The following is a 72,089-nucleotide window of genomic DNA, read 5'->3' on the forward strand; positions in this document are numbered from 1 at the left end:
TGCCTCCTTGGCCTTTTGCTTGTTTTCCTTGATCATTTGTAGCTCCATGAGGACTTGCTTGTTCCTCAACAAGTTTTTTCTCTTGCTCTAAATATTTGATGATCCACTTAGCCCTCTCTAAGTTATCTGACAAGGATTGTATCTCAGCCTCTTATTCTTTTATGATTATGTCTTTGGTAGTCTTTGGATATTGAGTTCCTAAGTCAATGACACCAACCCCTTGATGAGTGAAGTGTTGTGTCTCCTCATGATCAAAAAGGTTAAAATCTCTTTCTTGCTCATCACTAAGATCCTTCCTTTGCATCTTTTTCTTGTCCTTGCTTTGCTACTCAACTTGTACCTGTCTTGTTGAAGAAGAAGGCAGAGCCCCTTCCACTCCTTGTGGAAATAGCATTTGCTTGTAGCCTAATGATGAAGGTGATACCCCTTCCTCCCCTTATGGAAAAATTCTCGCATGGCATGTTAAGAAGGTTCAACTGATGTGGAACAATGATTTTAATCAAAGAGTAGTGGAAAATGCTATTCAACTGTTGGGGGTATGGTTTCTTCTTTACAATATGTGCCATCTTCTCAATATTTCTGAACATGAAGTAAGGGATATTCATCATTCTTACTCTAGTGAAATGCATCAGTAATATAATGTGGTAGGCATACAACCGAGAGAACCTACCTTCACAAGTGAAGTACTTGATAATGATCTTCATCAATGGAGCAAACCTGTGTTCCAAAAACTTGAAGGGGAATACTCTCTTCAGTTTGTCTTTGTATCTAGCCTTAATGTAAGGCTCATAGTACTCCCTATCAATATCTTGACCTTTGTTCCATTTTTCACTCACCTCTGGAATACCTGTAGCCTCTGAGATGAAAACTGGTGATAAGGTGAATGTAATTCCGGTAAGGGTTACTTTATTATTGTGCAAATGCGTCACAAACAACCTTGCCAACTCATGATGGAATTTATCTCTTTCTACCATTTCACAAAAACCAAAGCATGACTGGGGTTTAAAGCAAGAAATGGCAAATGCATAGGCTTGCAAGTCCCTCAAACCGGTGGGCTCCTCTCTAATAACCCTTCCTCCTTTATGAGGCTTCCTTTGCTGTATGTTTCTCTCTCTAGAATTGTCACTAAGGGTGGCTTCCTCAAGCTCATATTCATTGTCTCTTTCCTTTGTTTTCATAGCCATGAACACTTGTGGTGAACGATGAGATAGGGTGGATGGATGAAAGATGAGTATGAAGAGATTTTATGGATAAGTAGGTGAGAGTGAATGGGAGTGCGAATGGGATTTAGGGAGTGAGTAGGGTTTGGGGATAGTGTATAGGGTTTAGGGAGTGAGTAGGATAAAGTGTGTAGGGTTTGGGAAATTTGTATGTGGGAATAGGATTTAGGGAAAATATATGAGGGAATGGGGTATAGGTAACAATAGAAAATGGATAAGATAGGAAGACAATAAGAGAGTGAGCTTGTCAATTTTATGAGACAGTTTGTGTAGCAACTAGGGTTTTGACTTTATGAGTGAAAGAATCACCCAACCTTGATGTAAAAACCCTTTTCAACAAGAAACATTGATGTGCTTACTTGCAAAGAGGTAAAATTGGATTATTTGAGGCAAATTGGGCGCTTTGGAGCGATTTAGGGCTTGGATGCCAGGTGCGCAGCACCTCACCTAGTTGCGTAGCACCTCCCCGATGCATAGCGCCCATGTAAATTAACACTGGGAATGGCTTCCAGGTGTGCAGCGCCAGCCTCTGATGCATAGTGTGGGTTAGAATTCATTCAAAACGTAGCACTTGCACTCATTTACTCAATGACTCTCAAAAATCACTTTCTTGGCTCTCCTTTAGCACTTGAACTTCAAAATTAGCATAATGAAAAGATCAAAAGAGATATGGCTTTATATGACTTTCACTTTTTGATTTTTGATGGTGAAAACCCACTTTTGTAATGTCTATGTGCTTTTTCAAATACTCTGTTTTTTATGCTTGACCTTTTTGCTTTGATAGGTGGACTGATGCTCAATTTCTTTGACTTTTGTAGTGGCAAGTACTTGGAAATATCACCAAGGGACCAGGAGCAACATGGAACCATTTATTACATATGAGAACAATAAAATTACATGAAATTTTAAAAATAATATACAAATGCTCTATTTTCACCTCAAAACTGAGAACTTTATTAAGCTTACAATGTAAGAAATCAAGACTTTTTTGATCATTATTATCATCCTCATGTGTCTGCTGACCATTATCAATAATAGTCACTGAAATTTGACCATGGTAAAAACCCTAAGACCTAATGAGACTGAAACCCTAAGTAATTGATGAAATGAACTGAAAATAAGCATGAATCATTGACTGAAAAGTATGAAAGGAGGTCAGCAGATATATATCATGAGGGAAAAAACTGAAATGAACCCTACCATCAGTAAATCCATGACCTAATGGAATGCAAATCATCAGAATGGGACTCCTAGTATGAAATGAAAAAGAGTAAATTTTGATCATTGATGGCAGTGTGAAGACACTCACACTAACATTCATCGCCATAATTCATCGCACTAAGATTTGGATAGCTTTAGAAAACTTCTAATAAGAATAATTAGATGAATAGAAATCTTAAATTTTAAAAATAAGCACAACAACAGAGGGAACGACAGGACCAAATGTAGAAGAATAGGAGAAACTAATTTTTTTGATTGAGTTATTAGGGACAACAAATCCTGCACTAAGTGCAATAGAGCCAAATGTTGTGATAGAGGAAACAATTGCACCTCCTATACCAGAGATCTGACCAGAGCCATTGCAACCATCCTTTACCTTAGCAGAGCATTGCACCTTAGTTGTTCCCCTGGTCATGGTACACTTAGTTGACACTGAGGTTCAATAGTGGGCTCAGGCACAACCCTAGATAAAATCTATTATATCACAATTTCTTATGCATGTTTTACATTCATTATAAAAATTTATTACGCATGAAGTATTGTGGAGACCACAGGAAACCTCGACGACCTTGGTCCAAATCACTAGTGCACATGAGGCTCTGCATTTGGTAGACACATAGTTGAAATAATCGCAATAGAAATCCAAAGAGAGAGAGAGGGTCAGTTTGATGGGCTATCGAAGAAGTATACAGTAAAATATTGGGTGTCCGTATGGAAATTGACACTCCCGTGGAGGAGAAAATGATAAAACTCAAGGAGGTCATTCAAGGAATCACAAGATAGGTGGGAGAGCTATAGATATGGATAAATCCCACTACACCACTAGAAGAAGTAGAAATAAGAGAAAGGATATAGGTAGCCATTGAGTATTTTGAGAGTTCACTAGATTATATGAGGTTTACATAGACATGTTGAATAAATTGCAAGATAGTTCCAAGCTTAAAGATATCGGTACTTGAATTCATATAGTGGAGCAAAAATATGTGTCTATATGTACCAATTTGATATCTCTACTAGTTCCAAAATGCACAGTTCAAATGGTGAAAAGTGCAACATTGGAGAGAAAAATCAACCAATGCAGAACAGAGTAACAACAAGTAGCTTAGAAAATGATATAGCTACAAGACACAATCATGCAACTTACAAATTATCTCACTACTACATAGACCATGAACTCAAGTTATTACAGAAAGTGAACCCTTGTTCCAAATTGCTCTTATGCTTGTATAAATTGCAACATCTATTATCAAATCGGTCGATGCAAGAAAGAAAATTATGCAGACAACTAAACAAATGTTTGAATTTATTTTCAAAAAAGGCTATAAAAGCCCTCCCTTAATTTGGTGTACAACCACACTACAGTGGCTAGGGAATGAGCCATGAAGAGTGCTGGGGGCTTGTTGGGGCCAAGAAGGAAAAGGGATAAAAGGGAGAATATTTTTATGTTTTCTAAGTGTGGAGAAACCACACAGAGGATGGTGGACATTGCACACAACATACTGCGTAGATGTGTAGTGGAGGCCACGAAGATTGCGCCATAGCTGAAAGATTCTTTAGATGAAAGTTCATGCTTCAGCTATAAGAGTTAGTTAGTTTGGGAAACATTTAAGATTTGACCTTGTGTGGTCTAATGATTGGTTGCGGCTTGACATGTATGAGGACAACTCATTAGGGCAAGTTTGCTAGGTGAGTTGGCTTGAGATTCATGAGAAAAGGATGTTGAAGACTAAAACTATATAATGAGTTATTATCGATGATAAAGGGTTCTATTATCTTAACTATGTTTGCTTTATTCATGGTTGTTCTATTTTTTTGTTCCAAGGAGCGATAGCTTGGATGAAGGGCTCTATTATGTACTATATACTTTTTGGTTCTGCTGGATGATGGTTCTATTTTGTTATGTTCGATAGGTGTTAATTAGACTGATGGTGATTCTCTACTATTCTCTTGTTCTGTGACTCTATTTATTGTAATGGCATTGGTCAAATAGTGTGATATGAATAATGATAGTCTGAGTTCCTGTATTTTTGGGATATAATGCTTTTACATAACTTGTACTATTAGTGTTTCATATGAATATGAAATATCTAGAGGTTTTGTGCTAGTTTCATGGTTCTTCCATTTATGTATTTCGCACCAACGATGGGGTCAATGAATGAATTATAGAGTTTTTCAGGGTTTCTGATGAATGTTCTGTGTCGATAGTTTATGGTTGAAGTACAATGTAAATATCTATGTCATTGTATAAATGAATGAAACTTGTCTCCTATATTTTTCATCAAATTTGGCTTTGACTCGCATTATAGATTCTTCTCAAACGATCATTTTTATGGTTAATCGATGCATTTTCAATTGACCATATCTTTTGTAGTTAACTGAGAATGTTATTGTTTCTACGATAAATGTGTTTGAATGTATTTATGTTTAATGAATATTCTTGCATGATATAATAGGTGCACTAGTTCGGGGAGGGTTGTTTTGTACTACAATTGTCTCTATTTCACCTTTTCCCTTGCATAACCTTCAAAGGTTCTGTAAACCCATCAACATACCTTAGGTGAGACCTCACCAGCTTGCAAGTATTAAAAATGCTGGTATATGAGAGGGCTTTGTTGGCTTAGATTTGAACCTTAGGTCACCCTCGCACACCAACAATGTCAATGTGTCAATAGGTGCTATCTTGAAACACTGACTATTGGGCCCCAATGGAGGAGGGTAAGGGATGTTGAGTCACCAGAAGGGGATAACATGAAGGGAGAAAGGGTTAGTGAAAGGGGTTGGATAGAAACAATAAGTCATTGCTAAAACAAAACCGAAAAAATAAAAGATCTTAACCTCAAGTTAGAGTTCACAAAAGCCTCACAAATAATTAGTGAAATTATAGACTCCATTGCACCAACCTTCATTATCAGCAAATAAACCATATTTATATAAACTTTTCCATTATTATTTTTTTTCTTATATAAAAATTTTGTAAACACATATTGAAAATATTTTTAAAATCAAATATAAAATAATTAAATTTTATTAACTATATATATATATATTTTTTTCCACTGGAAAAATCGTAATCTTTCATTATATTTGAAAAATTACATGTTGTAGATGCTTTTCAGCATATGCATCATATGGTGCATTGCATTAGCAGTGTGGTTGCTGATCAAAGATCATGAAAAGAAACAAGTAATAATGTACAGATGGGGGAAAAGTCAAGCTTTTCACCCTTTTTTCTTCTCAACCTTTCTCCACCCCCCCTGAGACTCTGTTGGAGATATAAGTGCTAGCGTTGTATTAGCCACAGGTTGGGGGTTTTCTTTATCAGAATCTGATGTGTCTGATATGTGTTGATGTTTTGATCTGCTCATATCCATTGTTTCTGGTATCCTTGCCGACTGTGCGTCTATAGGTTCTTGTGGATTTATGTCTTCTACTTCTGGTTCTTTGTTTTTCTGATTGGTCTCATTGGGGGTGACATGTTCCACCTCTTCTTCCTCCTCATCATCCAAGAGTGGTGGAGGAAATTTCCATCCCTTGGCTTGTTTCCCCATTTTCTTCTTCCTACGAGTGTCTTTTCTGGCTGTTGGACACGTGCTTTGTAGGTGTCCTGTTTGTGGGCAGGTTCTGCATCTAAATGCTATATTTTCATAATCTAAAACCTATGTCCGGCACCTTTTTCTATGCTTCAGTTGAATTTGTTCTGGCAAACCTTTGCTAAGGTCTACTTCCACACATATTCATGCAAAAGTGTAGATTCTTTCCTCCAGTCTTTGGGTGTCCATTTTGATGTAACTCCCGATAGTATTACCGATTCCAGCAAGTACTTGTTGACTCTAGAGGTGTATTGGGAGATTGTGCAGTCATACCCAGACTGGAATCTTAGAGACAACCATTGTATTTGCATCAAAGTCTGGGAACCATGGTGTGATGAAGAGTCCTGTAGACCCCCAGAGCCAAGGTCATTCCTATATCCCAAAATCTCTAGCCTCTACTATACGGAAGTTTACTATGAAGAACCCCTTGGAACAGAGATGTATTTCACATTGTGTAGTCCAGTTTGTGAAGATCCAATGAAATAGATTAGCCAGTTTGGGCCAAAAGCAATTAAATCTACATATTATTGCTTGTCTTTCATATATAGTGCAGTGCTCATCGATTTCTGGAATATCTATGCTTTATTCTGGTGTATGATTTAGCTATTCCACGATATATGGCCTTGCGTCCATGCCTGTTTGATTTGGTGCTGCTTCGATTGTATTTTTCCCTTGAAGAATATTTTGAAGGATATACTTCATGTTTTCTTCCCCTGATGTGTTCCTATAATTTTTGTTGTACCAGTCCCACTTCCCTCACCCCTATAAGGATTTCTGCTATTGTCTGCCACACCCCCTCTTATTCTCAGATTGAGAATTATTGTTGACAGAGGTGCGATTTTGTAGTCCCTGAGGTACTTTGTGTCCTGGAGTACTCTGCCCCCATGTATCAGATTTTGTGATCTGGTGGGATATCCAACTTGTTGTAATATAAGATTCTGCAGTTTCTTTACAGAGTCGGTCTCTTTTACCCAAAGTAATTTTGTTTTTTCGGCAGGAGTTTTGACAAAAACTTGGAAGCTGTGGGTACTTACCGGGGATCCAGATTTTGTTGCCAGCTGAGAATGGTTTGTCCATGGATCTACGGATTCTCCTCTCCACAGAGTGTGCTCTGCGTTCCCTACGTTGTGGCCGCTGCTTCCCTTGGGGTGATCGTCCTTGCTGGGCTCGGATCCATCCTCTGCGATCTCGTATTCCCCTATTCTTTTCTTGTTCCTGGTAGAAACCCTCGTCCAGTACATCGCTTTTGCCCAGAACCGAATCAGGCTTGTTGTGGAGGGTAATGGATCAAATCTCTCCTTATTGGGCTTCTCCTCATCATAGCTCCTACTCCTCATGGGATTTCCTCCATAAATAGTTCCTGGTTCTGAATTTGGGGTCTTGTTTTCACCGCTTCGGCTCTGATGTCCTGCTACATCAGCCTTCGGCTCTGGTGCCTGTAGCATTTCCTGTAGAAAAAACGCATGCAGTGTTTTGACCTTGGCATAATTGTTAGGGCTCACCATTAGATCTGTTAGGGGTAGATTTGCTTTAACTTCACCCAGACTATTGGCCCAACACCCCTCCTGCGCTACCCAACCCTTTCAAATGGCGTCCTTTAATCCTTTGCCGGTTGCTTGATCGGATTGAAGCAGGTGCCTGACTATCTTCAAAAAACCTGTTCCTATGATCCCTTTTCCCTCGTTGGAAAAATCGTATAGGACTTGGAGGGGCGAGTTTAGCCATGACCTGAATAGTGGTCGATCTGCCTCAGGAGATGCGTGTTTTGGTTTGTGGAGGAACCTGGCAGCGGCTGTGCTGTGTGGACCTCGAAACCCCTTCCTGCTTACTCTTATGCTCCCCCTACCTATGGTTTGGTGTGCGGTAGCATTGAAGAGGATAAATTCAGAAACCCTAGCCATCGCTCCCATCCTCCACCTCTAAATTTTATTAGCTATATAAAATATGGTGAAAAATAATTATAAAATACAATTATTAAAAAGTAATAATCTTAATTAAATTTTAGATTATTGCTTTATTACATTTCTTTTAATCTAAATATTTGATATACATATATTAACTTCAGCTAATTTTTATATTTTAATAATAATAATAATAATAAAACAATTTTAACATCGAATAGTAATATATATCCACTTAAAAAGTATAATTATTGATACAAATTTAATTTTTTCACTATTTTGAATCATTATTTTAAAACAATTTTAATTAGTTCATTATTTTTTCCTAAGAATATAATTAGAAAAGAGTGTGACAAACTAATTAACCCCATAAATTATTACGCCCAAAACTCTACAAAATATGCAAACACTTCATGAAATAAATGGTCTACTTCATTCCAACTTTACGTAGAATCACATCAGTTTCAACGTATTTACATAATGAAAGTTGGTGGACGGCGTTGAATTAAAGGTAACGTATTCTCTTGAGTGACTATGTAATAAATATAAATATAAATTCGACCAGAGAGGTTGATTGTAAAACATGCTAACATATGATGTGAGAGGTACCTAAATCGCCTTGTTAAAGGTATGTTTGAAGTACCTAACACCATATGTCACTTCACATCATATAGCTGGTTGAATTCAACTAGAGTCACATCTAACTCGTCTTTTCATTCTATCAACGTTGCTATATTATTAGAGAATCCAATGATATACGAAGTGAGTGTTTCTATTGATTTTAAATTTGATGGAATTGTGATATTTTAAATCAATTATGCATTAAAAAGATTTATCAAAAGCAAAATTTAACTTTATCATAAAATTTTGTATTATATAAAATTAATTATATTTAAATTTATTAGCAAATCCTTATTAAATTTATGATAAAACTATCATAATAGAGTGTTAACATTCTAGCATGAGGTAGTGCTAACAAATAATTTCTAAGTTCATATTATTTCAGTGCGAATATTTCATGAAATTGTGGATTATTGTAACAAATTTAGGCTAAAAGTTCATGTAATAAAGTTAATAAAGGAAAACTAAGATCAAGGTCACGAGACACGTATTTCAAGCTTAGTGTCGGGCAAAACATCCCAGTGGGTTTCATTTCAGTTTATTATGGCTAAGGAAATTGGAAAAGATATTAGCAATGACGAAGAGACATTAATTGGAATTGTATTTATCAAATAAAAGAAAATAGGAGAAAAGGGAGATGAAAGGTCATAGATTTGCATGAGAAGGAAATTGAAGAAAATAGAGGCTTCAATAATAAAAAGGCTTTTGAGGATCAACACACAATCTTTTGTCAGTTTTAGCTTTGAGCTGTCTTATATTCTCTCATTCCCTCATACTATTGCACACTTAGAGCATTCTTGGAGCTCACTAGCATTGGAGAAAAGCAAACAAAGGAAAGAAAAGGAAGGATAAGAAGGCAATGGAAACAAAGGACAAGCAAGGAAAAGTTGGTTCAAGCAATTTCAGCGGGAAGACCTGTAGGTAACAGGTTGCATGTATGATTTCCTTGCTGGTTTATGAAAGTGTGGTACATGCATGTGTGTGTTTGGTTATGTTGTTGTCATTGACATGGGTTTTTCCATGTGTGACAGTGGTTTCAGCCTTGCCTTGCCATTTATACATGGCCATGGTGTGATGGGGTTATTTTATTCAGTTGAGCTTTGGATTGCTAGATGGTTTTGGAATCCAATGAGGTGGTCTCAGGGAAATTCCCATAGGGCATATGAATCCCTTGACTGGTTTTGGCGGGATTGCAGTAAATCTTAAGGGTGGAGACAAGGATATTCCTCAAGGTATTGGTGAATAAATTCTGAGGCATCCATGCTTGTTTTACGCCTAGTAATCCCTTCACTGGTTTTTGTGAAATCGCGGTAAAGCCCGAGGGTGGAGGTGATTTAATCTTCGGGAAGCCCTGGTTGTTTATGTATTGGTTTGCTTATGTGATCTCTTGATCGGTTTTGGTGGGATTATGGGATTGTGAGGGTGGAGGTGGTTTAATCTTTGGTATGCCCGGGTTGTTTTTGTCTCGAGTTCCACATTCATGCTCAGAATATGGCTTGTGGGTGATTGGTTGAAAGAAAGACTTGGTTCAACTAAATCTATGGTCGGGTGGTACGTGGAAGTCCCTGACTTGGTTGGATTTTTCATATGTTAATAAAAGCTATTTTCCTATTGTATTTCATAATTACTTGTACTTGTTATTTTTTGGATGTTCTATCATGGTTATTATTTTGGTTATATGCTGGTTATAAGCATGGTTTCATAGCAAGCTCTAGTTATGGCTCGTAACATGTTTTTATTAGTTGATGAATGGTTATTGAATGCATTAGATAACAAATCTTATTATAGCTATGATGAGATGGAATTATACCTTCTTGATGATTATAAGATAAGTATCAGACTTGTATGTTCATATATGCATTCATAACCTGTAGATTACATGCTCTCAATATGTTTGATGAAATGACAGTCATGGTTAGGCTTGCTTAGGTCAGTTCTTTGTCAAAACTTGTATGAATGACTTTGTCTTGATGTTAATTATCATTCTAGAAAGTCTCACTGAGTTATGGGCAGTGGTCTGGAGGCTTACTTGGAATTTAGGTTCAGAAGTCAAGACCACACCCTTTGATATTAAGATTTTAGGTCACAATCGCTACTTGGTAGGGTTATGCATGCATTTAAGGCCCTCAACCACCTAGACGCCTTGTCAAGCATGTGGTTGGGAGCCCAGGTCACTAAAACAACAATATAGCTAAAGGTTTGGGCACTAGGAGTGGTTGTTCAGCTCTTCAGTGTCTTGTAGCCCCTTGGGAAGGTCAGAAAAGTTTTAGTTTTTCCACTCCATTTCTTTAACTGTATTTAGGAGGTTGATTCATGTCATAGTATCCTCATATCATGTTTACCACAACAAGCTCGTTAAAGTGGGTAAATGTGGAAGGTGGCATTACAAAGTGGTATCAGAGTAGGTTTCATCCTCTTTGGGTGTTATCCAATACCAGATTGGTATTAGAGCATGGTTCAAGTACTGAGACTGAATGGGAAAAATGTGTTTGTCATGCATGCATGTGAGTTGTCTACATGGTCGTTATGTAATCATTGTCATGGTTATGTTTGTCGTGCATGTGCTCATGGTATGCAACTAGTGTTATCATGCATGATGTAGATATATTGATATGATTATGTATATACATGTATCGTGCTAATCTGGTTGATCTTGAAGGTGAGATATCCTCCCCAGAACTTCATTAAGGTATGTTGGTTATGTTTATATTTGGTTTATCTAACATGGTATGTTTTCACAAAGAAGAAGAGGATGAGAGATGACTAGCAAAATGGTGGATTACAGATTGTGAGATTCTCCTTATAGATCATATGAGAAGACAAGAGATGGGTACTCTCCTGACATAGTAGACACTATGAGAAGTCTAAAGGCAGAAATAGAAAGTTTCAAAGAAGATAATGAAAAGATCATTCAATCATAGGAAATACTTGTGAGAGTATGGGAGAAACAAGAACAAGCCAATGCAGTTATTCTTCAAATTTTTTGAGACTTGCAGTGACAGGGATAGCCACAGATCAGTTATGGACAAGAATACAAGACTAATGTGGCATATGGTAGTAGGTATCATGGTGGGAATAGGTTAGACAGAGATGACACAGTCAGATATGGAAGGTTCTTCAATACACCAGATAGGAGAGGTAGTGGATATAGGTTCTACTCTAGTCCCTAGGTTTGTTGACATTTGTGTCATATCTTAAGGATGAGAAAACAAAAGATCATATATTTATGAATGATTTTCCATTAGCATTCAAGGATCGAGTATGATGAGCCTCGGTCACTAGAAAAACTAATTGGAGAGTTGAAGCACTGTTATGAGAAATTGAAACATAAGACCAAGTCTAAGCAGGGTTGGAAAGGGAATGACAAGACTAAAGGTAAATGGAAACCAAAGAGAAAAAGACCTGAAGATGTAGGTGAGAAAGAGAATGTTGCTCCTTACAAGAATTTTAATGCAATAGAGGTGATGGTAGGAGATAGTTGCAGCGTTGGATATGTGGCAAGGATCATCTCATGAAGGATTGTTCATCGTATCAGGGTGGTATGCTTATATCTAAAGTTCTTAGGAAGTGCAGACAGTTGGGAATTTTGGATAGGGCATTCCTCGGATCTATGCAACATTTGATAACAAGCAAGTGGATCACCAGACATCCATTATTGAGATGGAAGGTAAGAAGCTCTATGATCAAGTTGTTTTATTTTGATTGACCCTGGATCTAGTTATAGTTATGTTAATCCTAACCTAGTGGATAAGTGTGGTTTGAGAAAATAAATGCATGCAAAGTCTTGGTTGGTGGAGTTGGTTATAAGTACTAAGAAAAGAGTTCATCATTGGGTAAGATCTTATGCATTTGAGATGAATGGTATGCATAGATCAACACGTATGAATGTGCTTTTATTGGGATCATATAGTATCCATATAGGTATGGAATGGTTGTACCTTCAAAGGACTAAGGTGGATTGCTATGAGAAATCTATTGGGTGCTTGAATGATGATGGAGAGACAGGAATCTTGTAGGTAAGAAGAAGCCTACATCAATAAAAATGGTTACAACTATGGAGACAAAGCACAGTTGCAAGAAAGAGTGTGTATTTTTTATAGTGCATGTTTCTAGTGATAAAGGTAAGGATGTTGAGGATGTAAAAGTCTTGAATAAATATTCGATTTTACAATAGTTTCAAGATATATTCCTAGTAGAGATTTCAGAGTTACCACCTCACAGGGAAGTGGACTTTTCTATTGAGTTGGTACCAATGGAAGCACCAAAATCAAAGCGAGCAGTAGAAATATAGATATTGCTAAGAGAGCATTAGTTTTATGGCAAGCTTAGTAAAAGTAGTTTCTTTCAGACACTAGTACATTACTTGGGACATGTTGTTTCCGAGGAAGGTATAATAGTGGATCCATAAAATATTAGAGCTATCATAGAATGGGTAGCTCCTAGGAATGTCGATGAGGTCAGATCATTCATGGGGTTAGAAAGTTACTACAGGGGGTTCATCATGAACTTCTCATGGATTGCATATCCTATTATATCATTGTAGAGAAAGGGAAAGAAATTTGAATGGACAGAGGAATGTGCGACTAGTTTTGAGTAGTTGAAGCAGTTACTTACAATTTATCTAGTTCTAAAGATTGCATATCTAGATAAAGAGTTTGTGGTGTGTACTTATGCTTCCAAGAGAGAACTTGGTAGAGTCTTGATGCATGAGGGAGAGTTGGTGTGCTACAAGTGAAGGAAACTAAGAGAGCACGAGCAAAACTATGTGGCACATGATATTCAGTTCGCAACGATCATTCATGCATTAAAGATGTGGAGGAACTATATTCTTGGGGGGAGGTTTGTGTTGATGAGTGATCACAATGGGCTAAGATACTTGTTTGACCAACCTAATCTGAATGCCACACAAGATAGATGGTTAGCCATACCTAGTGAGTCTCACTTCGAGATCAAGTTCATTAAGCATAAGGAGAACATGGTTGCAGATACTCTTAGCACAAGAATGTAGGTAAATCACATAGAATATATGAGCTCATATGGGACATATTCACAGGATCATATCTTACTAGGAAGAACAATAGTATGAGAGGTACAAGGAGGTTAAGAACATGTTACAAGTGATCAAAATGTGGATTATCATCTCATGGTAGATGTTTTGGTCATATTTAGGGATATGATCTATGTGTCAAACAACAGTGAGATCAAGAAGCTTATATTGAGGTAATTTCATCCTAAGCCATATTTAGGTCATCCAGGATATAAGAAGACTTTGACAACTGTGAAGATGTTTTATTATTGGCCAAATATGAAGAAGGAAGTGGTTGTGTTTGTGGCTAGATGTTTGGATTTTCATCAAGTAAAAGAAAAGTGTAAGCATTGGGGTGGTTTATTTTAGCCAATTCTGATTCCAAAGTGGGAATGGGAGGTCATTTCCATGTATTTCATTACATGTTATCTGAAGATGTATAGACATCTTGATTACATCATGGTTATGGTTGACAGGTTGAATAAGGCAGCTCACTTCATTTGAGTGAAGTGTACTAACTCATATAGTGAGGTAGCACATGTCTTCATTAGGGAGATAGTGAGATTGCATCATATTCTTAAGAATATTGTATCTGATAGAGATGCCAAATTTACTTCCAAGTTTTGGAAGGAGTTATTTGTAGGTTTGGGTACAAATTTGGCCTTCAATATAGCTTATCATCCATAGATAGATAGACAGATGGAGAGGGTCAACAAGATTCTTGAGGACATGTTGAGGATGTACGTTATGCATCAACAGAGGAGGTGGGAGGAGTATCTTCCACTGGTTGAGTTAGTCACTAAAGATGAGTATGTTTGAGGCACTTTATGGCTGGAGTTGTAATACTCCTATAAGTTGGAGTGATCGAGTGAATAGGGTATTGATTGGATCAAACATGTTGGTAGATATGGAATAGGAAATGAAGGTTATTAAGAAGAATCTAAAGGCATTACAAGATAGACAAAAGATTTATTCAGATAAACATAGGGAGTTTAAGAAGTTTCAGATTAGGGAGGATGTGTACTTGCGCATCAATCCCAAGAATAGATCCTCGAGGATTGGCCCATCTGCCAAGCTAGCACCTTGGTACTGTGGGCCTTTCGAGATATTTGAGAGGAATGGACCAGTGGCCTATATATTTGCACTGTCACTGAAAGTAAAAGTCCATGGATGGTTTTTTCCATGTTTCATTTCATAAAAGATATATTAAGGGTGTTAATCATGTGATTGACTAGTTTGTATTGCAGGTGGAGCCAAAAGGAGAATTCCAGCCAGAACCCCAGTGCATATTGCGGTGGAAACAACTCATGCTCTGCAACCAAGAAATTGAGAAAGTTAAAGTGTAATGGAAACACTATGGGCCTGATGAAGCTACATGGGAGATGGTTTATTAGATGTAGGTTATGTATCCTTCATTGTTTATCAATTGAGGCAAAGGATTTTTGGTATATGTATATATATTTTTGCATGGTTGTTATTGTAAATACCACAATGAGTTGTGTTATAAAGCTCCAATAAGAGGTATGGTTTTCATGTTGTCATGATTGTCATGTTGGTTTTTCTTCTCACTAGGTTGTTGATGGTAAATATTGCATCAAGATAAGTTACAAATATCCATGGGAAGTATGTTTTGTTTTTCACCAGTCTTGTCGGTCATAGGTGTCATAGAACATGGGGACGGTGTTCCCCTAAGGGGGAGGGGTTTGTAACAAACCCGGGTTACAATTTCATGCAACAAATTTAATAAAGGTAAAATAAGACCAAGGTCATGGGACACGTATTACAAGTTGAGTTTGGTCAAAAATTCCTAGTGGGTGTTCATTTTGGTTTATTATGGCTAAGGAAAATCGAAAAGTCATTGGAAAAGGAAAATATGCATTAATTGGCATTTTATTTATGAAATAAAGGAAAATAGGAGAGAAAGGAGATGAAACGTCACAGATTTGCATGATAAGGAAATTGAAGGAAAAATAGAAGTCTCAATAATAAAAATCCTTTTGAGGATAAATTCACAACCTTTTGTCAGTTTTAGCTTGGACCTCTCTTCTATTCCCTCATTTTCTCATATGATTGCACACTTAGAGCATTCTTGGAGCACTTTAGCATTGGAGAAAAGTAAGAAAAGAAAAGTAAAGGAAGGACAAGAAGGAAAAGAAAATAAAAGGACAAGCAAGGAAATGTTGGTTCAGGCAGTCTCAATGGGAAGACTTGTAGGTAATAGGTTGCATGTGTGATTTCCTAGTTGGATTGTGAATGCACGATACATGATTCTCTTGCTGTCATTGGCATGGGTTTTTCCAGGTGTGATAATGGTTTCAGCGTTGCCTTGCCATTTCCGCACAACCATGGTGTTATGGGGTTATTTTATTTGGTAGAGCTCTAGATTGTCAGATGGTTTTGGGACTGGGTGAGGTGGTCTAATGAAAATTCCCACAGGGCCTAGGAATCCCTTAACCAACTTTGGTGTGATTTCTATAAAACTTGAGGGTGGAGACAAGAAAATTCCTTAAGGTATTGGTGAAGAAATTTTTAGACATCCAAGCTTGTTTTAGGCCTAGTAATCCCTTGACCAGTTTTGGTGGGATAGCGGTAAAGCCTCAAGGTGCAGGTGGTTTAATCTATGAAAATACTTGATTGTTTATGTATTGGTTTTCTTATGTGATCTCTTGACTGCTTTTGGTGGGATTGTGGGAGCATGAGGGTGGAAGTGGCTTAATATCCAAGGACCATGGTTGTCTTTGTCTTGAGTCCCACATTCATGCCTAGAATATGGTAAGGGGGTGATTGGATGAAAGAAAGATTTAGTTCAATTCAATCTATGGTTGGGTGGTGGGAAGTCCCTGACTTGGTTGGATTTTTCATATGTTAATAAGATCTCTTTTCCTATTGTATTTCATGAGTACTTGTACTTGTTATTATGTGGCTTTGATGGTTGTTATATCATGATTAATATTCTAATTATATGTTGGTTGTATGCCTAGTTTCATAGTGGGCTCTAGTAATGACTCTGTTTTAATTAGTTGATGAATGGTTATTAAATGCATGAGATAAAAAATGTTATTGCAACTATTATGAGAGGGAATTATACCTTCTTGATGATTCTCAGATAAATATCAAACCCATATGTTCAGATATGCATTCATAACATATAGATAACATGTTTTCAATATGTTTGATGAAATAACTGTCAAGGTTAGGCTTGGCTAGATGAAGTCTTTGATGAAGTCCTGTATGAATGGCTTTGTATTGATGTTAATTATCATTCTGGAATTCTCACTGAGTTCTGGGATTGGTCTGGAGATTGACTTGGAATTTAAGCTCAGAATCTGGGAACGCACAATATGAACTAAATATTTTAGGTTACAACCACTACCTAGTAGGCTTATGCATGCAGTTGGGGGCCCTTAACTGCTTGGATGCCTTTTCATGCATGTGCTTGGGAGCCTAGGTCACTAAAACAACATTCTAGCTCAGGGTTTGGGCATTGGGAGTGGTTGTTCAACTCCTGGGTGTCATGTAGCTCCTAAGGAAGGCCAGTGAAGTTTCATTTTTTCGACTCCACTTCTTTAATTTTACTTAGGAGGTTGAGTCATTTCATGGTAGCCCTCGTCTCATCTTTACCCGGACAGGCCGGTTAATGTGGGTAAATGTGGGAGCTAAGGTTACAATCATCATAATGGTTTGAGGTTGATTGGCATGGAACGTACATAACTCATTAAGAGATGGGATGGGGGGCTAATTCCTTAGTCATATGAGACTCCTCACACCTCCTCGCGATCATTCTCCTTGCAAATACCTCATTCCATCATTATTGTAATTATAATGACACAATGTTGCATAAATTTCCTTATTTCCTTAATTGGTCTCTTTAACACTCTGGTGCTCTCAGCATTGTTTGTTGGCTCTATGTCTCAACCCTATCTAATATATTTTCTCATTTGTCCTACTCCCTTGTTATAGCCCATTCTCTCTTCTCCTCTTCGATCCCCTCTCATCTATATCTCCCTTTTTGTCATGGACCTTGAGAGCTCCTCTCACTAAGGTCATCCTCACAAGTCTTCTTCTCCCTTAACCAAAGCAAGGTGTAATGCCAAATTTGTTGTTGGCAGTTTCAATCAATTGATACCTGACAAAATCAAAACTAAAATTGAGTTAGCAAAGGCTAATGAATGTGTTGAGAGAGGTTGCATTCATAACTTAGAGATGGATGCAGACTCTGCCTCTTGGGTTCTAGATCTAGGAAACACACATAGTCATACCACAAAGTATTATCAAACTAATGATATGTCCCAGCAAATGAAAATTGTAATACAAAAGGTTTTAATAAAGAGGAGCACTTCCTAAAACGAGATATCACTCTACATGGATGACTCCTAACAACAATCTAGAATATCGATTTTTGAGAACCATCACTAAGATCATTCATAGCTTGGAGGTGGATGATCCAAATTTGGTTGCTAGGCATGCCTTTGAGAAAGATAACTATACTTTGTTTCACTAATATGCTTAGCTTACATGTTTTGCTAAAGTCAATTTTACTTCCTACCGTTTTACATTTAGTCTAAATCAACATACACTTTAGATTTAACTTAATTCAACTTAAGTTAAGATAATAATTTCATTTTATTATTTAATTACAATTTTATATACTTAATTAAGTATTCCTACTTATATACATTATTGGCTAAATTTTAAATTATTATCTAATATTAGATACCAACCACAACCAACTTTTTCTAATTTTTTCTGATTACTGCACTAGAGTATTCAAGATTAAAATATATATAAGAAAAAACAAATTTACATAATTTTAAAATTAATTTATTTAATTATATCTTTAAAAAGCATATTGATAAATTTCATATATCTACGACAAAATTAGCTTATAATATTTGAAACACATATTAATGAAATTCATCTAGTTTGTATTATGAAAATACATTCTTTCAAAAATGTATATAATAGGTCTATGAAAATGAAATCTAGGAATGATTGTAGCTGGAGATTTAAATAACCGCAAACAATTAACGCAATACGTAACACTGCCTGATAAGTCAACACAATACCTAATAAGTCCGATAATGTAGATAATACCATGATGTAGATTCTTTAAAGTATTTCGCGAAGATTTTTTTCTCCGACTCTCGGTGGTAAACCTAAAAAAGTGAATAATGAAGGAGTTGGCTGCTGAAAAAATGGCATGTTATTATCCCAATAATACAATTCTCCTGAATCGACTAGTTCTTTTATGAATCATGTAAATAAACATGACCATAGTCATACACTTACATATTCTATCTGGTTTGTACATGACCATATATCTAGTTTGTACTGACCATAGCCATCACCATATATCTAGTTTGTACATGACCATAGCCATGGAACTTAAAGACTTTGAGTTATTAGTCTATGTATATTTCGACTATAACATTTATGTTGGGCTAAAGTGTATTTTTTTTAAATTTTAATTAAAGTGCGAAGAAAATGTTTAAATATTTTTATTTTTCAGCGAAGTCAAAAATATGTTTTTAATTTTTTGGAAATGTTATTTTTAATTTTTAATTGGCTAAACGAGTTCTCTGATGGGACATAATTCCTCTGGTGGAGGGTGTTTTACTTTTGGTATTTGTGAATGCGAGACAAATAATTAAAAAAAAAAGAAGAAGCTAATTTTGTGAGTGGCCATTTCGTTGGTGAGTGCTCTGACACTAGCATTGACACTGACATTGTTATGCTACTATTGCTCTGCCCAATGATGCCATAATTGACGTGGTTGAATGTCCTTTATGTGAGTAAAGGCAAACATATTCCAATTTATTTGAAACTGCAGAGAGGCTAAACTCGTCGGCGACTATACATTCGCCTAGTGTCAAAGTGCATTGAATTTCCAATATCTTGTTGAGGTTTTGCAATTTTAACCAAAGTTTCAAGAAAATCCCTAAATATTCCTATTTTCCCTTAAGTTCAAAAATAATTTACTAATTTTCTAGAAATGTTATTTCTAAATTTTGATTGGCTAAGCGAACTTCGATGGGACATAATTCCCTTGGTGGAGTGCATTTTATTTTTGGTATTTGTGAGTGAGTGACAAATAATTTTAAAATAAATAAAGAAGGTTGATTTTGTGAGTGGCCATTTTGGTGAGTGTTCTGACACTAGCACCAACACTCACACTGTTATGCTACTGCTACGCCCAATGATGCCAAAATTGACTCAATTGTAGGTTGTTTACATGAATAAAGGCAAGTCTATTGGAATTTATTTGAAAATGTTTTATTTCATTATATAAAACTTAAGTTTCTACGCAGTTGCAGACCTTTTGCATAGGGGAGCAGAGCAAGGGCTGAACAACTTACCTCACCAACTGCCCTTTCCTTTGTACAGAAAAGTTGAACTTGTGTGGAACTTTACTTGTGCAAAGCTTTCACAGTGTGAAAAGCTCCGCACAAACAAAACTCCACACATCCTTCATGGTGTGACAAAATTCTATTGAATTTTTTTTATTGATGATAATTAGATTCTTGCAGATGCTGAGAATTAAATTCATCAAACTCGATTTCGCAATCCTTGGACAAGTGCATTGGCTTAGTATTTGCTTCAAATCTAGGTGGGTTAATATGATAATTTTTTTGCACTGTATCTTGTGGCCCCCTCTCTGTTTACAGAGCTAATAAGCGGATGATCCCATTCATGACAAGAAGATCCAATATTAGGCTGCACAATGTGAGATGATAATGTTTGATCGAATGGGAAATATTGTTTATGTTCGAATCTAAAAAAAGCAAGATTGCCTGGGCATGAAATGTTCTTTTAGATTTATATCCCCGTGGTCTTTCGTAGTAAATGGTGGTTGAAAATCCATGTCTTCTTGTACTATCTGGCCCTACTCATGGCCCAGAAATCTGTCTATCCAAGAATTAACAAGGACAAATCCATATGATGGTAGACCCACATTTTCTCTAAGACCTGTACCACCGGTATCTATGAACTTGGACATGATTTCTCCCCTCATGGGTGCTCCACCAAGTTCTAGGTCATAATGACGTCTATGAGAGGCATCATGTAAGCCAGAGATCAGTTAAGGAGAGCATGATGACTCTTGTGTTCATGCATTTCTGATTCGCTTATCCCTTTGTGTCATGGGATCGATTCTCTACGCAAGCAATTTCTTTCTCATACATGAATTCTAGAAGTTCTTCACTTGGTTTTCTGCTCTTCTGAGAAAATTCCTGGCTCAATTATTCTTTTACAGAAAATGATTTTTCTTTCCTTTCGTAGTAAAATATTATGTTCTTGTTTATTAGATTTTCATTTGTAAATTTTAAAACAAAACACAAATAAAAATTGAAAAAAACTACCACATAATCATCCTCTTGCAGTTTACAAATTAAGTAAGCATAAATCCTCTTTTCAAGGACACTCCATTCCTAGTACAAGAAACCTTGATTGAAACGGTTCACCTGCTCTAGCCGCTATTGCTGAGTAACGCAGGGGTACCTCCGCGTATACCCACAATATGCATATGGAATGCATAAACTAATTTCCCCAGGAATTTCAAACTCTCTCCCGAGTTTGAATCTTCAAATCTTTATTGGTTAAGGCTCCCTTTTATCAATCTCGGCGGAATGATTCATTACAATAGCCCAGTCTTCCTTTAAATAATCATTTCCTTTCTATCGGGACTTAACCCTCCTAATAACTTTGTTGAATAATACCCGCACATATATAACCAAACCTCCACACTTTATACTTTGATTATCCCTGACTTAAACTACATAACCTTCATCCACGCTTATTTCTGTTATAATGTTTTTATAATAGAAATCACAAAACATACCCTTCTCCGCTTTAATACAGTCTCTACTCAACTATCAATGCATGCCTTTATCGCAATCGGGGTATCGGCTCTCGACGTTCACACTGCAAATGAACCCTTCCGCTTCCGATATGCGACGACACCGGACTTCTAATATAATAAACTATGCCTAATTACATATTGGGTCCAATAATATCGCTTGTCGCATTCCTTCTTGGCCGATACAGCTCTGTTGAATGTTTGCAATGCGATCACTTCATTAATCGCATCGGAGCAATCGCATATCGCAATGACGAGGTTAGTTCATTCATTAGTGAAACATTTCGATGCGAAATTAATCTCTGTCATTGATCTTCTTCTTGATCCAACGGTCCACGCTTGATATTGCTTGATCGCAATCGGGCTTTGCTTAAGGCTGGGTTTCATTCACTTAATAACTTGCGATGTGCTTCCAACTATCCGATCTCTGTGATCTAATTTCAACTATTGATCTGTTGGATCTGACGGTCCCTATGCACCAATTATTCAACTGTTCACTACTCTCATACTTGGGTTTTTTCACTGTTCTTCAATGTCTCTTTTGTGTTTTGGGTTTCTTCAATGTTCTGGGTCTTCCACTGTTCCACTGTGCATTCCTCCTGAGCTTAAATTTTGGGTGATTCTTCCATCACTGTATGTCCAAAGCATTCCTTTGAACCTTCCTTCGAATGGATTCAATGATCCATCATGATCCTCTGCCTCGCTCTCCTCTTCTCTGTGTTTCACCGAATCTTGCCTGCACACATATAATGAGTCTTTTTGTCTCTCAGGCCCGTTCTTCTAATGTTAGTGGCCTCTTTTCACACTATACCCGCAGGCTTAAAATCACACTCTCCCTGGCTAGCTGGCTGACTAGCTCCCTGGCTAACTAACCTATCCAACCTCTCTCTTTCTTTCTTTTCAATACATTATTAGTAGTTTCTTTACAGTTGAGGAATTGTTCCTCAGTTACTTTTCAGTTTCTCAACAGTCTTTTCAAACAAGTTCCTAACTAATCCTAACTTGATCTGTTTGCCTAATTTAAAAGCTAATAATGGCTGAGTCAGCCTTAATGTTAAATGAACCACTAAATAGATTCCCTATCTATGCTTGCTAGGAAATAAATATTGTTTTACATGAAATTTTACAATGGCCCCTTCTTGGCTAACGTCTAGACCCTTAGGTTTGACTAGATACTTCGACCTTGATCTTTGAGAGCCAATGCTCCTGCATCAGACTCCCAAAGTTGAAAACATTCATGATCTCTTTATCATGTGACTTCATGTGTTGATAGGAAACCTCCAGGGTCCCAAACTTTAGTTTACAACTGCCCAAATGCTTTGATCCTTTGTTGCTGTTGCATGTCTGCTGTCTTTTGCTTTATCTTTTTCTCCTTGTCAATCAGGTTCATACTCTCATTGATCATCCTTCCTATTGCTTTCAACCTCCCCCATATGGATTGCTTCATCATTAACTGCCATAACTCTTCAATCTCCATCTCTAGCATTTCTTTCCAGTGGTCCATATTTTGCCATTCACTGTTACCTCTTTTTCTCTGCTTCAGGTTGTTGTTGTTGTCCACTAACTCTTCAAATCATTGTTGGTTACTTCCACCATGTAATTGTTGGTTCCTTACTTGTTCCTCGCTTGTTCTTGATGCCTCCCTTTCATCCTTACCCTCTTTCACAGTTATCTCTATTTGCACTAAATTCCAACTTTCTAGCATTCTCTCCAGCAATTGAACATCTCTATTCCATGTATTAAATTCTTTCGTAGAATCTTCTTCTTTCATTTTTATTTGGCTGCTCATTTGTGCCGAATTTCCTCCAGCATCTGCAACTATACTTGCACTCACAAAATAATTATTCAAATAGAAAACATAAGGCCTGAGTGCCTCTTCTTCCTTTGGCAACACATCAGCATGTTGCTCTGTTTTCTCCTCCTCTATCAGCGTATTACTCTGCTGATTTGAATTCTCAAAAGAATTCATGAGACTGATAGTTAGTCTCTCCTCCACATCATCCATTCCAAGGATGTCTCCTCGCTCAGGTTCACAATAGTGAACTTCTTCTTCTGTAATTTCCTTTTAATCTTTATCAGGTTTTTTCTTCCCTACTAGTGCTTTCATCCATTTCTCCAGTAGTTCCAATTCTGTCTCCCATTCACTGATTTTTTTTATGAGAGTTTAGTCCTTCTTCTTTAATATATTTTGCCTCTTTAAGACCTCCAGTTGGTTGCTTGATATCCTTCTCCACTTCTTCTTTCTTTTGGCCATCATCATAAGCCAAACTTCCTTTACTCTTACCCCTTACAATATGTTGAAAAGCAACACTTCTACCCAACTGTGTATTGACATTTATACGAGACCTAGCTATCCTATATTCTTTCATAATATTGTTTAGATTCTGCGTGTCTCCTTCTTCCTTGATGAAAAGTCAGAAAATTGTCCTTCCTCACATGTTCCACCTACAAACATACGCAAGTTATTAAATTTAACACCATAAGACCTCTTGGTCTCACTTGAAGTTTCAGTCTTCAAGTCTTCCTCTAGATAGCCACTTATTCTAAGTAATTCTTCCTTCAGTTGAGCATTCATCATTTTTCCTTTCCTCCTCTGTAACTCTTCTTCGAGAGCTATCCTTGTCTCATTATCTGCAGTAATATTCTCCTGCATTTGTTCTTCATTAATAACATTAATCAAATTCATTTGATTTCCTTTCTGAGACTATTCCTGCATTCTTCATCAGAATAAGATCCTGATCCCCCATCTCTATGACAGCTTCCATAGACTCATCCATAGACTCTTTCTACTGTATTTTGTCAAATTCTTCTTCTTCTAAGAAGTTTTCTTTGTCCCCTTTTAATTCTAGATCTTCATCTATTCTGAAGATATCTTCTAAAGGTTTGTTTTCTCCTACAATACCTGCCATCATACACAAACTACCAGTTTTACCAATATAAGACCTTGTGGTCTCACTTGATGCTTCAGTCATCATGTCTCCCTACTGTTCTGAATCCTTCATGTGATTCATAAGATCTACAAATCTCTAGTCTTCAACTTCACCTAGAATTTCACTCTGTTCTAGTTTACAAATGGATTCTTCCATTTCCAACTCAGCCTCTCTGAGTTCTTCCACCTGCCACTTTACTTGTTTCTACTATAGTCTTATATGTAGCGTAGACCTCTTCACTGCCTTTTTCCTCAAGGCTTGACCTTATCTTTGGCTTTCCTCTAGCAGCATTGTTAACACATTGAGTTGTTCTTTCATCTCTGCAATTTCTTTGTCAAGCTCCTCTTGACTCATTCTCTTGCCATTTGCCTTGGCATCCTCTTTCTTCATATTTCTTCTACTGTGGTCTTCCTCAGAACCTTTGCTATGACTATCAGTAGCCATCTTCTTCTCCTCTCTCTTCATGAGCTCCTTACTCACTTACAATGAGCTGCATTAAAGCCTCTACAACAAGAAGTCCTCCTTGTTGCAACTTACCTCACCAAGCTATCCTCTATAGTTGGTCTTTTGGCAAGCCCTTGGTTCTTTATCTCTGGAACCTCCTTTCAGCAATTTTCTCTGCTCCCTCTAGGCTTCAACTCATCTGCACCTTCTACGAACACAATTGTCCTCTTTTACTTCAATCAAAATTGAAATACTAGGTTCTGACCACCTCTTTTTTCAGTTAGAAACTCTTACCAGCTTTCTTCATCCTTTAGCAATTCTACCTACATCCTTTGTGGAATTTCCTTTGTGAGCTGCAACACTACCTTTGTGGTAACAAGTCTCCTTCTTGCTACATTTGCCTCACTAAGTTTCTTTCCTCTGAGCTTAGTCTATTAGAATTTCTCTAGTTCTTTCCTCTTGAACCAATTTGGCACTCATTGCTTTAGATTACTACAACCTTCTCACTTTCTTATGCTGTCACCTGTGTGTTAATATAAAAACCACACATTCTCAAATATTTAATCAGATAAAAAAAAAAACATACCATCTCACCTTTTCAGGATCTCTGCATGATTTTGTTTCACCATTCTCCTGCACTTTGAATGGATTGTCGTTTTGTCTTCTTGCATCTACAAGTTCTACTGCACATCACCTCTATGTGCTTATTGTTTGTCAGATTAAAATCTGATCTCCTCTTGCCTGCATAAACATCTTTACACGTAACTTTGTTCTAAGTTTTCTACAAATAACTTTAACTGCTCTGATACCAATTGATAAAGGGTGTACCCCCGCGTATACCCATAGTATGCATATGGAATGCATAAACTAATTTCCCCAGGAATTTCAAACTCTCTGCCGAGTCTGAATCTTCAAATCCTTAATGGTTCAGGCTCCCCTTTATCAGTCTCAGTGGAATGATTCATTATAATAGCCCAGTCTTCCTTTAAATAATCATTTCCTTTCTATCAGGACTTAATCCTCCTCATAAACTTTGTTGAATAATACCTAAACATATATAACCAAACCTCCACACTTTATACTTTGATTATACCTAACTTAAACTACATAACCCTTATCGGCGCTTATTTCTGTTATAATGTTTTTATAATAGAAATGACAAACCATACCCTTTTCTGCTTTAATATGGTCTCTACTCAGTTATCAATGCATGCCTTTATCACCATCGAGTATCGGCTCTCCATGGTAACACTACAAATGAACCCTTCCGCTTCTAATATGCGATGAGAGCGAACTTCTAATATAATAAACTATGCCTAATTACTTATCAGGTTTGCTCATATCGCTTGTCGCATTCCTTTTCGGCCAATACAGCTCTGTTGAATGTTTGCGATGTGATCACTTCATTAATCGCATCGGAGAAATTGTATATTGCAATCGCTTGTGACTGAGGTTATTTCATTCATTACTGAAATATTCTGATGCGAAATTAATCTCCGCCATTGATCTTCTTCTTGATCTTAAGGCTGGGATTCATTCACTTAATAAGCTGCGATGCACTTCCAACTAACCGACCTCTATGATTTAATTTCAACCATTGATCTGTTGGATCCAATGGTCCCTGTGCACTGATTCTTCAACTCTTCACTACTCTCATACTTGGGTTTTTCGCTGTCCTTCAATGTCTCCTCTGTTTTTTAGGTTTCTTCAATGTTTTGGGTCTTCCGCTGTTCCGCTATGCATTACTCCTGAGCTTAACTTTTGTGTGATTCTTCCATCACCGTACATCCAAAGCATTTCTTTGAACCTTCCTTACAATGGATTCAATTATCCATCATGATCCTTTGCCTCGCTCTCCTCTTCTTTGTGTTTCGCCGAGTCCTACCTACACACATATAATGAGTCTCTTTGTCTCTCAAGCCTATTCTTCTAATATCAGTGGCCCCTTTTTCACACTCTTCCCATAGGCTCACAATCACACTATCCCTTGCTAGCTGGTTAGCTAGCTCCCTGGCTAACTAACCTATCCAACCTCTCTCTTTCTTTCTTTTCAATACATTATTAGTAGTATCTTTACAGTTGAGGAATTGTACCTTAGTTAATTTTTAGTTGCTCAACAATTTATTCAAACAAGTTCCTAACGAATCCTAACTTGATCTGTTTGCCTAATTTAAAAACTAATAATGGCTGAGTCAGCCTTAATGTTAAATGAAACAGTAAATAGATTCTTTTTCTATGCTTGCTAGGAAATAAATACTATTTTACATGAACTTTTACAATCGCCCCTTCTTGGCTAATGTCTAGAACCTTAGGTCCATCTAGATACTTTGAGCTTGATATTTGAGAGCCAATGCTCTTGCATCAGACTCCCAAAGTCAAAAACATTCATGATCTCCTGATCATGTGACTTCATTTGTTGATAAGAAACCTCCAGGGTCCCAAACTTTAGTTTGCAACAGCCCAAATGCTTTGCTCCTTTGTTGTTGTTGCATGTCTGTTGTCTTTTTATTTATCTTTCTCTCCTTGTCAATCAGGTTCATACTCTGATTGATCATCCTTCCTGTTGCTGTCAACCTCCTCCATATGGACTGCTTCATCATTAACTGCCATAACTTTTTAATCTCCATCTGTAGCATTTCTTTGGGCTGGTCCATATTCTGCCATTCACTGTTACCTCTTTTTCTCTACTTTAGGTTGTTGTTGCTATCCACTAACTCTTCAAATCGCTGTCAGTTACTTCCACCGTGTAGTTGCTAGTTCCTTACTTTTTCCTCACTTTTTCTTAATGCCTCTCTTTCATCCTTACCCTCTTTCACAGTTATCTCTGTTTGCACTAAATTCCAACTTTCTAGCATTCTCTCCAGCAATTGAACATCTCTGTTCCATGGATTAAATTCTTCCATAGAATCTTCTTATTTCATTTTTATTTGGCTGCTCATCTATACGAAATATCCTCCAGCATCTGCAACTATACCTACACTCACAAAATAATTATTAAAATAGAAAACATAAGGCATGAGTGCCTCTTCTTCCTTTGGCAACACATTAGTATGCTACTCTGTTTTCTCCTCCTCTATCAGCATATCAGTCTGCTGATTTGAATTCTCAAAAGAATTCATGAGACTGTCAATTAGCTTCTCCTCCACATCGTCCATTCCAAGGATGTCTCCTTTCTCAGGTTCACAATAGTGAACTTCTTCTTCTATAATTTCCTTGTAATATTTATCAGGTTCTTTCTTCCCTTTTGGTGCCTTCAGCCATTTCTCTAGTAGTTCCCATTCTGTCTCCCAGTCACTGATCCTTTTATGAGAGTTTAGTCCTTCTTCTTTAATATATTTTGCCTCTTCAAGACCTCCACTTGGTTGCTTGATATCCTTCTCCACTTCTTCTTTCTTTTGGCCATCATCATAAGCCAAACTTCCTTTACTCTTACCCCTTACAATATGTTGAAAAGAAACACTTCCTCCCAACTATGTATGGACATTTATATGAGACCTAGCTATCCCATCTTCTTTCGGAACAGAGTTTAGATTTTGCATGTCTTCTTCCTCCTTGATGACAATGTCAGCAAATTGTCCTTCTTGACATGTTCCACCTACAAAGATACACAAGTTATCAAATTTAACACCATAAGACCTCTTGGTCTCACTTGAAGTTTCAGTCTTCAAGTCTTCCTCCTGATACTCACTTATTCTAAGTAATTCTTCCTTCAATTGAGCATTCATCATTTTCCCTCTCCTCCTCTGTAACTCTTCTTCCAGAGCTATCCTTGTCTCATCATCTGGAGTAATATTCTCATGCATTTGTTCTTCATCAATAACATTAATCAAATTCATTTGATTTCCTTTCTGAAACTATTCCTTCATTCTTCATTAGAATAAGATCCTGATCCCCCATCTCTATGACAATTTCCATAGACTCATCGATAGACTCTTTCTTCTGTATACAGTCAAATTCTTCTTCTTCTGAGAAGTTTTCTCTACCCCCTTTTACTTCTAGATCTTCATCTATTCTGAAGATATCTTCAAAAGGTTTCTTTTCTCCTACAATACCCGCCATCATACACAAACTATCAATTTTAACAATATAAGACCTTGTGGTCTCACTTGATGCTTTAGTCATCATGTCTCCTTGTTGTTCTGAATCCTTCATGTGATTCATAAGATCTTTTACAAATCTCTAGTCTTCAACTTCACCCAGAATTTCACCTTGTTCTGGTTTACAAATGGATTCTTCCATTTCCAACTCAACCTCTCTGAGTTCTTCCACTTGCCACTTCACTTGCTTCTACTATAGTCTTCTATGTAGCTTAGACCACTTCATTACCTTTTTCCTCAACTCCCAACCTTGTTTTTTGCTTTCCTCTAGTAGCATTGTTAACACATTGAGTTGTTCTTTCATCTCTGCAATTTCTTTGTCAAGCTTCTCTTGACTCATTCTCTTGCCATTTGGCTTGGCATCCTCTTTCTTCATCTTTCTTCTACTATGGTCTCCTTTAGAACCTCTGCTATTTCTATCAGTATCCATCTTCTTCTCCTCTCTCTTCATGAGCTCCTTACTCACTTACTATGAGCTACATTAAAGCCTCTGCAACAACAAGTCCTCCTTGTTGCAACTTACCTCACCAAGCTATCCTCTGTACTTGGTCTTTTGGCAAGCCCTTGGTTCTCTATCTCTAGAACCTCCTTTCAACACTTTTCTCTACTCCCTCTAGGCTTCAACTCATCTGCACCTTCTATGAACAAAATTGTCCTCTTGTACTTAAATCACAATTGAAATACTAGGTTCTGACCACCTCTTTTTTCACTCAGAAACTCTTACCAGATTTCTTCATCCTTTAGCAATTCTACCTACATCCTTTGTGGAATTTCCTTTGTGAGCTGCAACACTACCTCTGTAGTAACAAGTTTCCTTCTTGCTACATTTGCCTCTCTAATTTTCTTTCCTCTGATCCTAGTTTGTTAACATTTCTCTGGTTCTTTCCTATTGAACCAATTTGTCACTCCTCACTCTAGATTGTTGTAACGTTCTCACCTTCTTATGGTATCACATGTGTGTCAATGTAAAAACCACACAATCTCCAATATTCAATCATATTAAAACAAAACATACCATCTCACATTTTCAGGATCTCTGCATGATCTTGTTTCACCATTCTCCTACACTTTTAATGGATTGTCCTCTTGTCTTCTTGCATCTGCAAGTTCTGCTACACATCACCTCTGTGTGCTTACTGTTTGTCAGATTAAACTTTGATCTCCTCTTGCCTACATAAACATCTTTACACATAACTTTGTTATAAGTTTTCTGCAAAGAACTTTAACTGCTCTGATACCAATTGACGCAGGGGGTACCCACGCGTATACCCACAGTATGCATATGGAATGCATAAACTAATTTCCCCAGGAATTTCAAACTCTCTGCCGAGTCTGAATCTTCAAATCCTTAATGGTTAAGGCTCCCCTTTATCAGTCTCAGTGTAATGATTCATTAGAATAGCCCATTCTTCCTCTAAATAATCCTTTCCTTTCTATTGGGACTTAATCCTCCTCATAAACTTTGTTGAATGATACCTGCACATATATAACCAAACCTCCACACTTTATACTTTGATTATACTTGACTTCAACTATATAACCCTTATCGGCACTTATTTCTGTTATAATGTTTTTATAATAGAAATCACAAACCATACTTATAATAAAACTCAGAGCTCACACACTTTCATGCATATGTTGTGAATATAGTAGGACTATTCTTGTTGTATTTGAAATGTATGTTATTTAACTTATGCTTATTCTTATGAACTATTTCATTTGTATTTCTATGAATCTTGTTGAATGTGTGTTGTTGTTTTAATTCATCACCTTAACTTGTGGATTATTTTGCATGTTAGATCATGATGTCATTATGCTTGTGTTTTCCTTTCAGGTTGTGTACCATTATAGAATTCCAAGGGCTGCACTTCATTTTCCCTTCTTATGTTGGAACCTTCATGCACACTTGAATTTCCGGAGGATCACACACTTTCTCTCACCAAAGTTACCGTAATTCAGTCTATGCATTTTCATAGTCAAGGAATGACATTACTGTCCACTGTTGGGACTCATACTCTAAACAGTGTGAGGTCTACTTGGGACTTCATATCAGCGAGATCCCCTGAATGTTGGGGGGTCCAACATCAGCAACATTTACAGCACTAGAAGGAGGTTCAAATGACAAGTTGAGCCCTTAAAGTCTCTTGTTAATTTCTATACTCATTTGATGCCTTCTCCCCAAATCATAACCTTGACATGTTTTTATAGACACACAAATCTAAAAGTACCAATGAGAATTATTTATGACTTGTCAAATTTGAAATTCAATGGCGAGGGTGAAACTTATTTGTGCACACTGCCCATTTTCTTGATTTTTTCACGAAGCACAATATCCACAGTGAGGATGTTGGCTATAGTTTGTTCATTCTCACATTTGAAGGGCGCATATGAGAATCATGTAATAAATTTTCTAATGAATCCATACACTCTTTCGAAGACCTTTTCAAAGAGGTTTTTCATGCCTTTGATATGTATGATTGTAAAACACTGTGCAAGAAAATTCTGAATTTGCAAAAATCAACTAATGAATCTGTTCAGGATTTTCGTGATCATTTTATTCATTTTTCTTTTAATTTCTAGAAGATGATGTTGATTGGTATTTCTTGGTTAATAGATTCCTATATCTTGGTCACATGTCAGAAAATATGCATGAGCTTGAATCTTTCACACCTCTCCCAACATACCTCGATGTTAGAGCTTCTAAATATGCAACAGATGAGATTGTTATTCAAATTGACCCTCCATTCCCTTTTCATCAAACAACTCCAATTCCATAAGTTGAGGTGGGAGAATTTGAGAACTCATCCAATGATCTACCACTGCCTTCTCCCACCCCACATACTCTTAATTTCAGTGTAAGTTTGGACTGTGAATCTTATGGTTATAACAAAGTGTTATCTCCTCATCCTCCATGCTTTGGTTCCTTTAATCCTCTCGATTGTTAGTTGTTGTGTTCACCTGTTTTGAATCCTCCTTTTGATGTTCATGAGGATCAAATTTCAAATAGAGTTAGTGTTGACTAGCCAACTTGTGATATCATTTATGATGATTATGTGTTGGAGCCCATAGCTAAACAAGAATCTACAATGAAGGATGATTCTTCTCCTTTCGCACCTCTCCCTCACTATCCTAACATCTTCCATGATCCTGTCATCCCTATTAAATCTTGTGAAGAATTAGTTTCTGATCATTATCAGAACACGTGAAATGTTAGTTTTCATTCAAATGCAGAGAGGAAAAATATGTTTTTGTTGATCTTTCCAATCTCTCATCTTATCTTTCTAGAAATATAGAGGATGAAATTTCTCATTCTCCATCATCCCATGTTAGGTCCCTATACAACTAGTGTATCCCCTTATTGATATTAATACAACCCCCTTATTGTATTGTTATGCCCATGTAGTCCCCATATTGTTATTATTGTGCCCCATAGAAGCCCTCTATTGTTATTGTTGTGCCCTTACATTATTATTTGTACGTCGGATCTGATTATATTGTGACCCCTTAGACTCCTATATATAGAAAGGAGGTCATGTCATTTGTATCATGGTAGAATTGTTCATTTATGTAATGTAAAGGAGGTTTCCCCCTCAAAGAGGCATATTTTGAGTCATTGATTTATCTCTTATTCTATTTTGTGAGCTGGTTGAAGAACATTTGGTATCACATATTTGGATTCTAGGGTTTCACTGCTTCAAACAAGTCATCGTGGAATTTTCTCTATAAATTTATTTCTAAAACACTTCAGAAGCTGAATTAGAACCTATTTTATCCACAATATTGATGAACCTAGAGCCCAAATTGCAGATATTGTCTCACTATATTTTACGATATATGAACTAAGGCAGGTAGGGTTGTCGCAAGCTCCCGAACTCCATCTCAAACAGATGACCCTAGGAAAATCCTCATAAATTTCTCTCTGAGCATTGGATTTAAATTTTGTAAAAAGTGATAGAAAGAGAATAGACTTTATTTTTCTTGGTATTGGTTCTAGGGCCGAAGGTCGAAACAGTGACATGTGGTGGTTCGTACAGGTTCTCTCTACGAAACTAGTATATAATAAGGTCATCGTGGCAGATTTGTCATAACTCTTTCTTGAAGAATCCAATCTCAATAAAACATGTGGGGTTGGAAAAAGGACTCAAAGGGATACCATAAGATGAAATTTCAGAATTTGGAGATCCAAAATTACAGAGTTACGATTGTTTCAATATTGAGCTCCTAAAAGAAAGAAAAAGAATGACTTGAATCAAGACAATAGAAACACCTAGTAAGAAAAATTGGATGGAGGATTTGAAGAATGTGATTGAAGCTAAGATAAATGGTTTTATCTATGTCGTGGAAGCTAATATCGATGGTATAGAATCAAAATTAAAAGGCAACATGGAATATTTGAAGAAAGGGAGGGAAGGTTGGACAAATTTGCTACAAGAAAGCCTTCCTACTGACGAAAATGTAGTAGAGGAAACTCATGATGAGAAAAAAAGAAATCTTAATCATGATTTCATAGAATCTAACATTGGATTAATGACCCACCATATTCCAAAAATAGATATGAGGAAGTTTGATGGCAAGGATCTGGTAACTTGGATACTACATATGGAGAAATATTTTGATCTAAATGATGTGCAACCACCACAAAAGGTACATATTCCATCTTTATATTTAGAATCGAATTAGTTTGTATGGTATAGAGGGTTTTTTTCTCATAACCCACTTGACACCTAGTCAATATTCATGGAGAAAATGATAGCACATTATGAGGATACAAAGAGCAACACCTTCTTTAGCCGATTGATAAATCTCAAGAAAAAGGGTTCAATGACATAACACATTGAGGACTTCCAAAAATTGAATATAACAGTAAATGATATCGTAGAGAAGAATAGGATTGAAGTATTCATAGAGACTTTAAAGGATAACATCCAACATGAGGTTCTCCTTTGGGAACCTGATTCATGTGAGAAGACATTCAGGTTGGATAGAAAAATTGGAAGCAAAATTATGAATACAAGGAAGCCGACCACTCATAACTATAAATATGGAAGTGTTGTTGCTCCTAGCCTCCCATAACCTACAAGGTTGATACCAAAACCATTGGAAGAGAAAAGAGAAAAAGGGATTTTTTTACAGTTGTGATAGAAAATGCACTAAAGCTCATAAGTGTGATGAGAAGAAATTATTTTACATAGACTATGAAGGGGATCAAGAAAAGGATCAAGAAACGTCAAAAGAAGAGGATATAAACTAGGAACCAACCTCAGAGAAAGAAGAAGTGAATCCAGCCATATCTTGTAATGCATTGGAAGGAATTAACATTCCCCACACTCTCAAGATATAAGGACATATCAAGAAGAAAAAGATTCAAACAATGAAAGATCATATCGAGCATCAACAACAAGTTCTCCAACTTTTAAGGATGACCTCACTTTGGTGTAGAATCAAATGAAACAACAGAAAGATCAACATCGTAGTGAAATAATTTTTGATGTAGGTGACTGGGTATTTTTTATGGCTACAACCATACAAATAAATGTCCCTCAATCAATCTAAGGAGGATGATAAATTATCACCAAAGTACTATGGTCCTTACAACTCGATAGCTACTAAGTCGATCAATTATAGAGTATCTAAGAAAGTGGAAGGACTTAATTGCTGAAGATTCTGCAAGGGAGGATGATAATTTTATACAGAAGCATCCATAACTACTCAAGTGTTGAGGAAAACAGTTTTTTAAGGAGAGGGAAACGTTAGGTCCCTATACTACTAACTAGCCCCTTATTATTATTTGTGCAACACCCTTATTGTATTGTTGTGCCCATGTGGTCCCCATATTATTATCATTGTGCCCCATATAAGCCCTCTATTGTTATTGTTGTGCCCTTACATTATTATTGTTATGTTAGGTCTATTTATATCTGACCCCGTAGAATCCTATATATAGAAAGGAGGTCTTGTCATTTTTATCATGGGAGAATTGTTCATTTGTGTAACGTAAAGGAGGTTTCCCCCTCGAAGAGGCTTATTTTGAAGTCATTGATCTATCTCTTCTTCTATTTTATGAGCTAGTTGAATAACATCCCCTCTTTATGATTCATCAGATCATGAGGATGCCTCTATCTATAATATTGAATTTTCTAATCATGGCTACCATGTTCATTTCATTGATTCATTTGATTGTGCTTCCGATTTTTTCACTGTCGATCTTTCTAAGCCACTGGTTTTCGATGATGCATTTTCTAGTGAATTGGAATTTCCCCAAGCTGTCGAGGCACTTCAACCCAAGATGATGGTTAGGTCAGGTTCTCGTAGTCATGAGGTCAGTTCCACTTCCAATTAGTAATGTGTTGAATCTTTCCAGTCTCCTCATCACTATGTTGCACACATTAAAAATCCATCTATTTTACAATTTTTTCAACCTCCATATGTATCACCTGATCCTATCACTCAGTCATTGGAGGAGTCATACATGGAAAGAACAATTGCAATTTTTTTGTCTTCCTTCTTTATTTTCACCCATTTCCACAGTTTGAAAGTTTGTTCTTGCATGTCTTCAAGTCGTAGCATGTCTAGAGACCACAATGCACTAGAAAAATGTCTCCCATATGAATTTCATTCTTACTTTCCATGCATACTTCCAAACTTCGAACATTTTGGTTTGTATTGTCCTATCCTTCTAGTTTATTTTTATGCTTGTATATATTTCTTGACACGTATTCCATTGTGTACATGAGCCAGCCAATGTGCTGGTGGCTGTATTGGAAGTATCACTTCATGTGAGTTTGGTCTATGCTCTGATTAGGTTAGGAGTAGGAGTATTTTTTATTTTCTTAGTTTTTTCTTTGAATTTCTTTGATTTAGTTTTCTTACCACTCCACTTCTTTCCTTTTGTTTGTTTTCTTTACAGTCATAGGGTAGATTCCACATGATACTGTGTTTGGTTTCTCAGATAATCATGGTGAAGTCCAAGAGGAAGTTGTTCTACTATCAATGTTTGATTATCTGTTTATTCCCACTGTTTACAAAAATCTTGTTAGAAAACAAAAAGTTAACAAACGAAATACATTATTAATTTAGGTTGAAGCCTGCACATATGCTCACTGCAAATACATCACAATGTGTCCCATTTTATAAAGATGGGATCACTAGACTCGATCAACATAACAACATGGAATATACACACTTTGACTCAGTTACGACTTAGTCACATTGGAAAACAATTACTTCTAGAGAAACACCTCGTAACTCACATAAATGACAACTCAAAAAACCTATCACATTTCCAGACTCTTCCACTTCTACATTATTCTAACATACCCCCTTAATGAAGAAATGGATTTGTTATAACATAACAATGCCTTCTAGTCTAAGTCTAAGCTAGGCTTACAAGTATGACTAAAATATTTCATCTTGACCTTCGTTTCTTCAACATGTTGATGAAATTTCTTCTTGGACTTGCTACTCCAAATTCCGATGCTTTCAACCTGTTCAGTCTTCTTCTTACTCTAAATAATGAACTCTAGATATTGCTTCGTATTGTAACTAGGATGATGCCAATCCATTTCAACTCTTTTTTCAACAAGTTCATCTTCATCATAAATAGTTTCTTGTTTACTTGACAATTGCGTCATCAATTCATAATAATATCTTATTTCCTCTTGGCTCCAATGCATCAAAATTTCATTAATATTTTCAGATGTATCCACCACCGTTTCCATTTCTATATCATCTGAATCATTCATTGATTTACCATTTTTCTTATTTTCAAGAGCCTTCACCATTAAGCATGTAACGTCAGTTGCATATTTTAGACCTTCATCAATCTGTTCAAAGGAATTTTGAAGCCATTCTTCAATAAGCTTTATCTTTGCATCATAATCAATTTTGACATTTTCAAACTTGTTTGTTCGTCTAACTGCAACTACAATTTTTTGTTCATATTATTCCATTTGATCATCAAAAGGAAACAACAATTTATCAAATAATTTCTTTTCATATATCACCTGAAATTCATTTTCATAAAATAAATATCCATCATCAATTTTTTCTAATTCTTTCTTCAATTCATCAATTGTTGTCGACTCATCCACAACTTTTTCCTCTACAATCTCTGCACCTAGTTGTAGATCTACTACTAAATTCTCACCTTCATCTTCATTATCTTTCTCACTGTACTTTGTTTCAAGAATGTCCCAAACTATTTGTGCATTGTTTACTTCACCATATTCACGAAAAATACTAGAAAATATGTTTTCATCCAGTGCTGATATAATAAGAAATAATGCTACTGCTCCTCTACTATTATCATAAGGAATTATAAAAGTTTATTGAAAAAATTCCCATAAATCTACTGAACCGAGCAATCCCTCCATTTTAATTGTCAAAAGCTTAAAATTTTTAAATTATAAAGATGGAAAACTGGCATTAATCGCTTCAATATTGCACCAGTTTCTTGATATTCTTTAGGCTGATTCATGTCTTCATTAGTCATTGGTTCCATAGCTGGAAACATTCAATATTCTTCTACAAATTCTACCCTTTCATTCTTTCTCTTTAGCTGTTTTAGTTCTCTATGGAAGTTCTTATTTCTCCTTTGTTGACCCATGCCTGAGATGCATGCTCCTTTTATTTTTTTTTGTTTTTACAATATCTTTTCCCATAATTAGCTACCAATTTCTTTGACCATAATCAACTCACCAATCAATTATTTCCTACACATAGCACACTCCTACAAATCTTCACTTCTGCACCCTATTTACATTTCTCTTGCAAATTTTTACTTTGCCACACCTCCATGTTTTTGAAACAATATTTTTTTGCAAGAGCAACATTGATTCCAAAAAGAACTAACTTTGCAATGATAAGCACCAGCGGAACCTCCAATGCACTTACCATTTTACAATTTATTCTGCAGAAACACCTGCACAAAAAACAAAAGAATATTTATTCCATCATTCCACACGCACAACTCTGATCTTGTAAAACTTCTGCATTTGGTGAGTTCCCAAATGCAGTCAACAATTGAAATTGAATGTGCATGTCTTCAGCATTGGCCTTGAATCGACCTACTCTAGGGATGTGGGAATACCTCCCATGTCCTATTCAAATATTTGAAATCTCTACAAATTCACTAATTTGGCAATGGAACCCCAGAGCCCCAAACTTAAGTGCACATCCAATCCTTGAATCTAGCACACCACTCACCGCTCACCGAACCAGATCTTTGAACTCATGGAAAATGCTCCAATGCTCCACATGTAAACCACTCATCCTGATCAGCAGAGGTACTGACACATTGGCCTCTTTTCACAGAGTCAAAACGATTTTCCTTATGCTAGTTGGATCACTTAGAGATGCACAAGATTGGATCAATGATTTTAAGCAAAATATTTTCTCTTCCTATTAGTTCTTTCCTCCTCACGGTCTGTCCATCTTCTTATTGTATGCTCACTACAACAAACCACATGCTGGCTGAAATTCTTGGTCACCAAATCACAGTAGTGTTTTTCCACTTCTCTAACCGCTCTACAAGACATCCATAGGCCATGCAAGGTGAAACAAATTTTTCAAGCAATGATCCACATTCTTTAGGATCTCTGAAATTTCTCTTTCGATCCGAACAATGCTATCACAAGTACCAAAATGTCAGCACACGTCTTCTTGGTCAATGCTCCTTTCCACACACAGATCTCCTCTGTATTCTTCCTCCAATAAAGGTTGAAATTAAGATTCGATAAAAAAAAACGTGGTTAGAATGCAAAAGGTACCAGTGTTGCATCTCCAAGCAGGCCGACTACTCCAACCACGGATCCACTGTAGGCTTTTCACACTACAAGAAGATTCTCAACTAAGCACTAAACAATCTCTAAATCCCAAGAAGCTCGAATCCCATGTCCAAACACCAATTTGACTTCTCTATTGGAGATCTCGCTCCTCTTGCTCTTAGATCTCAATCCACAATAGGGAATTTCACCTTTTTCCTCTTAGATCTCCAATCACAATAGGGAATCTCGTTGATTGCCTCAAAATATTCATTAACAATCTAGATCTAGCCTCTCAAATCTCCACCTTATGGCTCTAATACCATGTTAGAAAATACAGAGTTGACACAACAAAATACTTTATTAATTCAGGCCTAAGCTTACACACTTTCCCACTGTAAATACATCACAATGTGTCCCATTATATAATCATGGGATCACTAGAAGTGATCAACATAAAAACATGGAAGATACACACGCTGACTCGGTTACAACTCAGTAAGATTGGAAAATAGTTAGTTCTAGAAGAACACCTCGTAACTCACATAAATCACAACTTAACAAACCTATCACATTTCCAGACTCTGCCATATGAATTTATTTTCTCTAATTTTCTTACCACTCCACTTCTTTCCTTTTGTTTGTTTTCATTTTAGTCATAGGGTAGTGTCTACTTGAGAGTGTGTTTGGATTCTCAGACAAGCAGGGTAAAGTCCAAGAGGGACAACCTCTTCTGCTCTCAATAAGTCAGGATCCCTCTCTTGCCCCCATGAAATAAATAAGTTCCCATGCACAATTCTTTGAACAAATAAAAATGAAAAGATGAAAAATAAAATAAAGGTCAAAAGAAGAGAAAGGCTTCCTACGTAGATTGGTGAAGCAAGCAACTCCACTAGGGTACTATCAAGGCTTGCTGGTAGCAAAGAAATGATTGTGTTCGTGAAGTGACTCCACTGGGGTACTGTCCAGGCTTGCTGGCAACAGAGAAACACCAGAGATGAAAAATAAGACTCTGGAATTTTATTTTACTTGTGCATTTATATATTCCTCATCCCCAATCGAAACAACTCAATCTAACTTGGTTTGGTATGAGTGTTGTCGATGAAGAGAATGGTAGGGACTATATATTTAACTCAAGATAAATGAACAAGTTGCGACAATCAATGAACTTAACAATACTTTTGGAAGTGTTAGACATGTTTTGCATGAGATAAGATCCATACAGAGAGCTAGAGTTATACTAGTGTGTCACCAGGGTTATATCGGCTACAATCACCCTCCATAATTTTTCATATGCTTTGATTTCGGAGCATTCCATCCTACCCATAGGAGCTTATCTTGTACTATTATCAAGTACTTGTGATTTGACTGAGAATTATCTTTTCATTTGTTCTTTTGTTTGCTCATTTTTACCCTTAGTTGATATTTCTAAGTCACAAGATAATCTCTAGACTTGGTCTTATAGTAGTTTTGGGACTGCCTCTGGAAACGGTGCACTCCTTGAGGGAAGGAAAATTTGATTATTAGAATTTCACATTTCAGATTGACAACCAACCTTAAGCTCAAAAATTGCACAGTCATGAAAGTTATCCCAACACTAAGCCCTGAAACCATGGAATCCCTCACTTAGCTAAAAAACTACATAGTGCATTAAGACAAAAAGTTTCCAAGTGGTCAGCCCTAGTATTGCACCAAGAATTTTGCAACTCCCAAGGGCTACTCAACTCAAATTATCAACCTGTGGTTCGTAGACACTTCAAGGTGATAGTGCTATATGCACAGTATATAGGATTCCACGCATTCCATCCTCAATTATGATATTAGATCAAAAGTGCTCAAAGACCATTCTTTCCATTGAATTATAATGAAAGCTTGTTGATAAAGCTACAATTGCAAATTACTTTCGAGGCATGTCTTGCACTAAGATGAGTGCTCTTAGTTTTTTGGCCACAGTTCTCGGAATCACCCTGCCACCCCTGTAGTCCATTAGGCCACCGGGGTGGGGCAGAGGCTGGGGGTGGCGGGGTGATTCCCTAGATCATCCCGCTGTCGTCGCGGGTCGTCGAGCTATTAGGGTGGGGTAGAGGCTAGGGATGGTGGAGTGATTCCTTGAATCATCTCACCACCCCCATGGGCCTTTCGACCAGTGGCCCAAGGGGTGGCGGGGTGATTCCAGGAATCACCTCGCCCTCTGCGATGTCCCTCTGCCCCACCCTAATGGCCCAATGGATCATGGGGGTGGCGGGCTAATTCCGTGAATCACCCAGCCCTCTGCCCCACCCCGACGACCCAATAACCCGTGGGGGTGTTGGGGTGATTCAGGGAATCACCCTGCCCTTCGCCCCACCCTGGTGGCCCAATAACCAATGAGGGCGGTGGGGTAATTTCAGGTATCAACCTGCCCTTCGCCCAGCGAGGCGACCCAACAGCCTGAGGGGGAGGTGGGGTGATTCTTAGAATCACCCCGATGTCTGCCCCACCCTGGTTGCCCGACAACCCACGGGGGTGGCAGGGTTATTCCGAGAATCACCCTACCCTCCGCCCCACCCTGGCAGCTCAACGGCCTGTGGGGGTGGCGGGGTGATTCCAGGAATCACCCCGCCCTCCACCTCAGCCCGAAAGCCCAACAACTTGTGTGGGTGGTAGGGTGATTCCGGGAATGACCCCACCCAACCTTGTGGCACAACGACGCATGGGGGTGGCAGGGTGATTCTGGGAATCACCCCGCCCTCCACACCACCCCCGCCCTCCGCCCCACCCCAGCGGCCCAACGTCTCGCTAGGGTAGTGGGGTGATTCCGGGAATCACCTTGCCCTATGCCCCACCCAAGCGGCCCAATGACCCGCATGGGTGGTGGGGTGATTCTAGGAATCACCCCGCTGTCCACCCCACCTTGGTGGTCTAATCGCCAGCAGGGATGGTGGGGTGATTCTGGGAATCACCTCGCCCTCCACACCACCCCGACGGCCCAACGACCAGCGGGTGTGGTGGGGTGATTCCACCTACGCAGGCCGTTAGGATGCCAGGGCAGGGCAGAGGGCTGCGGATAGCCTCCACCCCACCCCGGCGGCTCAACAACCTACAGAGTTGGCAGGGCGATTCCGAGAATCACCTAGCCACCCCCGTGGGCCGTTGTGCTGTCGGGGTGGGGCGGAGGGCTACGGATAGCCTCTGCCCCCCCTCGACAACCGAACAGCTTGTGGGAGTGGCAAGGTTATTCCAGGAATCATCCCACCCACTGCCCCACCCTAGCGGCCCAACGACCCATCGGGGTGGCAAGGCAATTCTAGGAATCACCCCACCCTCTGCCCCACCCTGGCAGCCCAATGGCCTGTGGGGGTGGCGAGGTGATTCTAGGAATCACCACGCCTTCTGCCCCACCCCAGCAGCCCAATGGCCTGCGTGGGTTGCGTGGTGTTTCCGGGAATCACCCCATTGCAGTTCGCCCCACCCTTGCACCCCAATGGCCCTTGAGGGTGTCGAGGTGATTCCAGTAATCAACCTGCCAGCCCCATGAGTTGTTGGGCCACCAGGGTGGGGTGGAGGGCTGCAGACAGCCTCTTCCCCACCCCAGCATCCCAAAATCCTACAAGGGTGGCGAGGCGATTCCAAGAATCACCCTGCCATCCCCATGGTTTGTTCGATCGTTGGGGTGGGGCAGAGGGCTACGAACAGACTTTGCCCCGCCCCGGCGGTCCAACAGCCCATGGGGGTGGTGGGGTGATTCCAGGAATCACCCTACTCTCTACCCCACCTCGGTGGCCCAATGGCCCGCAGGGGTGGAATCACCCCACCCTCTACCCCACCCGAGTGGCCCAATGGTCCGTGGTAGTGGCGGGGTGATTCCGGGAATCAACCTGCCTTCTACCCCACCGCGGTGGCCCAATGACTCACGGGGGTGGTGGGGTGATTTGGGGAATCACCCCGCCCTCTGCCCCACCCTGGATGTCATGCCCCTACCCTGGCGGTGCTCTTCCAACCGCACGATAGGGGGTGTAGCACCACCACCCACTTTCTTTTTAACAATACTTGTAAGTGTGGAATACGCTTACTTTCTATACTTAGTTTATTTTTCAACTTTTCTAAATATAAATTCACATACACAATAGAAACATTCAATTATTCATCTTCATCGTTATTACCATTTACACATATGCACAACAGATATTTTAATGGGAGGGGCAATTCCCTGAAATATGAGTCTACCCGATAATAATAGTGTTTCACAAAATATACAGTTTTAAAGTCTTTGCAGGAAATGCCAAGTTTGGTTGGTACAATTTTTGTCACAACTGTGCAACCCAGCCTACACCTTTTAAAGTACCTGAACCATCATTCGGAGTTCCCATCAATTCTACCATCCATTGCAACTCGTTCACCATCGCACTATTCACCACGTCGTTCACCCTCAGCTCATTCAGTCAAACACCCTCAACTCATTCAGGCAGACGCCCTCGCACGCCATCGCCTGTTCACTTGTTCAGGCTGGTGCCCTCACACACCCTCACCCGTTCCATCGTTCAGAGCAACCTCGCCCGTTTAGTCATTCGAGTGGACACCCTTGCACGCACACACCTGTTTAGTCATTCGAGCGGACGCCCTCGCACACCCTTGCCCATTCAGTCATTTGGGCAGACGCCCTCGCATGCCCTCGGCCATTTGGACGTTCGGGTAGACACCCTTACATGCCATCGCCCATCCGGATGTTTGGGCAAACGCCCTCATAATCCCTCACTCATTCAGATGTTTAGCCCTCTGTAACAACAAATCCTCTGCAACAACAAATCCTCCTTGTTGTAACTTACCTCACGAAGCTATCCTCTGTACTTGGTATTTTGGCAAGCCCTTGGTTCTTTATCTCTGGAACCTCCTTTTAGCAATTTTCTCTGCTCCCTCTAGGCTTCAACTCATCTGCACCTTCTACGAACACAATTGTCCTCTTTCACTTCAATCACAATTGAAATACTAGGTTCTGACCACCTCTTTTTTCACTTAGAATCTCTTACCAGCTTTCTTCATCCTTTAGCAATTCTACCTACATCCTTTGTGGAATTTCCTTTGTGAGTTGCAACACTATCTCTGTGGTAACAAGTCTCCTTCTTGCTACATTTGCCTCACTAAGTTTCTATCCTCCGAGCTTAGTCTATTAGAATTTCTCTGGTTCTTTCCTCTTAAACCAATTTGGCACTCCTTGCTCTAGATTACTACAACCTTCTCACCTTCTTATGCTGTCACTTGTGTGTCAATATAAAAACCACACGTTCTCAAATATTCAATCAGATTAAAAAAAAAACATAACATCTCACCTTTTCAGGATCTCTGCATGATCTTGCTTCACCATTCTCCTGCACTTTGAATGGATTGTCCTCTTGTCTTCTTGCATCTACAAGTTCTACTGCACATCACCTCTATGTGCTTACTGTTTGTCAGATTAAAATCTGATCTCCTCTTTCTTGCATAAACATCTTTACACGTAACTTTGTTCTAAGTTTTCTACAAATAACTTTAATTGCTCTGATACCAATTGACGCAGGGTGTACCCTCGCGTATACACACAGTATGCATATGGAATGCATAAACTATTTTCCCCGGGAATTTCAAACTCTCTGCCGAGTCTAAATCTTCAAATCCTTAATGGTTCAGGCTCCCCTTTATCAGTCTCGGTGGAATGATTCATTGCAATAGCCCAGTCTTCCTTTAAATAATCCTTTCCTTTCTATCAGGACTTAATCCTCCTCATAAACTTTGTTGAATAATACCCAAACATATATAACCAAACCTCCACACTTTATACTTTGATTATACCTAACTTAAACTACATAACCCCTATCGGCACTTATTTCTGTTATAATGTTTTGATAATAGAAATGACAAACCATACCCTTTTCTGCTTTAATACGGTCTCTACTCAGTTATCAATGCATGCCTTTATCACCATCGGGGTATCAGCTCTCCGTGGTCACACTACAAATGAACCCTTCCACTTCTAATATGCGATGAGAGCGAACTTCTAATATAATAAACTGTGCCTAATTACTTATCAGGTTTGCTCATATCACTTGTCGCATTCCTTTTCGGCTGATACAACTCTGTTGAATGTTTGCGATGTGATCACTTCATTCATCGCATCGGAGCAATCGTATATTGAAATCGCTTGTGACCGAGGTTATTTCATTCATTAGTGAAACATTCTGATGCGAAATTAATCTCCGCCATTGATCTTCTTCTTGATCCAACGGTCCATGCTTGATATCGCTTGATCACAATCTGGCTTTCCTTAAGGCCGATTTTCATTCACTTAATAAGCTGCAATGCACTTCCAACTATCTGACCTCTGTGATTTAATTTCAACCATTGATCTGTTGGATCCAATGGTCCCTGTGCATTGATTCTTCAACTCTTCACTACTCTCATGCTTGTGTTTTTCACTGTCCTTCAATGTCTCCTCTGTGTTTTAGGTTTCTTCAATGTTCTAGGTCTTCCGCTGTTCCGCTATGCATTCCTCCTGAGCTTAACTTTTGTGTGATTCTTCCATCACCGTATGTCCAAAGCATTTCTTTGAACCTTCCTTAGAATGGATTCAATTATCCATCATGATCCTCTCCCTCGCTGTCCTCTTCTTTGTGTTTCGCTGAACCCTTCATGCACACATATAATGAATCTCTGTGTCTCTCAGGCTTGTTCTTCTAATATCAGTGGCCACTTTTTCACACTCTACCCATAGGCTTACAATTGCACTCTCCCTGGCTGGCTGGCTAGCTAGCTCCATGCTAAATAACCTATCCAACCTCTCTCTTTCTTTCTTTTCAATACATTATTAGCAGTTTCTTTACAGTTGAGGAATTGTTCCTCAGTTACTTTTTAGTTGCTCAACGATTTCATCAAACAAGTTCCTCACTAATCCTAACTTTATCTGTTTTCCTAATTTAAAAACTAATAACGGCTGAGTTAGCCTTAACTTTAAATGAACCACTAAATAGATTCTCTACCTACGCTTGCTAGGAAATAAATATTATTTTACATGAAATTTTACAATTGGCCCTTCTTGGCTAACGTCTAGACCCTTAGGTCCAACTAGATACTTTGAGCTTGATATTTGAGATCCAATGCTCCTGCATCAGACTCCCAAAGTTGAAAACATTCATGATCTCCTAATCATGTGACTTCATGTGTTGATAGGAAACATCCAGGGTCCCAAACTTTAGTTTGGAACCGCCCAAATGCTTTGCTCCTTTGTTGTTGTTACATGTCTACTGTATTTTGCTTTATCTTTCTCTCCTTGTCAATCAGGCTCATCCTTTGATCGATCATCCTTCCTATTGCTGTCAACCTCCTCCATATGGACTACTTCATCATTAACTACCATAACTCTTCAATCTCCATCTCTAGCATTTCTTTGGGCTGGTCCATATTCTGCCATTCACTGTTACCTCTTTTTCTCTGCTTCAGGTTGTTGCTGTTGTCCACTAACTCTTCAAATTGCCGTTGGTTACTTCCATCGTGTAGTTTCTGGTTCCTTACTTGTTCCTCGCCTGTTTTTGATGCCTCTATTTCATCCTTACCCTCTTTCATAGTTATCTCTGTCTGCATTGAATTCCGACTTTCCAGCATTCTCTCTAGCAATTGAACATCTTTGTTCCATGGATTAAATTCTTCCATATAATCTTCTTCTTTCATTTTTATTTGGCTACTCATATGTACCGAATTTCCTCTAGCATCTGCAACTATACCTACACTCACAAAATAATTATTAAAATAGAAAACATAAGGCCTGAGTGCCTCTTCTTCCTTTGGAAATGCATCAATATGCTACTCTGTTTTCTCCTCCTCTATCAGCATATTAGTATGCTGATTTGAATTCTCAAAAGAATTCATGAGATAGTTAGTTAGTCTCTCCTCCACATCATCCATTCCAAGGATGTCTCCTCGGTTGGGTTCACAATAGTGAACTTCTTCTTCTGTAAGTTCCTTGCAATCTTTATCAGGTTCTTTCTTCCCTACTGGTGCTTTCAGCCATTTCTCCAGTAGTTCCAATTCTGTCTCCCATTCACTGATCCTTTTATGAGAGTTTAGTCCTTCTTCTTTAATATATTTTTCCTCTTCAAGACCTCCACTTGGTTTCTTGATATCCTTCTCCACTTCTTCTTTCTTTTGGCCATCATCATAAGCCAAACTTCCTTTACTCTTACCCCTTACAATATGCTGAAAAGCAACACTTCTCCCCAGCTGTGTATGGACATTTATATGAGACCTAGATATCCCATCTTCTTTCGTAACATACTTTAGATTTTGCATGTCTTCTTCCTCCTTGATGACAATGTCAGCAAATTGTCCTTCCTCACATGTTCCACCTGCAAACATACGCAAGTTATCAAGTTTAACACCATAAGACCTCTTGGTCTCATTTGGAGTTTCAGTGTTCAATTCTTCCTCCTGATACTCACTTATTCTAAGTAATTCTTCCTTCAGTTGAGCATTCATCATTTGCCCTCTCCTCCTCTATAACTCATCTTCCAGAGCTATTCTTGTCTCATCATCTACAGTAATATCCTCCTGCATTTGTTCTTCATCAATAACATTAATCAAATTCATTTAATTTCCTTTCTGAGACTATTCCTTCCTTCTTCATCAGAATAAGATCTTGATCCACCATCTCTATGATAGCTTCCATAGACTCATCCATAGACTCTTTCTTCTGTATCCAGTCAAATTCTTCTTCTTTTGAGAAGTTTTCTTTGTCCCCTTTTACTTATAGATCTTCATCTATTCTAAAGATAACTTCAAAAGGTTTCTTTTCTTCTGCAATACCTGCCATCATACACAAACTATCATTTTTAACAATATAAGACCTTGTGGTCTCACTTTATGCTTTAGTCATCATGTCTCCTTGCTATTATGAATCCTTAATGTGATTCATAAGATCTTCTACAAATCTCTATTCTTCAACTTCACCTAGAATTTCACCCTGTTCTGGTTTAAAAATGGATTCTTCCATTTCCAACTCAGCCTCTCTGACTTCTTCCACTTGCCACTTTACTTGCTTCTACTGTAGTCTTCTGTGTAGCTTATACCACTTCACTGCCTTTTTCCTCAAGGCCCAACCTTGTCTTTGGCTTTCCTCTAGTAGCATTGTTGACACATTGAGTTGTTCTTTCATCTCTGCAATTTCTTTGTCAAGCTCCTCTTGACTCATTCTCTTTCCATTTGCCTTGGCATCCTCTGTCTTCATCTTTCTTCTATTGTGGTCTTCTTCAAAACCTCTGCTATGACTATTAGTAGCCATTTTCTTCTCCTCTCTCTTCATGAGCTCCTTACTCACTTACTATGAGCTGCATTAAAGCCTCTACAACAACAAGTCCTCCTTGTTGCAACTTACCTCACCAAGCTATCCTCTATACTTGGTATTTTGGCAAGACCTTGGTTCTCTATCTCTAGAACCTCCTTTCAGCACTTTTCTTTGCTCCCTCTAGGCTTCAACTCATCTGCACCTTCTACGAACCAAACTGTCCTCTTGTACTTCAATCACAATTGAAATACTAGGTTCTAACCACCTCTTTTTTCACTCAGAAACTCTTACTAGTTTTCTTCATCCTTTAGCAATTCTACCAACATCCTTTGTGGAATTTCCTTTGTTAGCTGCAACACTACCTCTGTAGTAACAAGTCTCCTTCTTGCTACATTTGCTTCACTAAGTTTCTTTCCTCTGAGCTTAGTTTGTTAGCATTTTTCTGGTTCTTTCCTCTTGAGCCAATTTGTCACTCCTCGCTCTAGATTGTTGTAACCTTCTCACCTTCTTATGCTGTCACCTGTGTGTCAATATAAAAACCACACATTCTCCAATATTCAATCAGATCAAAACAAAACATACCATCTCACTTTTTCAGGATCTCTACATGATCTTGTTTCACCATTCTCCTACACTTTGAATGGATTGTCCTCTTGTCTTCTTAGATCTGCAAGTTCTGTTGCACATAACCTCTATGTGCTAACTGTTTGTCAAATTAAAATCTGATCTCCTCTTGCCTGCATAACCATCTTCACACATAACTCTATTGTAAGTTTTCTACAAAGAAATTTTACTGCTCTGATACGAATTGACGCAGGGGGTACCCCCACGTATACCCATAGTATGCATATGGAATGCATAAACTAATTTCCCCAGGAATTTCAATCTCTCTGCCGAGTCTGAATCTTCAAATCCTTAATGGTTAAGGCTCCCCTTTATCACTCTCGGTGGAATGATTCATTACAATAGCCCATTCTTAAAATAATCCTTTCCTTTCTATTGGGACTTAATCCTCCTCATAAACTTTGTCGAATAATACCTGCACACATATAACCAAACCTCCACACTTTAAACTTTGATTATACCTGACTTAAACTACATAACCCTTATCGACGCTTATTTATGTTATAATGTTTTTATAATAGAAATCACAAACCATACCCGTTTCCTCTTTAATATGGTCTCTGCTCAGTTATCAATGCATGCCTTTATTGCAATCGGGGTATCAGCTCTCCGCGGTCACACTGCAAATGAACCCTTCTGCTTCCGATATGCTATGACACCAGACTTCTAATATAATAAATTGTGCCTAATTACTTGTCGGGTCTGCTCATATCACTTGTCACATTCCTTCTCGGCCGATACAACTCCATTGAATGTTTTTGATGTGATCACTTCATTAATCGCATCAGAGCATCGCATATCACAATCGCCTGTGACCGAGGTTAGTTCATTCATCAGTGAAACATTTCAATGAAAAATTAATCACCGCCGTTGATCTTCTTCTTGATCCAATGGTCCATGCTTGACATCGCTTGATCGTAATCAGGCTTTGCTTAAGGCCGAGTTTCATTTAGTTAATAAGTTGCGATGTGCTTCCAACTATCCGATATCTACAATCTAATTTTAATCGTTGATTTGTTGGATCCAACTATCCCTATGTACCAATTCTTCAACTCTTCACTGCTCTCATACTTGGGTTTTTCATTGTTCTTCAATGTCTCCTCTGTGTTTCAGGTTTATTTAATGTTCTGGGTCTTTCGCTGTTCTGCTGTGCATTCCTCCTAAGCTTAACTTTTGTGTGATTCTTCCATCACTGTACGTCCAAAGCATTTCTTTGAACCTTCCTTTGAATGGGTTCAATGATCCATCATGATCCTCTACCTCGCTCTCCTCCTCTTTGTGTTTCGATGAATCCTGCCTGCACATATAATGAGTCTCTCTGTCTCTCAGGCCTATTCTTCTAATATCAGTGGCCTCTTTTTTACACTTTGCCTGCAGGCTTACAATCACACTCTCCCTGGCTGGCTGGCTGGCTAGCTCCCTGGCTAACTAACCTATCCAAGCTCTCTCTTTATTTCTCTTCATTACATTATTAGCGGTTTCTTTACAGTTGAGGAACTTTTCCTCAATTAGTTTTCAGTTGTTCAACAGTTTCTTCAAACAAGTTCCTAACTAATGCTAACTTGATCTATTTGCCTAATTTAAAAACCAATAATGGTTGAGTCATCCTTAATGTTAAAGGAACCACTAAATAGATTCACTATCTACACTTGCTAGGAAATAAATATTGTTTCACATGAAATTTTACAATGGCCCCTTCTTGGCTAATGTCTAGACCTTTAGGTCTGACTAGATACTCCGAGGTTGATCTTTGAGAGCCAATGCTCTTGCATAACTGAGTGTAGTTTAATCATTTAATGTTTACATTAAAACATTAGCTTTGGATATCACGGAGACTTTCACTGCATGGAGTTACTCCACTTCCACACAATTAAAGCATATGTACATCTGGGCTTTCTTATCACTTAACCTTTTCAATCCATCGATGATGATTTTATATGTGGTGACCGTTTATTAGGCTTCTTTATTAAAGATTGAAGTGATGCATGCATCAATACCATAAGATCCATTATCAATGCAAATTCTGTTGAATTCATTTGAATTACCAATTCATTTCTCTCTCATTATCAAGGAAATGGTGAAGGCATGATATTTATGGCGAGCTATAGCTCCTTCTGATTTCTTGATGCAAATAAATTCTGGAAAAAAAAATCGCCAATCTAAACTATGTAAGTATTTCAGATTCCTTGATGCAAATATTTATTAAGAATTTTCTTGTGGTGTCATTTTTAATGAAAATCACAAAAAAAATTTGTTCATTTGATTTACACATGTAGTTCCATATGCTTATATTGAAGCCTTCTTATCTTTTAAAGCTTTTATGCATCATCTACAACTATTCCACATAAAAAACATTCGAAGCAGTTTGAGTTCAAAAATTTTACAGTGTAGGCTTGAAAATCGATTTATCATGTCTAAACTTCTCAACATGAAAAGGTTGTTCGCATTTTCCAGTTGTTTCTAAAAGAAATTACCACGTCAAAAATTTTGAGTTGTAAAATCTTGAAGCAAGAGATGTTGTTATATTGACTCTCGACATTTGTTGACTGGATAGTGTTAAAAAAATTCCACGTTTGATTGCGATAATATTTGAGCATATCTATATTAGACAATGGCCAACCTTACTTGAAGATGCCCTCTACTTCTGTATAAATTACTCAAAAATATATATTATGTTGCTTGAATCAGATTTTCTAGAGCTTTGGAGCTTTTGTGTGATGGGATGCAGTGGTATTGTAAGTGCCGAAGTGGTTGAAGTATCGTTGGGTTTGGATTTGATCACAAAATGCTTGAAATACTATGCTAGTTTAGTCATATTGGATTATTGAGCAATCAAATCGACTTGCTTGAAATTGTCTCATAAAATTTAACCTCATAACTATCCGTCAATTTTCGGATATTTTTATCATTAATCCATTTTTTAAGCCTCGTATGCTTTACATAATTACTCTTTTAAACATGAACTTTGATGGACATGACCGCGTATAAAAACCACATGTCCATACTTTAAAGAAGAGGAAACATAAAGGAAACCATCAAATCAAAGAACATGCACAACTTGATAAAGAAGTTCATCCAATATGGACTACATCTCCAGTGTCAAGACTGAGGATGACGCTTCATTAAAAATTGGAAGATGATGATGAGGAGATGATGTATTCTTTGTCAATACAAGGATTAACCCCCTGTATAGAGTGGAATCTGTATCCATATGACATTTTCGTATAAGAAGTCTCACTCATAAAAGTTCTCCTCCACCATGAAAAATGAATAATATCTCACATAAAGTGGCATATAATGATCCTCTGACAAAGTGGCATACATGGATCTCAAATTAAAATTATCATCTCAACAAAATCAAATGAACATATGGAAAAAATACACCTTATACCTCCAAGTTTGAGGACGTTTTGAAAATCAGCTACTCGAATGAAGAAACAACATGCACCAACAGGTTTGTTGTGAAAAACCTCGAAATATGAGTATAAACATGACCTCTTTCTGTCTTGATCAAATATGGGCTCCTCAAGAACCTTTTATATTCCTCTCAAGATTCTCCTCTCGACACAAGAAAAAAATCCACTGCTCAAATGAAGAAATGAACTGTGCAACTAAACTCCTAGTGAAAAACTGGTTCAAATGAGTATAAACTCATCATAATTCTAACACTGTAAAAAATTGGCCTCGAGGGAATCTTAAAGATTCCTCAAAGATTCATCATACATAATATTCTTTGAAATATTCCCTAGCATATGCTCTGATAATATTCTTAGAATCTTGTGTAATGATGTCTTTCAGAGTCATCACATTCATGTTTTATTGTATCGACGTTTCGAACCAACCACTATGGTTCATCATCAGGATGACATGTGTGAAAAAGTCAAATAATTATGGGGAAATAAATAGAGGAAAGGTTGGCATGGTAATGTATGTAGCTGGGTTTGATAATTTTAAGAAATAAATTTAGTTTAATTAATTGAATATTTAATTTTATTTAATTTTAGTTTTTTATAAATTTATGTGATACTGTATGTTTATATTTCTTATATATATATATATATATATATATATATATATATATATATATATATATATATATATATATATAGATAGATAGATAGATTAGATTTAATTATAATTATTTAAATATATTGTAACATTATAATGTTATTAACTAAAAGTTTTAGTATTAGTTACTTTTGATAACATTAATTAATACCTAATGTTATTATTCTAATATGATATAATGTGACATTATAAAAATGTTATAATGTTATTTGTTCATCAAAAATTGTTTTTATATTAATTAATTTTGTTGACATTATGATTATTAATGTTAAATTTACTATGTATTAACATTAACGTTTTAAATATTGCAACATAATTAAAACATGTAATATAATAATGAAACTAATTATGTCTTCTAAATAATACTAATTAATTAATTAATAATTTTTAAGATATATTGCTAAGGATGTTCCTAAATTTTAATTCTAACTGAGGTTTAAATAAAATTATTTGAATTTAATCTTACTAATTTTTGTTTTTTTGGTTTTTTTGTTTGTTTGTTTGTTTTTTTTTTTATGGATTGAAAGAGTACAAGGGAGGGTTCTTGATTAATGTTATTTATTCAAATATTGATCAAATGATATTAGAGATAGGTGAACCATAAGGAGGACCAAGAGATAATGGGGCCAGGAGTACCTAGGAGATGGTAGAAACCCCAGTTATTGTAGGAAGACAATTATCACTTATTTTCCAACCGTCATCTCGGTTGAGGTTATTGGGGTGTTTTCCTATTTCGATAGCTTCTCTAAATTTTCCATGGTGATTATGGTCGATTTTGGCTACAACGTAGGAATTTTCTATGCAAATGCGATGATTGGTTTTACTAGAGTGCTCGGCCAAAGTTGAGGTTTTGGAACAATTATGCTTAATGTCAATGGCATGTTCTTGAATCCTAGTTAATATAGAATGATCAGTTTCACTAATGTAGGCCTTTCCAGATGAACATGGAACCAAATAAATCCCTTTGTGGTGTTCATAATCAATAGGATCTTTTAGCAATTTCAGGCATCTGTTGATTGTATTCAGGGGTTTGAAAGTGGTTTTTATATTATTCTTTTTTAAAATGTGTGAAATCTTATCAGTGGTGCCTAGGATGTAGGGTAGGTGAACCTTTCCTGTATAATCATCCATTGGTTGTTTGATTTTAGGATTCTCCATTTTTTTGAAAGCTTTGATTCCTTGGTGTCTTTTATATCCATTCTTTTCAAAAACATCAAAGAGGTGGTTCTTCTCTTGATCAAAATGATCTCTTAGAATCTTCTTGAGATTCATGTCTTCATTGCCCTACTTGCACCCTCATCTCTCATGTATTCTCCATGGTTCCCTCTAAACCATTTGAATGACATTTTTTAACAAAGTGTGAGGGTGAACAAGTCAAAGTGTGTGGTTGGCATAGTCATATTAAGCTACTTGTTGTTGTGGATGCTTTGGGTTCCAAACCCATGGACTCCCAATTTTGCCTTAATATTGTTTTAGAGCCTAATTTTGGTTTGAATATAGTTTTCAAACCATATAATATGTGGTATAAGCATGTCCATATTGTAACGACTCCCCAAACAATGACAATAAGACAAATATGGAGATTGTACCATGTTAAGGCAGCTTGGGTTTAATTTGAGATACCATGTAGCACCATGTGATTGGGCCATGTGGCAGGCTCTCATTAGACCACATCTTATGACACATCTATCACCTAAATTCCATGTGTCGAATTGTGATATTTCCACATAACATGTTGTGGTCCACCTAGTATGATGATTGGGCTACCATATGGAAACATGTTGGAGTGCCACGTGGAACCCTCTAGTTGAATTTTGACTCTTTTTTTTCGCTATTTGGTACAAACTTCAAACTGCAATAAATTTCTCATACAAACTCAAATTTCAGTGTCATCCATGCCATTGGAATCATGACAATGAGCTCTTTGAATGGGTCTTGGTTTTGATGAAATAAAATAACTTTAGTTTTTGGGCCTTTCTAGAGCCACCTAGATTATTCCTTTCCATTGACGAGCTTTTGATCCTCCAAAATCATGAACACAATCTACAATCTATTGTACTCCCTTATCTGCACAATAAGTTCCATGACATGCCACACTTCATTCTCCTTCAACTTTGTACTTCAAAGCCATAAGTGATAAATTGACACCTCTATCCTATGAAAACCTATAGTACAACTCGCAATATACATTTTCTTTTACAAGATCAATCATGACCCAAGCAACCCCATACCTACCAAGAGTTTATAACAAACTCTTTGGTCAAGTTTACCTAATAATCATAATAGAAACCAATACCCCTGCTATAAACAAAAAGGCCATGAACCTCATCATGTTGCTTTCATAAGTGATGGAAAACACTTCATCACTTTTACAATCATTTCGAAACATGTTATTTAAAAAATATGTTCATGAGAAGCTACTATCTATAATAAAACTCTCTCACTCATCAAAGTGAATGGGTCATCACTCTCAAGCTGATTCGCTTGTTGAACAACTTTACTGACATGTTCCTTTGTAGGTTATTTGTCCCTCATGAGACACTTCTCTAGATGGAGCTCCCAACATGTGGCTCTCTAATGTCCACATCTATTGTAATCACTGCAAAAATTGTTCTTCCTCCAGACTTTCTTAACCTTCTTCCTTCCTTTATGTGGAGAAGGCCTTTCATGTCTTGTCCTCCACCTCGCTACCAAATTTTTCCAACAATCGACAACCACATGGTTATACAATCCACACAAACTGCATTATTTTCTATGCAGTAAAATTGGCTTATCATTATCAATCTACCTATAATCAAAAGGAACATTAGAATATTGAGACTTTTTATACCTCACTTGGCTATCTCTGGTGCAAGCGTGGTGATGATATATTTCCTAAACTCTTCCTCTCCAATGTGCATTTCCATAGGAAGATTTTGATGTGTTCCCATATTTCTCTTTCCTTGATAATCTCGACAATGTCTTTTATTCTTTGTTGGCAAAGAACCCCTTTATTTTGTTTCCTTTAAGCATTCTCCTTCAGTGTACGCTAATCCTAAAATGGGTACCTCAAGGCTTCCAATAGAAATAACATAATGTGAAAAAGAAACTGAAGAATTATCAACATTGCTTACCTTATATGTTGATTCTAAAGTAGGTGATGATGACATTGCTAAGCCTTTGTTGCACTTCATATTTTCTAAGGCCTCTTCCATGGCTTGTAATTGAAGCTACAATCTCTGATTCTCCTATTTTTCTTCTTGTAGAAGTCTCATCAATTCAAAATTCTCTGCTTGAAGGATCTCATTGATATTTTCATTTGAATGATGAGAAAAATATGAAGAAGTATATTCATTGAAAGATGGAGATGGAGCATCATCCTCTGCTCTCTCTTTCCCCTATTCCTCTTTTACCGTTTTCTCCTCATAATCTATGTAAATTATATCTACCATGCTTTCCATCTTGGAGAAGGCCTCGTAGATATCTTTATGATCGTCCATTTTCTTTTTTATTGCATGTTCAATCTTTAATTATCATTCACACTCACAATTCACATCAACAATAAGACCGCTTTGATACCAAACTTGATCTGGCTTCTCTGTGCTACCAAAATTAACCAAGATCTTTTACTTCTATTATGTTAGTAGAATTGTGTCTCAAAGAGTATAAAAAACCACATGTGCATAATTTAAATAATATGAAACATAAAGGAAACCATCAACTAAAAAAACCATGGACTCTTGATTTTTCTTTAATATGGTTTTAGAGCCTAATTTTTGTTTTAATATAGTTTTCAAACCATAGAATACTTGGTATATGTATGTTCATATTGTAACAAATCCCCAAACCATGAGAATAAGACAAAAATGGAGGTTTCACCATGCTAAGGCCACTTGGGCCTAATTTGAGGTGCCATGTGGCACCATGTGATTGGGCCATGTGGCAGACTCTCATTGGTCTAGATCATATGCCACTTCTATCTCCTACATGTCATGTGTCGACTTATGATATTTCCACACCTATTATGATCCACCTAGTCTGCTGATTGGTCTTCCATGTGGCATCCTGTAGGAGTGACACTTGGAACCCTCTGGTTGACTTTTGACTCTCTTTTTTCATTGTTTGGTAAAACCTTCAAAATGCAATAACTTTCTTGTACAGACTTAGGTTTTAGTGTCATGTATGCCATTGGAATCAAGATGATGAAATCTTTTAAATGGTCCTAGTTTCAATGAAATATGAGAATTTTGGTTTTTGAACATTTCTAGAGCCACCTAGATCATTCCTCCCCAGTGATGAGCTTTTGGTCCTCCAAAAGCATGAACACAATCTGCAATCTATTGTACTCACTTATCTTCATAATAAGTGCACTCAAGGGATACACTTCATTCTCCTTCACATTTGTACTTTAGAGCCATAAGTGATGAATCAACACATGTATCCTATGCAAACCTATAGTACAACTCACAACATACATGTTCTTTTACAAGACCAATCATGACCGAAGAAACCACATACTTTCCAAGAGTTTATAACACACTCTTTGGTCAAGTTTACATCAAAATCATAACAGAAATCAATACCCTTTCTATCAACAAAAAGGCCAAGAACATCATCATGTTTCTTTCATAAGTGATGGATAAAACTTCATCACTTTTACAATAATTTCACAACATGTTATTTACAAAATACGACCATGACATGTTACTATCTCTAATAAAACCATCTCTCACTCATTAAAGTGAAAGTTTGATAATTATGGAGTTGATTCACTTGTTGAACAACTTTACTAGTTGGTTCCTTTGTAGGTGCTTTTTCCATCTCGAGACACTTCTCTCAATCAAGCTCCCAATATGTGGCTCTCTGATGTCCACCTCTATTGCAATGACTGCAAATATTCTTCTTCCTCTAGACCTGCTTAACCTTGAATCTAAGATGTCGAAAATTTCTCCACGATAGTTATTTTTTAATATAACCTTCTTCCTTCCTTGATTTGTAGAAGGCCTTTCATGTCTTGTCCTCCTCCTTGTCGCCATCTTTTTCCAACACTCGACAACCACATGGTTATACAAGCCACAAAAACTACATGGTTTTATATGTAATAAATTGGCTCATCATTAGAAATTTTCCTGTAATAAAAAATAACATTAGAATACTGAGACTTTTTATACCTCGCTTGGTTTTCTCTTGTATAATCCTAGCGATGAGAGCTTGCCTTAACTCTTCCTCTGCAATTTGCATTGTCATGGGAAGATTGTGATGTGTTCCGATCATTCTCTTTCCTTCATGATTTCAACAACTAGTTGGATTCTTTGCCTAAAGAACCCCTTTCTTCTGATGCCTTCAAGAATTCTCTTTTAGTGTACCCCAATCCTAAAATGGGTACCTCAAGGATTCCATTTGAAATACCATAATGCGAAAATGAAACTGAAGAACTATCAACACTGTTTACCTTAGTTGTTGATTCTGAAGCAGATGACGATGCCTTCACTGAGCCTTTGTTTCACTTTATCTTTTGTGAGGCCTCTCCTGTGGCTCATAACTGAAGATGAAATCTTTGTTTCTCCTCTTTTTCTTCTTGTATAAGTCTCCTGAATTCAAAACTCTCTTCTTGAAGGATCTCATTTCTTTATTCATTTGAATGATGAGAAAAATATGAAGAAGAAATATATTAACTCAAAGATGGAGATGGAGCATCATCCTCTTCTCTCTCTTTCCCTTGTTCCCCATTTTTCCATTTTCTCCTCATAATCTGCATACATTATATCTACCATGCTTGCCATCATGTAGAATGCCTTGTAGATATCTTTGTGATCCTCCATTTTCTTTTTTAATGCACGTTCAATATATGGTTTTCATTCACACTCTTAATTCACATCAGCACATTCAATACCAAACTTGATCGAGATTCTCTCAGCTACTAGAATTAACTAATGCCTTTAACGTCTAGGATGTTAGTATAATTTCATGTTAAAGAGTATAAAAAACCACATGTCCATACTTAAAAAAGAGGAAATATAAAGGAAACCATCAAACCAAAGAACACACCCAAGTTGATAACAAAGTTCGTCTAGTATCGTCTACCTCTTTGGGCCTAGTGTCAAGAGTGGGGAGGGCGCTTCATTAAATGATGCAAGATGATGATGAGTACATTATGCATTATTTTTCAATACAAGAATGAACCCCCTTATCTAGAGTGGCATGTCCCTCCATGAGACGTTATCCTATAAGAACTCTCACTCATAAAAGCTCTCCTCTAGCATGACAAAGGAACAATCTCTCACATAAAGTAGCAAAAAACGATCCTCCAACAAAGTGGAATACATGGATATCAACTTCAAATCATCATCTCAATAAAATTAAATGAACACATGGAAAGAAACACACCTTATATCTCCAAGTCCAAGGATGTAAATAGGGTCAATATAATAACCTCCTCCATAAATATATGTTGCCTATTTTCCTCCATATGACCATAAAAAGTCTTCCCGCAGCGAGTACATATATGAGTCTCAAGTGATTCTCCATGTGGTGTTTGTTGGTTAATCCCTTCTTTAGAGTTAGATATTCCTACCCCACCTGCAACATTAATTGTTGGTGGTTCCTCGCACAATGATGCCACTAACCCTCCATGCTACACTAGAGTGTAATTTAATGAAGCTAGAATCATATGGCTCTCAATAATCATATCCACAACTGCAATATGTTTGGGGGGCGGGGTGGGGTTATTTCTTCATTTCTGAGGATCTAGTGTTGGGTTGCAACTAACATTTTCTCTATCTTGCGTAGACACACAACCCATAACTTCCTTAAGATGTATAAAGGTACTTGCCTATTATTATAGGGAGGTTTATTAAATACCATAAGAATCCTATCCATCTAGTTTTCATAAATGGTTGGTAGGTGTATCAATCTATACAAATGTGTTTTTGGGTTATGTTGTAGTGGCTACAACCACCCTCCAAAATGTTTCCTATGATTTGATTTTGGAGCCTTCCTTCCTATCCAAATGAGCTTATCTTGTACTATTTTCAAGTACTCGTGCTTTGAAAGAGACTTATATTTTCATTTGTGCTTATGTCTTCTAATTTTTACACTTAGCTGATCTTTCTAAGTCACAAGCTAATCTGCCATCTTGGTCTTACAACAGTTCTGGGCTTGCCTCCAAAAATTGTACAATCCTTGAGGGCATGCAGCCTTTATGAATGGAATTATGTAGTTTATACTGGAAGTCAACCTTCAGCTCAAAAAATATGCGTTCATGGAAGGCATCCAAACATTAAGCCCAGAAACTCTGTAATCCCTCATTGAGCTCAGAAACTGTGCAATGCATTGAGCTGGAAAGTTGCCCAGTTCCCCAAAATTACAGAATCTTTCCTAGTAGCATGCATGACAAGTTCCCTCGAAAAATAAAATTAAAAAGCTAAAAAGGAAAAAAAATCCCTCAAAAATAGGGATCCATTATTAGTATCCTGAAGGAGGCACAGTCGTTATCTTTAAAAAATTATGTCAAGTGTCACTTTTTCTTTAATTTTAGGCATGCACGTCATAAACACTAATTCACTCAAATATATTTAATCAAGACCTCTAGACCTCATTTCCACATTCTATCTTAGAGCTCATGCAGTCCCAAAGAGATCAAGTCCTGAACCTTCAGTGCAATTCTCGTCACTTTTTAGGGTGAGTTTCACTTTTATTGTCTTTTACCACTTTTTCTGGTGCTTTTTGTTGTTTTTCTTATTTCTCTTCATGGTTGCTGGTGTTTCAACTTATTTTAGCTTGTAGAAGTGTTTTTCTAAGTTGTTGTTTTCCTTTCACAAGTGTCGCATCATTTTTATTGTTTTTGGACTATGGTCACCGTTACAACGACTCTCCTCACATATTTGATTTTCCTTATATTGGTTGAGTTTATGTACTTGATGTACATTGTTTTATTCATACTTAGTCATTTTTTCACTCAATCTCACATCATTATTGAGTTCTGATCATTTTTCACTCTTCCACCAGGAAAATCTGCACCTTCCTTGGTCACATTTTTCCTTCCCCAAATGGGCACTGTGCAATCCTAAGGCTCAAGCCGAGAGCTTGGCCTCTGGAACTGTGTCGTGTGTAGTACAGGCTATCCCAACTACGCATTGTGCAGTTATAGGGCTTAGCCTGTCCCCTTGTCCACTGAGACTATGCAATGCATAGTCTCTTCTAGTCTAAAACAACGTTGATCTTCACATTTCTTAGTCTCAAGCCTCAGGCTCTACCTTGGTTTTTGGGACTATGTAGTGCGTACTTCCCTTTCCTGTTGATAAAAAATGTTGAATCCCTCTCATCAGTTTCCCGATTTTCTGCTTGACTATGCTTTGAAGGTAGATTTTCAAAAGCTAATGTTTTATTACCATGAGTGTCTCTTTTTGTCCCACAAGTACCACACTTGTGAAGAATTTCTCTCCAACAGTCATCGTTACCATGGCACCAAAGAGAGCTGCTTCAAAAGAGACCATTGAAAGCAGTATTGGGGAAGAAATTGCGCAAACACTAGTAGACTTTCCAATGTATGCAGACGCTCAATTGTTTATATAAAAGTGGTAAACACTAACATGACAACAAGTTAATGAAGCTATTTTAGAGAAGAGCCTTGAGGCAGCTCTAGAGGAATGGAATGTTTATCTCAGTATTTGGCAGTTAGGACTACACAAGGTTGTATACAGATATCCAACCTTCCCATGTGTAGATGTTATCAACTAGATTGTTTCACACATTGATGTGAAGATCATGACATTGAGCAATGCTAGTGAACAAAAGCTTGCTACATTTATGGGAGAAGATTATTAGCACATGTATCACTTGCTTGAGCCAATGAAACTTATGGACTCATTTTCTATGCCACTAACAACTATGTGAATACAAGAGATATTGTTAAAGGTTGGGTGAAATATCCATTGAAGTTTTGGCGGACACCCACCCATTCATATAAGACAAAGTCCCTTAGGAAGGCCTTTTAAATATTGGTTATCATAGCTTGCAATCATCCATGGTTAGCAGAGAACAAAGACCTTTGCTGAAGGGTGGGCAGTCTTATTAAGCCAAATTGTGAATGAGGGGAGTCCGTTCACCTTGTGATATATGTTGGCTTGACAGTTGAGAGCCCATGTAGAAAAGACCCGTAGTCCTCTCAAGGGTGAGCGTGCAAGGTTTAATATGTTTATATTTACTGGATGAAATTTTTGCACATCATAATTTTCTTTCCATGAACTACACATGGACACAACAAGATAGTGTCGTGCATAACTATTGCAAGCTGCTTTTGGATTGCAGTCATCAAGGAATAATGGAACAACTAATTGACCATTTCATCATCCCGCTTTACAGGTTCATCTTTGACGAAGAGCCACCTTGCATGTCATGATGAGAAATGGAGGAAATAATAGATATCGTAGATTGGTTTTCCTCACTGGGTGACACCTTCCTTAGATTTTTCAGCGGAGGTTTTGCCAAGGTATGCCACCAACAAGCTTGTCGTATAGGAAGTGTCATATCATCTCACCACAAGGTTATAAAAAACTTTCCACAGGAAGAATAAAGCACCTTGGACAATTCTTCTTATGCAAATTAGATTATACGAGATTACGAACTTGAAATAACAATAAGGGGCTGCATTAGTAGTATAGGGACCTAACATTACCCTCTCTTTAAAAAAGTGTTTTCCACAACACTTGAGTAGTTCTCGATGCTTTTGTATAAGATCATCATCCTCCCTTGCGGAATCTTCAACAATTAAGTTCTTCCACTTTCTTAGATGCTCTAAAATTGATTGATTTAGTAGCTATCGGGTTCTTATTTCCATGACTACTTCAGGTTCCAATATGATTGTTCCTTCCTCTTCAAGTTTCTAAAATATTGTTTGAAATGGGAGCTTGTCACCTATAACCTTCTTTAAGCATGAAACATGGAAAACTGGGTGCACTCGGGAAGATGCAGGAAGCTCCAATTTGTATGCCATAGTACCAATATTTTGCAACACCTTGTAAGGACCATAGTACTTTGGTGATAATTTATCATCCTCCTTAGATTTCTTGAGGGACATTTGTTTGTATAGTTGCAGCCATAAAAAATACCCAGTTGCCTACATCAAAACTTATTTCACTAGGATGTTGATCTTCTTGTTGTTTCATTTGATTCAACGCCAAAGTGAAGTTATCCTTTAAAAGTTGGAGAACTTGTTGTTGATTCTCGGTGTGATCTTTCATTGTTTGAACCTTTTTCTTCTTGATATGTCCTTATATCTTGAGAGTGTGAGGAATGGTAATTCCTTCCAATGGATTACAAGATATGGTTGGATTCACTTCTTCTTTCTCTGAGGTTGGTTCCTAGTTTATATCCTCTTATTTTGACATTTCTTGATCCTTTTCTTCCTCCTCTTCACAGTCTATGTAAAATAATTTCTTCTCATCATACTTATGAACTTTAGTGCATTTTCTATCACAACTGTAACAAATCCCTTTTTCTCTTTTTTCTTCCAATGGTTTTGGTATCAACCTTGTAGGTTATGGGAGGCTAGGAGCAACAAAACTTCAATCTTTATAGTTATGAGTGGTTGGCTTCCTTGTTTCCATAATTTTGCTTCCAATTTTTCTATCCAACCTGAATTTCTTCTCAAATGAATCAGGTTCCCAAAGGATAACCTCATGTTGGATGTTATCCTTTAAAGTCCCTATGAATACTTCAATCCTATTCTTCTCTGGAATATCATTTACCCTTATGTTCAATTTTTTGAAGTCCTCAATGTGTTATGTCATTGAACCCTTTTGCTTGAGATTTATCAATTGGCTAAAGAAGGTGTTGCTCTTTGTATCCTCGTAATGTGCTATCATTTTCTCCATGAATATTGACTAGGTGTCAAGTGGGTTATGAGAAAAAAACCCTCTATACCATACAAACTAATTCAGTTCTAAATATAAAGATGCAATATCTAACTTTTGTGGTGGTTGCACATCATTTAGATCAAAATATTGCTCCATATGTAGTATCCAAGTTACCAGATACTTTCCATCAAACTTCCTCATATCTATTTTTGGAATATGGTTGGTCTTTAATCCAATGTTACATTCTATGAAATCATGATTAAGATTTATTTTTTTCTCATCATGGGTTTCCCCTACTACATTTTTGTCAGTAGGAAGGCTTTCTTGTAGTAAATTTTTCCAACCTTCCTTCAAACCTTCCCTGTCTTTCTTCAAATATTCCATGTTGCCTTTTAATTTTGATTCTATACCATCGATATTAGTTTCCACGACATATATAAAACCATTTATCTTAGCTTCAATCACATTCTTCAAAGCCTCCATCCATTTTTTCTTACTACGTGTTTATATTGTTTTGATTCAAGTCATTATTTTTCTTTCTTTTAGGAGCTCAATATTGAAACAACCGTAACTCTGTAATTTCAAATCTCCAAATTCCGAAATTTCATCTTATGGTATCCCTTTGAGTCCTTTTTCCAACCCCACATGTTTTATTAAGATTGTATTCTTCACGAAAGATCTATGCCAAATCTGCCACAATGACCTTATTATATAGTAGTTCCATAGAGAGAACCTGTATGAATCGCCACATGTCACTGTTTCGACCTTCGGCCCTCGAACCAATACCAAGCAAACTACAATCTATCCTCTTTCTGTCACTTTTAAAAAAAATTAATTCCGATGCTCAGAGAGAAATTTATGACGATTTTCCTAGGGTCATCTGCTTGAGATGGAATTCGAGAGCCTGCGACAACCCTACCTTCCTTAGTTCATATATCGTAAAATATAGTGAGAAAATATCTACAGCTTGGGCTCTATATTAATCAATATTGTGAATAAAGTAGGTTCTAATTTCAGCTTCTGAAGTGTCATAGAAATAAAGTTATAGAGAAAATTCCATGATGACATGTTTGAAGCAGTGAAACCTTAGAATCCAAATCTGTGATACCAAATGTTATTCAACCAGCTCACAAAATAGAATAAGAGATAGATCAATGACTTCAAAATATTCCTCTTTGAGGGGGAAACCTCCTTTACATTACATAAATGAAAAATTCTACCATGATACAAATGACATGACCTCCTTTCTATATATAGGAGTCTAAGGGGTCACAATATAATCAGAGCTGACATAGAAATAATAATGTAAGGGTACAACAATACAATAGAGGGCTTCTATGGGGCACAATAATAACAATATGGGGACTACATGGACATAATAATACAATAAGGGGGTTGTATTGATATCAATAAAGGGATACGCTAGTTGTATAGGGACCTAACATGGGATGATGGAGAACGAGAAATTTCACCCTCTATATTTCTAGAAAGATAAGATGAGGGATTAAAAGATAAAGAAAAACATATTTGTCCTCTCCACATTTGAATGAAAAATAACATTTCACGTGTTCTGATAATGATCAGAAACTGATTCTTCACAAGATTTAATAGGGATGACAAGATCGTGGAAGATGTTAGGATAATAAGGGAGAAGTGCAAAAGGATAAGAATCATCCTTCATTGTAGATTCTTGTTCAGCTGTGGGCTCCAACACATAATCATCATAAATGATATCGCAAGTTGGCTAGTCAACACTAACTCTATTTGAAACTTGACCTTCATGAACATCAAAAGAAGGATTCAAAAAAGGTAAACACAACAACTAAAAATTGAGAGGATTAAAGGAAACAAAGCATGGAGGATGAGGAGATAACACTTCGTCATAACTATAAGATTCACAGTCCAAACTTACACTGAAATTAAGAGTATGTGGGGTGGGAGAAGACAGTGGTAGATCATTGGATGAATTCTCAAATTCTCCCACTGCAACTTATGGAATTGGAGTTGTTTGATGAAAAGGGAATGGAGGGTCATTTTGAATAGCAATCTCATCCGTTGCATATTTAGAAGCTCTAACATAGAGGTATGTTGGGAGAGGTGTGAAAGATTCAAGCTCGTGCATATTTTCTAACATGTGACCAAGATATAGTAATCTATTAACCAAGAAATACCAATCAACATCATCTTCTGGAAATTAAAATAAAAAATGAATAAAATGATCGTGAAAATCTTGAACAGATTCATCGGTTGATTTTTGAAAATTCATAATTTTCTTGCACAGTGTTTTAAATCATACATATCAAAGACATGAAAAAACTCTTTGAAAAGGTCTTCGAAAGAGTGTATGGAGTAATTAAGAAATTTATTACATGATTTTCATATGCGCCCTTCAAATGTGAGAATGAACAAGCTATAGCCAACATCCTCACTGTGGATATTGTGCTTTGTGAAAAAATCAAGAAAATGGGCAGTGTGCTCAAATAAGTTTCACCCTCGCCATTGAATTTCAAATTTGACAAGTCGTCAATAATTCTCATTGGCAATTTTAGATTTGTGTGTCTATAAAAACATGTCAAGGCTATGATTTGGGGAGAAGGCATTAAATGAGTATAGAAATTAACAAGAGACTTTAAGGGCTCAACTTGTCATTTGAAACTCCTTCTAGTGCCATAAATGTTGACGATGTTGGACCCCCAACATTCAAGGGATCTCCCTGCTATGAAGTCCCAAGTAGGCCTCACACTGTTTGGAGTAGGAGTCCCCACAGTGGGCAGTAATGTTATTCATTGACTATGAAAATGCATAGACTGAATTACGGTAACTTTGGTGAGAGAAAGTGTGTGATCCTCCGGAAATTCAAGTGTGCATGAAGGTTCCAACATAAGAAGGGAAAATGAAGTGCACCCCTTGGAAGTCTATAATGGTACACAACTTGAAAGGAAAACACAAGCATAATGACATCATGATCTAACATGCAAAATAATCCACAAGTTAAGGTGATGAATTAAAACAACAACACACATTCAATAAGATTCATATAAATACAAATGAAATAGTTCATAAGAATAAGCGTAAAATAACATAAATTTTAAATATAACAAGAATAGTACTACTATATTCACAACATATGCATGAAAGTGTGTCAGCTCTAAGTTTTATTATAAGTGAAACTTCCATTCATACATAAACTATTGACGAACCACTAGCCCCAATAGTGGAACATTAAATTCAAGAACACCTACTCCTCTAAATAATTATACTCAATCTATGCTACCGAGAAGCCAAGGCTCTAACAATACTCCCAGGCTTTCCTAAGCGTATCCAAAACCTTGGCTCCCAAAAGCCTTCTTACATGAGTTATGAGTTTATATTTATAACAAGGGGTTCGATGAATCTTCAACTCCCCTCTGTGAACTTTTGAATACCCTCATGACTCTTCAACTTCTTCCAAATGACTCATTACATTACATCATGACTCTTCTTATTCCAATATTGAGAATTGGAATTTCACTTACAAAATAATTACAAATAACATTAAAATTTACACTTGTACCCATATAAGACAAAATAGGGTAGAGACAACTTAACATCCTAACAAGATAAAACACTATGATTCTTGATTTTAGGGAAGCGTTAGCTCAGCAACTTCCACTTGATTCTTCTCGGTGACATATTGGTGCCAATATTGGTACTGTGTGATGACATCCCCAAATGGTGTGATGGTGTCTGGCCGGAAGGAAACTCTAGCCTCCATGTCATCCAGATACAAAGACTTGGAACCAATTTCATCTTCCTTATGAAGCATAAGCAACATTGTTTTTAATTTGGATGGGACCCCCAATGTAGTTTTGCATGCTCTATCTATTAAGATCCAAATATTCCTTGTTGGAGATCTGTCTCAACTGCTCCAAGTACTCTTTCATCTCCTATCGGACCTAGTTACTGGGTTTGGCTTTGGTGAGCAAGCCAACTAATGGGATCTGGTATGTTTTCATGAAGACATCCAAACTATGGAATAGTCATACATACAATGCATGAATTCTACCAATAAATGAGTCGAGCTTCTTGTTATTCTGAATCAACAGTTGAACTCTCGCTCTCTCAATCTCTACTTGCGGCTTTATTTTCTTCCCCAGGTCAAGTAATGCTCCTTTGTATCACATTGTCAATTCTTGCACATAGGTAATGGCAACTTCTACCTTCTTGATAGTTTTAACAAACTCTTTTATCTGCTACTATAAGCCATGAAAACGAACTACTTATTTTTATACAGTCATAAATTCCTCATGGTGGTTTCGCATGGTTTCTCTAAGTGTTGACACTGCAACAAGTATCATAGCTCTCATCTCCTCTAAGTAGAGCTATGTAGAAACTATGTTTTGTGTTGTTGCATGGAGTTGTTCTGCCTCTTTTCTAGCAGCCTCTATGTTTTGTGTCAATTTCTCATTCTCAGCCATCAAATACTGAATTATTGATCTTGTTGCACCTACAAAGGCCAAGTTGGCTTTGGAAATGGCATTTGGATTCTTCCTGGTGTCTGCCATTATCACCCTTTCTCTAATGAATGTAGGTGATGGGTGATAATCTAGAAAATGATTTCTCCATGCTTGTACAATATTCTTTTGTAACTAATCAATTAATAGATTTTACACATCCATTACAGGATCATCATTAAGAGGAACAACATCCCTTTCCTCATTCAGGAATGGCTCTGCTGCTAGAGGTGGTGGAAATTGAATGGTGACCTATGTTGTGCTTATCATTAGATCAACATCTTCATTTTGTGTCTCCAGTTCCTTCTCAACATCTGTAACTTCAATCAACTGCTCAGTCTACTAAACACGCTCCTCATCTTGCATCTATTCACCTTCCTCCTCAACTGCTAGTTAGTTCTACTCTTGCTCTTCAACTTGTACGGTTTTTATTTCTCCTGCTATTGCACCTTGCCTTTCATCTTCTTCCTTCTTCTGCTTCTCTCCTTGTTCTTTCCTCCTCTATTATCATTCTTCCTTCAATTTCTTTTTGTACTTCCTGCAACTTGTTATGGTTCCTGCAACCTCTGTTTTTCTCTATTCCTATTCAAACAGATGACCCTAGGAAAATCGTCATAAATTTCTCTCTGAGCATCGGAATTAAATTTTGAAAAAGTGACAAAAGAGGATAGATTGTAGTTTGCTTGGTATTGGTTCGAGGGCCGAAGGTCGAAACAGTGACACGTGGCGATTCATACAGTTTCTCTCTATGGAACTACTATATAATAAGGTCATCGTGGCAGATTTGGCATAGATATTTCTTGAAGAATCCAATCTTAATAAAACATGTGGGGTTGGAAAAAGGACTCAAAGGGATACCATAAGATGAAATTTCAGAATTTGGAGATTTGAAATTACAGAGTTACGGTTGTTTCAATATTGAGCTCCTAAAAGAAAGAAAAAGAATGACTTGAATCAAAACAATAGAAACACCTAGTAAGAAAAATTGGATGGAGGCTTTGAAGAATGTGATCGAAGCTAAGATAAATGGTTTTATCTATGTCATGGAAACTAATATCGATGGTATAGAATCAAAATTAAAAGGCAACATGGAATATTTGAAGAAAGACAGGGAAGGTTTGAAGGAAGGTTGGACAAATTTGCTACAAGAAAGCCTTCCTACTGACAAAAATGTAGTAGAGGAAACCCATGATGAGAAAAAAAGAAATCTTAATCATGATTTCATAGAATCTAACATTGGATTAAAGACCCACCATATTCCAAAAATAGATATGAGGAAGTTTGATGGCAAGTATCTGGTAACTTGGATACTACATATGGAGCAATATTTTGATCTAAATGATGTGCAACCACCACAAAAGTTACATATTGCATCTTTATATTTAGAACTGAATCAGTTCGTATGGTATAGAGGGTTTTTTTCTCATAACCCACTTGACACCTAGTCAATATTCATGGAGAAAATGATAGCACATTATGAGGATACAAAGAGAAACAACTTCTTTAGCCAATTGATAAATCTCAAGAAAAAGCGTTCAATGACATAACACATTGAGGACTTCCAAAAATTGAACATAAGGGTAAATGATATTCCAAAGAAGAATAGGATTGAAGTATTCATAGGGAATTTAAAGGATAACATCCAACATGAGGTTCTCCTTTGGGAACCTGATTCATTTGAGAAGACATTCAGGTTGGATAGAAAGATTGGAAGCAAAATTATGGAAACAAGGAAGCCAACCACTCATAACTATAAATATGGAAGTGTTGTTGCTCCTAGCCTCCCATAACCTACAAGGTTGATACCAAAACCATTGGAAGAAAAAATAGAAAAAGGGATTTGTTACAGTTGTGATAGAAAATGCACTAAAGGTCATAAGTATGATGAGAAGAAATTATTTTACATAGACTGTGAAGAGGAGGAAGAAAAGGATCAAGAAATGTCAAAATAAGAGGATATAAACTAGGAATCAACCTCAGAGAAAGAAGAAGTGAATCCAACCATATCTTGCAATGCATTGGAAGGAATTACCATTCCTCACACTCTCAAGATATAAGGACATATCAAGAAGAAAAAGGTTCAAACAATGAAAGATCACATCGAGCATCAACAACAAGTTCTCCAACTTCTAAAGGATAACCTCACTTTGGCGCTGAATCAAATGAAACAATAGGAAGATAAACATCGTAGTGAAATAAGTTTTGATGTAGGTGACTGGGTATTTTTTATGGCTACAGCCATACAAGCAAATGTCCCTCAAGCAATCTAAGAAGGATGATAAATTATCACCAAAGTACTATGGTCCTTACAAGGTGTTGCAAAATATTGGTATTATGGCATACAAATTGGAGCTTCCTGCGTCTTCCCGAGTGCACCCAGTTTTCCACGTTTCATGCTTAAAGAAGGTTATAGGTGACAGGCTCCCATTTCAAACAATATTTTAGAAACTTGAAGAGGAAGGAACAATCATTTTGGAACCTGAAGTAGTCATGGAAATAAGAACCCAATAGCTACTAAATCGATCAATTTTAGAGTATCTAAGAAAGTGGAAGAACTTAATTGTTGAAGATTCTACAAGGGAGGATGATAATCTTATACAGAAGCATCGAGAACTACTCAAGTGTTGAGGAAAACAATTTTTTAAGGAGAGGGGAATGTTAGGTCCCTATACTACTAATGTAGCCGCTTATTGTTATTTGTGCAACCCTTTTATTGTATTGTTGTGCCCATGTGGTCCCCATATTATTATTATTGTGCCCCATATAAGCCCTCTATTATTATTGTTGTGCCCTTACATTATTATTGTTATGTCAGATCTAATTATATTCTGACCCCTTAGAATCCTATATATAGAAAGGAGGTCTTGTCATTTGTATCATGGGAGAATTGTTCATTTGTGTAATGTAAAGGGGGTTTCCCCCTCGAAGAGGCTTACTTTGAAGTCATTGATCTATCTCTTCTTCTATTTTATGAGTTGGTTGAATAACATCCCCTCTTTATGATTCATCAGATCATGAGGATGCCTCTATCTATAATCTTGAACTTCTAATCATGGTTATCGTGATCATTTCATTGATTCATTTGATTGTGCTTCCAATTTTTTCGTTGTCGATATTTCTAAGCCACTGGTTTTTGATGATCCATTTTCTGGTGAATTGGAATTTCCCCAAGCTGTTGAGGCACTTCAACCCAAGATGATGGTTATGTCAGGGTCTTGTAGTCTTGAGGTCAGTTCCACTTCCAATCAGTAATGTGTTGAATCTTTCTAGTCTCCTCATCACTATGTTGCACACATTAAAAATCAATTTATTTTACAATTTTTTCAACCTCCATATGTATCAACCATTCCTATCACTCAATCATTGGAGGAGTCATACATGGCAAGCATAGTTGCAATTTTTTTGTCTTCCTTCTTTATTTTCACTCATTTCCATAGTTTGAAAGTTTGTTCTTGCATGTCTTCAAGTCGTAGCATGTCTAGACACCACAATGCACTAGAAAAATGTCTTCCTACAAATTTCATTCTTATTTTTTCATGCATACTTCCAAACTTTGAACATTTTGGTTTGTATTGTCCTATCTTTCTAGTTTATTTTTATTCTTGTATGTATTTCTTGACATGTATTCCATTGTGTACATGAGCCAACCAATGCGCTGGTGACTGTATTGGAAGTATCAATTCATGTGACTTTGGTCTATGCTCTGATTAGGTTGGGAGTAGGAGTATTTTTTATTTTCTTAGTTTTTTTTTTTGAATTGCTTTGCTTTAGTTTTCTTACTTCTCCACTTCTTTCCTTTTGTGTGTTTTCTTTACAGTCATAGGGTAGATTCCGAATGAGACCATGTTTGGTTTCTCAGATAATCATGGTGAAGTCCAAGAGGTAGTTATTCTACTATCAACGTTTGATTATCTGTTTATTCCAATTGTTTACACAAATCTTGTTAGAAAACAAAAAGTTAACACAACGAAATACTTTATTAATTTAGGTCAAAGCCTGCACACATTCTCACTAAAAATACATCACAATGTGTCCCATTATATAATGATGGGATCACTAAACTCGATCAACATAACATCATGGAATATACACACTTTGAATTAGTTACGACTTAGTC

The sequence above is a fragment of the Pinus tabuliformis genome, chromosome 4_2 (genome assembly GCF_031772625.1).
Source record: "Pinus tabuliformis cultivar Carrire ecotype Pingquan chromosome 4_2, CPIR1, whole genome shotgun sequence".
NCBI classification, from domain to species: domain Eukaryota; kingdom Viridiplantae; phylum Streptophyta; class Pinopsida; order Pinales; family Pinaceae; genus Pinus; species Pinus tabuliformis.